Source organism: Leiobunum rupestre, chromosome 10, assembly GCF_980474605.1.
Source record: "Leiobunum rupestre chromosome 10, qqLeiRupe1.1.hap1, whole genome shotgun sequence".
Lineage (NCBI taxonomy): Eukaryota > Metazoa > Arthropoda > Arachnida > Opiliones > Sclerosomatidae > Leiobunum > Leiobunum rupestre.
The window spans coordinates 3,646,813-3,718,901 of record NC_143393.1 but is presented as its reverse complement, the minus strand read 5'-3'; the positions used below and the strand labels follow the sequence as shown (position 1 = coordinate 3,718,901).

The 72,089-nt window shown below is 34.2% G+C and overlaps 1 long non-coding RNA gene across 1 annotated transcript; it reads right to left on the bottom strand.

The window, feature by feature from the left end:
* Positions 1–34,644: 34,644 nt before the first annotated feature.
* LOC149923367 (uncharacterized) lies at positions 34,645–38,236 on the bottom strand. The gene is made up of 4 exons (XR_016477098.1): positions 38,152–38,236; positions 37,972–38,037; positions 34,899–35,360; positions 34,645–34,832 (listed from the first exon to the last, which is right to left on the bottom strand). It is a non-coding gene; the product is annotated as an uncharacterized LOC149923367 (long non-coding RNA).
* Between the last annotated feature and the right edge of the window lie 33,853 nt (positions 38,237–72,089).

Sequence of the window (72,089 nt, the reverse complement as noted above, 5' to 3'; positions counted from 1 at the left end):
CAATTTTAATTAAAGATACTAACACTATCTATAAGCGTAGAAGTCAAGAAGAGCCGCCGATGGACTTATACTCCCGTAATTTTTACATCTCCGCCACCCGTGTTTCGGCTATCCGGAGCTTCGGCGCGTGTTTTGAAATGTATTTAAAGTTAGGCTTAGCTAAAGATCGGTTTGTCAGCCGCTCTCCAGATGCCTACCCAGTACTGACGAGCCGCAACTAGGGTGAAACCAGTCTACTGGTAAAATTTCGGGCTATTTATTGTTAGTTTTATCATTTTACACTCGAAGGCCTATATGGTCCGAGTTTCGCGTTTTTATTTTGTCCGAGGTTTTCTCGACGTTTTATCTAAAATTTGATAGGGTTAAGCTTTATTTCCCCCTTTCTAATGTGGACTTTTCCACCATTTTTCGTTATTTTATAACACTCATTATAGACTATTTAAATGCCACAAAAATAACCCATTTTCCAAAATATTGCTATTTAATAGAGGTGCCTCTCACCAAAATCGATCCCTTATCCAAAATATTGCTATTTAAATTCATCAACTGCCACAAAAATGACCCCTTTTCCAAAATATTGCTATTTAAATTCAGTGCCTGCCACCAAAAATGACCCATGTCCAACATATTGTTATTTAAAACTAGATCCTGCAACCAAAAATAGCTCTTTTTTTTCAAAATATCGCTATTTAAATTCAGTGCCTCTTACCAAAATCGACCCCTTTCCCAAAATATTGTTGTTTTAATTCAGCAGCTGCCACAAAAATGACCCCTTTTCCAACATATTGCTATTTAAAATTAGATCTACGGGTTACGGGGTTCCGGATTACGCAAGACACACGCACACGCGTATGATACTTCGACGACAAGTGGATTTGAAGGGGTGCCTTTAGTTGACTTGATCTGCTGATAGTTTTTCCATCACGGGAAAAAACGTTCTTGGATTTTGGGATTCATTTGAAATTAAACGCGATGGGCATTTCGCCTCTTTTGGGTTGTGCATTATGCATCTTTTATTGGGACATCGGGGACTACATTTTTGGGATATCGCGGCCTAAGCCCGGACTGGTTTGGGGATCTCTTCTAGTTCCGATTCTGTTACGGAACTCTTCCTGTTAGAATCTCTTATTTTTTCCTTTGCGTTCTCTGGTTTTGTTTTTCTTCCATCTAGGGGGTGGAAAAGTCGGGTGTCGGAAGTGTAGGCTTGATAGTGGATTTTTCTGGTGGTCATTTTTTCTCGGGGTTTGGAAAGCGTGGTTATTATATCGGAGGGGTCTCTGATTCTACCCCTTTTGGATGACTTTCTATTTTTCGTCCTTGGCAACTAAATTTCGGGGATTTTTCCAGAGCCAAATATGACCTTTCACACTGTAAGGCAGGTGTTAGGTTGGCCGCTATATAGTTTGCGTGGAAAAGGGGTGAAATTCGGACGCTCTTTCCTGTTGGAATTGTCGACTCATGGTGCAATCTGACCTTCTGGGTTTCTTGTCTATTTTTCTGGGCGCCGGATTGTCTATCGGGGGAAATTAACACTAAGGTGGGACAATGAATAGAATAGATTCGCTAAATTCTGGTTTTAAATAAACTTTTTAGTTTTATGGGGTTTCTTCAATTTAATTTTAATAATTAGAATTATAAACTATATCTATTTTCTGGGATTTTTCCGGGGCTTTCTAACCATACCACATATGACATATCAAGTATCGTAGGGGTTAATTAAGTGTATTAAGGGCTTTTTATTAATTGGGGATTTTTGATTAAACTTAATATACACTATTGGATTTTTATCAAATATAGGGGTATGGGGCACACATGAAAAACAGACTTAATTCTATTAATATTCATAAATGGAACACACAATGAAAATCATAGACTTAATACTTAACAAACGAAACAATTAATATTTATGATGATGATTTTATAGGTTTTATTTTAACTAGGGGTTTTTAAATAGTTTATTTTATTTAAATTTGATAAATATTTAAATATGTTTATAGGGGCTTGATTTTAACTAACTTTATTTTTGAATTTTCTTGTTGGCTTACTTATTATTATTTACTTTTATTGTTAGGAGAAATCGATTTTGTTTCGTTTTTCCCGTTATGCGGGGTTTCGGTTGTTATTGAGGATATGAGAAAACAAAAAAGATTAATTGACAAACAAATTTTCTTCCTCGATTTAAATAAAGAAATTAAAAGATAAAAAAAAACTTCTCGCAATATGGCGTCACAGGGGTAACACAGACTTTTAATTTTTTTTGGATTTGGTTTAATAAAAAAATTAGTTTTTCGCGAAAATTCTAATAATTATTCAACATACCTAATTTAAATAATCTAAGTTTAATACCTTCTTTCGACATTTTCTCCTCTATTTGATAACGCTCTAAAATTTTCTCAAAAATATTTTCATGTAACACTTAACGGTGGAAAATTAAATTTTCAAAAAAAGCTGACCATGTTTTACGAGTTTAATGAAATTTCGCTAACGAAAATGGATAACGAAAGCTAAGGCTTTGAACTTCCTAGAGAACAAATTTTTGAAAAACAAATCACTTTATTGAGAAAAAAAAACACCCTTTAAATTAGAAATCAGTATCTTATTTGTATATCTAATTTCATATATTTCTACCTAACGTTACTGTGTCAAAGAAACTAGTTAACAATAACTAAAAATAAAAAATTAGTTATAGCTACATTTTTAATCGATGGAAAATATATTTTTGAATTTTACCGGTAGATACCTCTGATACATTTACATTACATTGTTTTATTTCTCTATCTGATATCTTTTACCAAGATACCGAATCACTTATCACTGCGCATAGTCTATAAGCATCTTGAGTTACGGTGAACAACAGAGGTTAAACCGTTTCAAAAACTAGTACCCCGCACCGTAGTATTTCATAGAAACGTCTTTGGGATTTAAATTGACAACAAATTCGGGGTATTCAAGATGATGGGAAACGTCCCGATGGTATATCTCTTGTAACTTGGTCAGGCGGAAATCGGTGGTGTGGGATTTCACATGCACTAATTCACTGGCACCATCATAGGCCTTTAGTCACGCTTTCTGTTTAAAGCTGTAGCCGTTGAAACTCTTGGTTCTTTCGGGCGCGATGGTTTGTCCTTCGTACACGCCATATAGGGATTGCAATTGCTGGATCCCTCATCCAGCAATCCAGCTGGATCCAGCGCATTTTTCGGATTCGTAAGTAATTAACTTTTAAATAATTGGCACGTGAATCGCGATTAGCGTGCCGCGAATGGCGCAGAAGTGAGCGTTGCTGCTTTGCTAGGTGCGCTACGGCCCTGCGTGAGACAAGACCATCAATACCATTTGTTTCTTGAGATTGTACTTACAGAAAAGTTTTAAAAAAAAGTCCTCTTGTATTAATGTAAGTGTCTTAAAAATTTATAAAAAGTAGCTAGTTGCCAGTATTTACAGTCTGGTTTATTAGTAATTATCTGCATTATTATATTTAAAATTCTTCAAGACTAATATTTTATAACTCCTACTTCTAATAAGACTTTTCCATAACAGAGTTCCCTAGAAGGGGTTTTACAATTTTGTGGTGTGTCTGTTGGCAAAGTGTATTCACCGCGTTGACAGTTTCATGAACTTTGGAAATGGTTCACCAGAGAAAAACAGGAGTAACGGCTAAACTCCTCGTTTCATCTGATATATTTTTTAACTTTAACGCCCACCGTAACGACGGTTTTGACTAATTTGTTAGTGTAAACCAGCTTTTGAACGTTTGTTTACGAATTCGTGCTTTTGTTATGTTTTGTGTAATGTGTGTTTGTGTTCAGACAAGGGTGAATGTTGTGTGTACTGTATGTATGGGGCTTCTTCTCTCCAACTCCATTTTTATTTTACTTTTGTGTTACGGTAAATTATGTTCCAACGATATTTATACAAACGACTTTGAGAAAAGTCCGTCTTCCTTTACGTTTTTATGAACTCATTAACCACATTTATTCTATATTATTTATTATATATATTAATTTAATGAGCAAGATTTTTATTATTTATAGATAAAATTAAAATTAATTGATATAATTAAAAGTACAGTTGCGAACAGGAACCGAGCAGGATTTATATTTTTAACAGGTGGACCTTAGGGTTCCGGGGTGGTAAATACCTGGTGGAAATTAATGCGGCAAATAGTGGTAAATACCATTGCGTTGGGAATATTAACCTAGAGGTCCATTCAAATCGGCTCACCGCAAAACTAGTTTTTGGAAATTACGAATGTGTCGTCTCCTCTAAAATGACGAGGAAAGGTTATCATATGACCCGTGGCGCCATCCATTATTTTTTTTAAAAAATATTTTAGCCGGAAAACGCGTCTTATTTGAACGAACCATTGAGATATAGATGGCGCCATGGGTAGAATGATAACGTTTTCTCGTCATTTGGGAGCAGACGACAGTATTCTTATTTTTAAAAACTTGTTTCGCAAAATACTGAAATTCGACGTTTTGATTGGAACTCTAGATTAATATTCCCAACTCAATGGTAAATAACGGCCTGGCCAAAGAGTATTTAGTGGAAAAAAGTGGCAAAAATATTTTTTACTTTTATTAAGATTTCAACATTGAAGTTTTTGTATTTTGGGCTATAAAATACAAATATCTATACATACTTGCCAGAATTTTGCTGTTTCAAAAGTGAATTATTGATAACTAATAATTAGATTTTCAACTTATTCTCTTTTCAAAAGGCATATTTTCTTTATTAGCCACTATTTGCCAGTATTTTCCACTGGCCTGGACAAAAATCTAAAAATGTGGCTTTTTATGTACAAGGATCTTTTACAGCTGAGCCAATGACTGCCAAATCTTCTAATTTCAAATAAATAATATCATCGACATACCATGGAGGAATAACAGGAGAAGTTTAAATTTGCCACACTATTTAGTACAGTACGACAGCCATGTGACGCTAGCATCGCCTTTCAATAAAAACGCCTCGAAGGACTACCGGCCGAAGTACCGCTTAACTAGTTTAATGACTTTAGTTTCCCCTTACTTTGTTGGTTTTTTTAAACTTTTCCGCGATGTTTAATGTTAATTCAAAATGTGTTCATTATAATTATAAGTATTATTATTTAAATTTTTGATTCAGGAAAAGCAGAACTTTTCTTCCAAAAATGTTCCGTCTACGGTCATTTATTCTACGTTGTTATAGCTGTGTATTGCTAACGGTAAGGTGTTTTTCGTTTTTCCTTTCAAATAATGTTTTTCCACTTTATTTATTCTTGATTTCAAAGCATTTGGATTAACTGGTTTCTTGGTTGAATATTCTTTTATATTTTTCTATTGGTTTTTTGTTGTTGTTTAGTACGTCTAACTCACTGTTGTAACTAATTAATTTATAATATTCTGAATAAATTAAACTCGGTTGTTTCGTCTCAATTATTTTAATTTAATTAAAACTTTAAACCGGGTGGGATTGAACCGGGATAACGTCTTAAGTAAATAACTCTGAATTGCGGAGATATATCTTTAAGGGTCATCTCTAGAAATTAATACCACTGGGGACAAATCTTCCGAGGAGAGGTATATTTTGGCTTGCCAACTTGTTACTGTATGAGCTGGTTTAGTTGTTATTCCAAAAGTAAGTTTAGGGGTTGTTTATTAAAAAGTTTCGGAAGGATCGGTGTTTTAAAAGTTGATTTGGGTCCTGTATATGTTGCAATTTTACTTTAAAGGTATATAATTCTAACGTTACACTCAAATGTTCAATTAAAGTTATAATTTATTTTTGAAAGTTTATTTAGTGACACTGAAATTTGTAATTTAAAAAGTAATATTCCAAAAGTATTGGTTTTATTCACAAATAAAGTAAGAGCAATTCGGAAAACTCAGTTTTCCTATAATTATTGTGATTAAGAAAAATCTATTTTCTGAAATAGTTGGTGAGGAAAACTTTGGACAATTATTCAAAATTGTTGTTTGTTTTAAGGCTAATATGTTGCTAAGATTTTAAACAGTTCTTCTTTACCGGAATATATTTAATATTATCTATTACATCTTACAGTTGTGTTTAATTTTGAAACAAAAATTTAGATAATAATCTCGACAAAATTACATTTTAATGTAAATAAAGAAATGATTCAAAATTCAAAAACTATGTTATATTTGTAATTTAATCATAATATGTTCATTTGTATTTTCTACTAACTTGCGCCTTGATTATGTTGTTATGTATGTTGAATTCATTAATAAAAGTTTTAATTGATATTTTATTTATTGTTATTATGTGGGTTCAGTTTCCTAAAATAAGCGTTTTCTAATCCCTAAATAAATTTAAATACAAATTTATAGACATTCTAGAGAAAACTTTGAAAATCGTTAAAGACATTCTATAGTATATTTTAAAAATTTCTGTAGACATTCTATACAATATTTTGAAAATCTATATAATAATTTTATAGATATTTCTAGTTTACTTTCATTCTTTCGGCAATCAGATTCTAAAATTATTTTTTAAAATTTCTATAAAAATACCGTGAAAAGAATTCTGTAAATTTCTATAGACATTTCTAGAGAAAAAATCTGTAGGAAAATGACCCATTGCTTTTAAAAATTATACAAAACAATGTTAGATTTTTTTATAAAACCCTAAGTAAAACCTTTAGATTAATTTTCAGATTTTTATATTTAAAGTGCTAGTCCAACCAAAATAGTAGCTCCATCGTATTTGGCTAACTCTTCAATGGCCCCACTCTGGGTAGCTACCCAGGCCGAATCGAAGAAAAAAGGCAAATACTCGGGGTTAGAGAATCGTTGCCTTTTCTAGACTGTTGCCGTCGAGACCCTGAGATCTTTCGGTCATGACGGCCTGGAATTAGTACACACTGAACACTTTTCCACCGGGCTCCTCACTCGAGGAATGTTTGTTTTTTCTACCATAATTGGTTACATGTTGTTTCAAATAATAATTATTCTTGTGCATTATCTTAATAAATCCAAAAGGAATAAATCAAATAAGGACCAAAATAGTTATATTTTAAAGACCTGTACAGTCGCAAACTACGATAGATCCTTCTTAGGTGAATGTTAAGCCAGTTCTTGCATGTTGCATCACTACAGTGGCGCCAGAGATAATATAGCAAAAGGAATAGCACGCAATTTTTTTTCAGACGAGGCTTAAACCCGCGTTTGGACTTCGTTTACGAAACAGAAGCCTATTTTTTTTTATTGAAATGTGTTATAAAAATTAAACTTCGGTTTACTCAACCCAGTTTTATAAGCCTCGCCGAAATAGGGTATTTGCATGATTTAGGGCTCTACTTACAGCCCTGTTTCCGGAAAGCCACATGATTGATTGATTCTGCTCATTCTTTCTGGCCTGCTCAGAGATAATATAATTTTGGGTTTGGACAAGCTTCCTACTCTATAAATACTCTTTCAGCTCTTAAGCTGAGGATATCTTAGAACAAATAAGAGGCGGCTTAAATAAGCATATCAGGAAAAACCGGATGCATTTCGCTAAAACTCGAAAGCACCTTTTTAAAATGCCGCAGCAAAGGTTGAATCTGCTATTCCTCTTGCTTTATTAGCTCTGGTGGCGCCGACATAAAATCCAAAAAGGAAGCTCAGCAGTTTTTCTTTACTAAAAAAATGCCCCTGACCGTGTACCTTTAAGACAATGGGACAGAACTTTTTCGAATAACCGAATCTGAAATGATACTCAACTCATTTAGTTTACTTAATAATTCCGGGCTCATTTGTATATACACAACGACGTATGTAATAATCAGACTTAAATAAGAAGAAATCAATAGACTTAGTCATATTCAAACACCCTCCGACACTAAATGCAATAAGTTGGTGCGTAATCTGAGATGGTAACATCATAATTTGATATCCCAGATTCAATTGCACCGTCGTTTCGCCAAGTTTGTGCAAAGTCGGGAAACCCATATCCACCGTGGCTGGTAACCTCGAACCTACGATCGTCCCAACTAATACCAGGAACATTTACTGAAATCTATCCAGTATCTGGAAAGTCCAAACCAAAAAATCCATTTTCGAAAATCCGACTAAAGTTAAAATTTTCTTTAATCCAATCCAAGTGAATACTAGACTTTCGAGGTATCAATTCAAAATGCAAATGCAAAGATATTTATTCAATTCTTCAACTAAATCTCGAAGACGGTTTATATCCTTTCGTACCACGGGTAAGAGTTTGACAAAACTTTTGTTGTCTTGTCTCATGAGTTCACTGTTTCCGCCAGTTTATTAAGACTCGACGCGAGGAACATAAAGGCAACGCAAAACCATATTAACTTTTCAACAAAAAAGGTATAGAAAGTGACATTGTCCACAACGATAGCGAAGTTCATAACCGCGGGATTTATTTTATTAACATGGCGATAATATAGCAACAAAAGAAAACTACTACTTTCTTGTAGGTGAGTTTAAGAGACAAGTATCGTCGACGCGATTCATGTTTTAAAGTTTCCAGTATAGTACCGACCACTCGCTTCAGATTCTTCGCTTGCAGCTTGATTTTGATCATAATAAATAGAAAATTGACTTTTCCGAACAGAAAGTCTAAAGGCCCGTTTTCATGACGGTGATTTTTTTCGCGATTTCCGGAAGAGAGAGCGCGGAAAAAATCCAGCGATATCGCTGGCGATTTTTTCGTGCTTGCGAATCGCTACAAGTTATGAAATCGCGATAGCGTTCCGTTTTCATTACGGCGATATTTTGTTGCGAGAACACCCGAAAAGCGTTCTTTGCCTTTTTTAAAATGGTGGCCTTTAACTGGAGGAGCCGTTTGCTCAAATTGCTTGAAGAAAAACTTTTATTTCTTCGAATAAGTTATTATCTAACTTTTATTAAGAAAATAAACTATACACCTAAAAGCTGGTTGAAAAATCTTATTTGGGAAGGGGATTATGAAACATTGGTAAGTTAAAAAAATGTAATACAAAGACAATTTGCCATGCTAAAATTTTAATTCATTTTAAAACATGATCCTTCCATGTTCAAAACATACACCATAAACAATTCTACCATTTGTTATTAATTCTTGGTCCAAAAATAAACAAAAAGTTATTAGTGATCCAATTCCACCAGGTTTAATGTTGGCTCTGACTTTAAGGTAAATATTAATCAAGTTCATTTAAAACGAGGAGACAGCTCGTTAAAGGCCGAGAACAGAGATTCCATTTTCTCGTGCGCGAATTTTGACCCCCGCAAAATTGAGTGACAGTGTGGACAGCTTGACCAACGGCTCTGACTGTTTTTGAATAGAATATGTAAAATGAGCATCAAAAAAAGAGGTAAGCTACAATACATGGAATTGTCCAGACGGTCACTCAAGCTGTCAGAGCTGACAATCAAGTTGTCAGAGATGTCAATCAGTTGTCACTCGTCAAAAAATAAGTACAGGATAAGAGGGGTGGAAATTTGCTCTGTTCTCGGTCTTTAAAAAGCTAAAATAAGTATCTTGCCACTGGGATCTGTTTGTCGACCCTAGTTCATCATCTATTCAATTATTAATTATGTTGACAATGTCATTTTGACATTTTCTTTTCTCGGCTGATGGGACATTATCCATAAGCTCAGTGACATACATTAAGATACCAAAGGTTTGTGGCTCGTTTTTACATGCATTTATTTCTCTAAAAATATAAATTAATATTATATTATTACTTGTCAAGGTTTGACATTTCAGCCAAAAAGTCAGCCTGTATCTCAGCTTTGTTTTTCTTATTTTTTGGAGGTTTATATTAATACAGGTTTTGTTTTTAAATTGGAACTTGGAGAACTATCAACTTCTTTATTTTGGCTGACATCAGGTTCAGTAATAACAAATTCTTGGTTACCAATAGGAATAACCTTAAACAGAAAAATTAATTAAGAACAACCCTACAGAAAATTTAATAATTTTAATGTTTAAACAAAAACATCCCATATCAAAATATACAAGGAAAATAAACCCCTTAAGTAAAATTAAAATAGATACTAAATTAATAATTAGGGTTAATATTATATTTAAATATTGTTGCATGACTGGTTATTTGGAATTAATTAAATGATAATTTCAAATAAAACTATTATTACATAAATTATTCCTCGAAACCAATTATGTAGCCACACTCAATGTAGGGTCGGGGTAACAAGGCCCAAGAGGCTTAAAATGTGACTACACTATGTTAAAAACCCAGGTCAGAGCTTCACCACAAGCTTAGACTGTATAGGTAATAATAAGGAACGAACTCACAGCTGGAATTATTAACATGGCATCCCTTGATACTGGGTGGAAAACTGTAAATAATACAATCTTTGATATTACATGAATAATAAATGGACAATATAAATCAATATTATTTATTACTTCGGGCTCCATTATTGTAGAAACTGATTCATCAATATTTTCATTCCCAGCGCAGGTATCTTCGCAAATATAATTGGAAGATGTTATATGAACATTAACAGCATATTAATTTTAAAATCAAATCTTTACGTAATAAATTTAATACTCACTCTCGTCATGACACTACAGCCTTTAAAAATAGAAGTATTTGGAAAAAATGCCACTTAACTAGAGTTGAAAGGTTCTTCATCAAACTCTTGTCTCATTTTTGTTATTGTGACATTTTCGAAATGGCCTCTTAACTTCCATATTTTCTTTAATTCGTCCACTAATAATTTTCGTAATTTCAATTATAACTTATTTATTACCCCCAACGACCAACATATTTTTAGGCTTATTTTATTACCTGTTTCTTTCATTTTCGATGATACATCATCCCATGGATGCGCATTGTTCCAAGTCTCTGTTTCTATATTCTTCAGTCCGTGTATCCCAAATTGAAGGATGATTTTTAATTAGCTCGATCAACGTTTCTTTCCACTTCAATCTGTTTCGCTTCCGCTCTCTTCTCTTTTAATATATTTTTTTAATAAGGCTTTTGTGGGTTTTTTTATTACACTTCCCATTTTGCTAAAGGCCCAAGCCCCAAACAAACAATGACCATATGATGCCAAACGCTCTGGAGGCTCGCCTGTCAACCCGGTTGTGTTGCGCAATATTTTGAAATGCAAGTACAGCCTCATTGGCTGAAACCAGCCACGTTACTAGTGACGTGCCGAAGGTCCCGTAAAAATCGCCTAGCGAGACGCGAAAAAGTCTACTCTGGTTAGAAGAGAGCGATTTTCCGAAAATCGCTCTCGCTCGGAGGTTTCTCTCTACTCGCTTCAAAATATCGCGATCATGAAAACACCATGACATTTTCTCGCGCGACTTTTAAACATATCTCTCGCAAATCGCTGGATTTTTTCTCGCCAATCGCTCTCATGAAAACGGGCCTTAAGAACGATGCGGACATCACGATATCCTTTCGCTTAGCAAACGACACAGCTTCTGCAAAACAGGTATACGTGACGTAAAACGTTAATGCTTTAAAGTAAATTATGCATATTTTTCGTAGTCCCAATCGGTTGTTCTTTTATATCACGCGACATGCTAGTGACATTATCATTTCAGGTATGTTTCGAAACTGACCGCCGACGTTGAACTCTCATCGTGAAATAAAATTTCGTGATTAAATACCTTCGATTTGGAAATGTGAAAGTTTTTCGGCGTATGGGCGTGTACTAAAGTCAGAAGCTCTCAAAAATTTTTAACAAAGGCGAATATATTTAATATTATCTATTACATCTTACAGTTGTGTTTAATTTTGAAACAAAAATTTAGATAATAATCTCGACAAAATTACATTTTAATGTAAATAAAGAAATGATTCAAAATTCAAAAACTATGTTATATTTGTAATTTAATCATAATATGTTCATTTGTATTTTCTACTAACTTGCGCCTTGATTATGTTGTCATGTATGTTGAATTCATTAATAAAATTTTTAATTGATATTTTATTTATTGTTATTATGTGGGTTCAGTTTCCTAAAATAAGCGTTTTCTAATCCCTAAATAAATTTAAATACAAATTTATAGACATTCTAGAGAAAACTTTGAAAATCGTTAAAGACATTCTATAGTATATTTTAAAAATTTCTGTAGACATTCTATACAATATTTTGAAAATCTATATAATAATTTTATAGATATTTCTAGTTTACTTTCATTCTTTCGGCAATCAGATTCTAAAATTATTTTTTAAAATTTCTATAAAAATACCGTGAAAAGAATTCTGTAAATTTCTATAGACATTTCTAGAGAAAAAATCTGTAGGAAAATGACCCATTGCTTTTAAAAATTATACAAAACAATGTTAGATTTTTTTATAAAACCCTAAGTAAAACCTTTAGAGTAATTTTCAGATTTTTATATTTAAAGTGCTAGTCCAACCAAAATAGTAGCTCCATCGTATTTGGCTAACTCTTTAATGGCCCCACTCTGGGTAGCTACCCAGGCCGAATCGAAGAAAAAAGCCAAATACTCGGGGTTACATGACAATTTTAAAGTAACACCTAACGGTGAAAAATTAAAGTTTAAAAAAAATGAAAATATTTTACGATTTCGATGAAATTTCGCTAACGATTGTCCCCGCTATCATACCACTTATGCTGCTATGGATAACGTAAACTAAAAATTTCAACTTTCTAAATAACATAGTTTTTGAATAAAATCACACCCTGTATACTGGAGGAACAAGCTGAAAATGAAAGGCACAAATTTCGAGTATAAATAGCATGATGCGCGCGGCAGAGTCTATTTCCCACCTAAATCGAGATATCAATCATTTTTGAGGGGAAATAGCCGGCTACGTTCGATGTTCCTATGTACCCCCGACTTTCGGGGCTTCTTTCTGGTGTGAATATAATAGCTTTGATTGCCGAAAGAATGAAAGTAAACTAGAAATATCTATAAAATTATTATATAGTTTTCAAAATATTGTATAGAATGTCTACAGAAATTTTTAAAATATACTATAGAATGTCTTTAACGATTTTCAAAGTTTTCTCTAGAATGTCTATAAATTTGTATTTAAATTTATTTAGGGATTAGAAAACGCTTATTTTAGGAAACTGAACCCACATAATAACAATAAATAAAATATCAATTAAAACTTTTATTAATGAATTCAACATACATGACAACATAATCAAGGCGCAATTTAGTAGAAAATACAAATGAACATATTATGATTAAATTACAAATATAACATAGTTTTTGAATTTTGAATCATTTCTTTATTTACATTAAAATGTAATTTTGTCGAGATTATTATCTAAATTTTTGTTTCAAAATTAAAGACAACTGTAAGATGTAATAGATAATATTAAATATATTCCGGTATAGAAGAACTGTTTAAAATCTTAGCACCATATTAGCCTTAAAACAAATAACAATTTTGAATAATTGTTCAAAGTTTTCCTCACCAACTATTTCAGAAAATACATTTTTCTTAATCACAATAATTATAGGAAAACTGAGTTTTCCGATTTGCTCTTACTTTATTTGTGAATAAAACCAATACTTTTGGAATATTCCTTTTTAAATTACAAATTTCAGTGTCACTAAATAACTTTCAAAAATAAATTATAACTTTAATTGAACATTTGAGTGTAACGTTAGAATTATATACCTTTAAAGTAAAATTGCAACATATACAGGACCCAAATCAACGTTTAAAACACCGATCCTTCCGAAAATTTTTAATAAACAACCCCTTAACTTACTTTTGGAATAACAACTTAACCAGCTCACACAGTAACAAGTTGGCAAGCCAAAATATACCTCTCCTCGGAAGATTTGTCCCCAGTGGTATTAATTTCTCGAGATGACCCTTAAAGATATATCTCCGCAATTCAGAGTTATTTACTTAAGACGTAATCCCGGTTCAATCTCGCCCGGTTTAAAGTTTTAATTATAATTAAAATAATTGAGACGAAACAACCGAGTTTAATTTATTCAGAATATTATAAATTAATTAGTTACAACAGTGAGTTAGACGTACTAAACAACAACAAAAAAAACAATATAAAAATATAAAAGAATATTCAACCAAGAAACAAGTTAATCCAAATGCTTTGAAATCAAGAATAAATAAAGTGGAAAAAAATTATTTGAAAGGAAAAACGAAAAACACCTTACCGTTAGCAATACACAGCTATAACAACGTAGAATAAATGACCGTAGTCGGAACATTTTTGGAAGAAAAGTTCTGCTTTTCCTGAATCAAAAATTTAAATAATAATACTTATAATTATAATGAACACATTTTGAATTAACATTAAACATCGCGGAAAAGTTTAAAAAAAACCAACAAAGTAAGGGGAAACTAAAGTCATTAAACTAGTTAAGCGGTACTTCGGCCGGTAGTCCTTCGAGGCGTTTTTATTGAAAGGCGATGCTAGCGTCACATGGCTGTCGTACTGTACTAAATAGTGTGGCAAATTTAAACTTATCCTGTTATTCCTCCATGGTATGTCGATGATATTATTTATTTGAAATTAGAAGATTTGGCAGTCATTGGCTCAGCTGTAAAAGATCCTTGTACATAAAAAGCCACATTTTTAGATTTTTGTCCAGGCCAGTGGAAAATACTGGCAAATAGTGGCTAATAAAGAAAATATGCCTTTTGAAAAGAGAATAAGTTGAAAATCTAATTATTAGTTATCAATAATTCACTTTTGAAACAGCCCAAATTCTGGCAAGTATGTATAGATATTTGTATTTTATAGCCCAAAATGCAAAAACTTCAATGTTGAAATCTTAATAAAAGTAAAAAATATTTTTGCCACTTTTTTCCACTAAATACTCTTTGGCCAGGCCGTTATTTACCATTGAGTTGGGAATATTAATCTAGAGTTACAATCAAAACGTCGGATTTCAGTATTTTGCGAAACAAGTTTTTAAAAATAAGAATACTGTCATCTGCTTCCAAATGACGAGAAAACGTTATCATTCTACCCATGGCGCCATCTATATCTCAATGGTTCGCTCAAATAAGACGCGTTTTCCGGCTAAAATATTTTAAAAAAAAATAATGGATGGCGCCACGGGTCATATGATAACCTTTCCTCGTCATTTTAGAGGAGACGACACATTCGTAATTTCCAAAAACTAGTTTTGCGGTGAGCCGATTTGAATGGACCTCTAGGTTAATATTCCCAACTCAATGGTATTTACCACTATTTTCCGCATTAATTTCCACCTGGTATTTACCACCCCGGAACCCTAAGGTCCACCTGTTAAAAATATAAATCCTGCTCGGTTCCTGTTCGCAACTGTACTTTTAATTATATCAATTAATTTTAATTTTATCTATAAATAATAAAAATCTTGCTCATTAAATTAATATATATAATAAATAATATAGAATAAATGCGGTTAATGAGTTCATAAAAACGTTGAAAGGAAGACGGACTTTTCCCAAAGTCGTTTGTATAAATATCGTTGGAACATAATTTACCGTAACACAAAAGTAAAATAAAAATGGAGTTGGAGAGAAGAAGCCCCATACATACAGAACACACAACATTCACCCTTGTCTGAACACAAACACACATTACACAAAACATAACAAAAGCACGAATTCGTAAACAAACGTTCAAAAGCTGGTTTACACTAACAAATTAGTCAAAACCGTCGTTACGGTGGGCGTTAAAGTTAAAAAATATATCAGATGAAACGAGGAGTTTAGCCGTTACTCCTGTTTTTCTCTGGTGAACCATTTCCAAAGTTCATGAAACTGTCAACGCGGTGAATACACTTTGCCAACAGACACACCACAAAATTGTAAAACCCCTTCTAGGGAACTCTGTTATGGAAAAGTCTTATTAGAAGTAGGAGTTATAAAATATTAGTCTTGAAGAATTTTAAATATAATAATGCAGATAATTACTAATAAACCAGACTGTAAATACTGGCAACTAGCTACTTTTTATAAATTTTTAAGACACTTACATTAATACAAGAGAACTTTTTTTTTAAACTTTTCTGTAAGTACAATCTCAAGAAACAAATGGTATTGATGGTCTTGTCTCACGCAGGGCCGTAGCGCACCTAGCAAAGCAGCAACGCTCACTTCTGCGCCATTCGCGGCACGCTAATCGCGATTCACGTGCCAATTATTTAAAAGTTAATTACTTACGAATCCGAAAAATGCGCTGGATCCAGCTGGATTGCTGGATGAGGGATCCAGCAATTGCAATCCCTATATGGCGTGTACGAAGGACAAACCATCGCGCCCGAAAGAACCAAGAGTTTCAACGGCTACAGCTTTAAACAGAAAGCGTGACTAAAGGCCTATGATGGTGCCAGTGAATTAGTGCATGTGAAATCCCACACCACCGATTTCCGCCTGACCAAGTTACAAGAGATATACCATCGGGACGTTTCCCATCATCTTGAATACCCCGAATTTGTTGTCAATTTAAATCCCAAAGACGTTTCTATGAAATACTACGGTGCGGGGTACTAGTTTTTGAAACGGTTTAACCTCTGTTGTTCATCGTAACTCAAGATGCTTATAGACTATGCGCAGTGATAAGTGATTCGGTATCTTGGTAAAAGATATCAGATAGAGAAATAAAACAATGTAATGTAAATGTATCAGAGGTATCTACCGGTAAAATTCAAAAAGATATTTTCCATCGATTAAAAATGTAGCTATAACTAATTTTTTATTTTTAGTTATTGTTAACTAGTTTCTTTGACACAGTAACGTTAGGTAGAAATATATGAAATTAGATATACAAATAAGATACTGATTTCTAATTTAAAGGGTGTTTTGTTTTTCAAAAATTTGTTCTCTAGGAAGTTCAAAGCCTTAGCTTTCGTTATCCATACCAGGGGATTTTCGTTAGCGAAATTTCATTAAACTCGTAAAACATGGTCAGCTTTTTTTGAAAATTTAATTTTCCACCGTTAAGTGTTACATGAAAATATTTTTGAGAAAATTTTAGAGCGTTATCAAATAGAGGAGAAAATGTCGAAAGAAGGTATTAAACTTAGATTATTTAAATTAGGTATGTTGAATAATTATTAGAATTTTCGCGAAAAACTAATTTTTTTATTAAACAAAATCCAAAAAAAATTAAAAGTGTGTGTTACCCCTGTGACGCCATATTGCGAGAAGTTTTTTTTATCTTTTAATTTCTTTATTTAAATCGAGGAAGAAAATTTGTTTAGTGTTCGTTGTTTTTTTTTGTTTGTCAATTAATCTTTTTTGTTTTCTCATATCCTCAATAACAACCGAAACCCCGCATAACGGGAAAAACGAAACAAAATCGATTTCTCCTAACAATAAAAGTAAATAATAATAAGTAAGCCAACAAGAAAATTCAAAAATAAAGTTAGTTAAAATCAAGCCCCTATAAACATATTTAAATATTTATCAAATTTAAATAAAATAAACTATTTAAAAACCCCTAGTTAAAATAAAACCTATAAAATCATCATCATAAATATTAATTGTTTCGTTTGTTAAGTATTAAGTCTATGATTTTCATTGTGTGTTCCATTTATGAATATTAATAGAATTAAGTCTGTTTTTCATGTGTGCCCCATACCCCTATATTTGATAAAAATCCAATAGTGTATATTAAGTTTAATCAAAAATCCCCAATTAATAAAAAGCCCTTAATACACTTAATTAACCCCTACGATACTTGATATGTCATATGTGGTATGGTTAGAAAGCCCCGGAAAAATCCCAGAAAATAGATATAGTTTATAATTCTAATTATTAAAATTAAATTGAAGAAACCCCATAAAACTAAAAAGTTTATTTAAAACCAGAATTTAGCGAATCTATTCTATTCATTGTCCCACCTTAGTGTTAATTTCCCCCGATAGACAATCCGGCGCCCAGAAAAATAGACAAGAAACCCAGAAGGTCAGATTGCACCATGAGTCGACAATTCCAACAGGAAAGAGCGTCCGAATTTCACCCCTTTTCCACGCAAACTATATAGCGGCCAACCTAACACCTGCCTTACAGTGTGAAAGGTCATATTTGGCTCTGGAAAAATCCCCGAAATTTAGTTGCCAAGGACGAAAAATAGAAAGTCATCCAAAAGGGGTAGAATCAGAGACCCCTCCGATATAATAACCACGCCTTCCAAACCCCGAGAAAAAATGACCACCAGAAAAATCCACTATCAAGCCTACACTTCCGACACCCGACTTTTCCACCCCCCTAGATGGAAGAAAAACAAAACCAGAGAATGCAAAGGAAAAAATAAGAGATTCTAACAGGAAGAGTTCCGTGACAGAATCGGAACTAGAAGAGATCCCCAAACCAGTCCGGGCTTAGGCCGCGATATCCCAAAAATGTAGTCCCCGATGTCCCAATAAAAGATGCATAATGCACAACCCAAAAGAGGCGAAATGCCCATCGCGTTTAATTTCAAATGAATCCCAAAATCCAAGAACGTTTTTTCCCGTGATGGAAAAACTATCAGCAGATCAAGTTAACTAAAGACACCCCTTCAAATCCACTTGTCGTCGAAGTCTCATACGCGTGTACGTGTGTCTTGCGTAATCCGGAACCCCGTAACCCGGAATCCCGTAAATGGAAGAGCAGCCACGAAGAAAATGCAGTAATCAAGATATTCGAGACACCAAGAAACAGAGCCAGCGAAAAGAAGACAAAATCCCATAACAGCGAAACCGTAACGTTGAAAATTTCCATGAAACCCCCCCCTTACTATTCCCTTAGACGAAAAAAACAACGTTTAAGAATATACGCTAATCCCAGAGAGATTAAAAGATTGGGTCTAGAACCCCTAAAGCCATGTTAAACCGATGCTCCCCAATAATTCCTTTAATACCAAGTTAGAGTATTTTGTCAATTTCCTGTCCCAAGAGCGAGAAAAGCCCCGTGTCGAGAGCCCCGAACAATACCCCTTTATTCCAACCCGTATAAAAACCAAGTCCCCAACCAAAAAAAGTATCTTAACAGATTTCTACCTTCTCGACGCCAGTTAAATTTAGAGCTACTCTCCTCAATAATTTTAGTAAATCTTTTAAGTAAATTTAAGCGCTTAACACAAGTTTCTATCTTTCTTTATTTTCTTTATCGCCCCATTTTTAAAGTGTTATTACCATTATCATGGCTGCCAGGTATCTCGAGGATACGCCAGATTTACGTAAGAGATCCCATTTTTAATTAATCATTTATTGTTCATTTTTGTGTTATTTTATATATATATCAATAAAGACAATTCGATCGAGAATTTCATTGAGTATCCTAATTACTGTCCGTTATCATCATCTTTCTTTTACTTATTATCACTAACGCACTGCAACGTATCGTAAATAATAATCGATATACGCGCGGGAGCGAAGGGGTAATATGTGGTTCAATTACACCATCATTGACTATCATGTAGGCATGGGCAGGAACAATCAAGGCCGGAGCACACCATCTTTTAAAATCTAATGATCGGCGGCCCTCCATTTGATGCGCCCGGGGGCGTCGCCCTTTCACTTCCCTAATTCTAATACAGGTGGAGGGATGGAGTGATAATTAATTTTTTTTAATATTGAAGGTTAAAGTCAGAAGTGCTAATGCGTTAGAAAGAGTACTTTTATAAAGGATGTAAGAAGAAACGCCCCCTTAAGGAAGTCAGTAACAAAAGCATATTTCTCGAAATGCTTTTTTACTACTCGCCCTGCGGCCTTAGTAATTTCTATTAGCAGTTACAATCGTAATCTATGAACTAGCGATAAAATACCGAAAAACGCGGGCAATAGTACTTTTTAGATGCGCTACTGGTAAACACCTTTGGTGAACCTTCATCTTTTCTAGGGTCGATGACACTAAAACGACCAAAAATAAAAATGTGTTCAACTTTGAGACTATTACAAGTGTTTTTAATATTACGACTTCATTCTTCATAATTAGTTCTTTACTCGAGACCACGAAATGCTTTGTTTTCATTTCAAAATTATGACTTCTGACACGTCGTTACTTTTGAAATCCGTGACGTAGAAGTCGTTGCTGCGTTTTTAGGACGCCCAAAAGGATAAAATAAATCACTTTCAGACTCTTTATTTCAGATTATAATTTAGATTGATGATACGAACTGTGCTCATTGCGAAGCGCTGTATAACCACGAATGGGGAAACGAAAAAACAAATTTTCCAGTAGTTTGATGAATAGTATACTTTTTACTCATCTCACTACAGAGATATTTTAAATTTGGAGGAAAACACCGCATTTTCGGTACGCTGAAGTCTGAGCTTCGTTGTACTATTAAAACGGAAAAGATATTTAACATAGTGTGAAAAAGAAGGTAAGAGAAATATTTATTTTACATTCTTATGGAGGTCTTATTTGAATATAATATCAATTTAAAATACGAAATTTTTTTAAAGACTTATAAAATATGCCCGAATCCCGATTTTAGAAATATACGACTGTCGAAAAACGTATATTATATAAACAAATTTAATGGAAATTGAAGGGCTTATTTATGAAAGTAGTATTTGTTCCTGCCCCGAGTTAAGCACGGACCCGAATTGCGGGAAAATTGTACTATTAGGCGTCAGCCCCCACTTTGTTTTTATTTTAATTTTTGTTAAACATTCTCTGAAGAATTCAATTTTATTTAAAATAAAACCCCGCTTTTAGAGAATAATTGAGAATTAAAGTTGCATTTCTAACTTCAAAAATTCCGCTATTTTCTCCAATATATTATATAGGTCGAATATACAGTGAACTTTGGTCGTATAAATATATTTCGATAAATCGTAACACGACGGTAGTGTTACTTATTTTAGACGTATCTTCATTTTGAGTTTTTGTTATAATATAGAATTGTGTACGCTCGAATCAGACCTGACGAAGCCCCCGAACGGGTATGGCGAAACTAGTCGTCTCCTTTTAATAAAAGTAATTATTATACAATATGTGGACTTATTATTTTACTCTATTTACATGTATAAGTGCTGTCAATATCAATATTTATATTATTAGAATATTGTTATAATATTTTTATTTTCGACGAATTTGGGTGCGGATATATTTACTATCTTGGATAATTGAATATATGATTGTGCCACAATAATTTTCGTTTTCGGCAGTTGGAGCAGTTGGAGCACGTGATGCACGTGCCGTTTTTTTAACATTAGCTTAATATTGGACTAAAGTAGCCGTAGAAGTGGGGTGGTGGAGTGGTTAGCACTTTCGCCTCGCAGCAAGAGGAGCCGGGTTCGATCCTAGCTTGTGGCACTGGGTGAAAACTCGGGAAAAAACCTACTGCGTTGAGTTTGCAAGTTATCTCCCCACTAGTTTAAGGGGTTATCCTCCGAGTTCTTCGGTTCCTCTTCCATAAAAACCTGTGTATGGAGCTGTTGGCTCGATCTCGGGGCATGTAGGGCTTGCCACCACCCTCCTACGCATTGTAACCCGGCCACCCGAATTAAGGGCTTTAAAAGTCGCATGATGACTTAGGCCTAAGGTGGTGCCTTGGGTATTAGCCTAGCTGATGATTATTATTAGATATCGTAGGTTTCCCAGGTTTTTCGCCTAAAAAGTCAATTTCGATTTGCTTTGCATATAATAATTTTTTTTCATGGTGATTAGCAATTCTTCTTGGCATTGCTGCAAAGATAAAGTGTAATATCCATTACGCTGGGGTGGCGTTTTCCCAATCGGCTAAACTCAAAGCGGGCAAATTTAACTTATTGGGTAGGTGTTGAGTGCATTACATTATTGATTTTAGGAATTTACTGTTAGGTTTCCTTACGGGTAGGTGTAATTGTTAGTAGTCGGTTAAGATTAACATAAAAGCGCAGTATTTAAGAAAAGGTGTCGTTTTTGTTAACTAGGTCTAATTTTAAATAGCAATATGTTGGAAAAGGGGTCATTTTTGTGGCAGGTGCTGAATTTAAACAACAATATTTTGGGAAAGGGGTCGATTTTGGTAAGAGGCACTAAATTTAAATAGCGATATTTTGAAAAAAAGAGCTATTTTTGGTTGCAGGATCTAGTTTTAAATAACAATTTGTTGGACATGGGTCATTTTGGGTGGCAGGCACGGAATTTAAATAGCAATATTTTAGAGAAGAGGTCATTTTTGGTGGCAGGCACTGAATTTAAATAGCAATATTTTGGAAAAGGGGTCATTTTTGTGGCAGTTGATGAATTTAAATAGCAATGTTTTGGATAAGGGGTCGATTTTGGTGAGAGGCACCTCTTTTAAAAAGCAATATTTTGAGAAAGGGGTAAATTTAGTGGAAGGATCTAATATTAAATAGCAATATTTTGGAAAATGGGTTATTTTTGTGGCATTTAAATAGTCTATAATGAGTGTTATAAAATAACGAAAATGGTAGAAAAGTCCATATTAGAAAGGGGGAAATAAAGCTAAACCCTATCAAATTTAGATAAAACGTCGAGAAAACCTCGGACAAAATAAAAACGCGAAACTCGGACCATATAGGCCTTCGAGTGTAAAATGATAAAACTAACAATAAATGGCCAGAAATTTCACCAGTAGACTGGTTTCACCCTAGTTGCGGCTCGTCAGTACTGGGTAGGCATCTGGAGAGCGGCTTACAAACCGATCTTTAGCTAAGCCTAACTTTAAATACATTTCAAAACACGCGCCGAAGCTGCGGATAGCCGAAACACGGGTGTCGGAGATGTAAAAATTACGGGAGTATAAGTCCATCGGCGGCTCTTCTTGACTTCTACGTTATAGATAGCGTTAGTATCTTTAATTAAAATTGTATTAATGAAGTATCGTGTCTCGTTTATACAATTTTAATTATAATTTCACCATGACTTTTAAATCCTTCAAAATCAAAGATTAGTATCTTTAAGTACCCTCAAAAAATTAAAAATGTAACAATACACATTCCAATAAGTATTATTCAAAAAACCTCTTGTGTATTTGTATGACAGAGATAACACAATTACAAGAAATCTTCACTTTATGAATCCAAATATATTAATAGCTTCGGTCGTATAAAAAATATCGAAATTTCATTATAACGTTTTTATTTTGAAATTAAAATAATTATAATGATTTCGAATGTGTTTTGAATTCGATTATTAAAAAAATGAATAATCTTCCTAGTATTTTAATTTTTACACTTCCTACACCCCTATACCGTCACTGAAAAAGAAGAGGCGATAACGGAAGCGCATACTTATACACCTTCGAAATTGACTTTTTATTCCAGATACCTGGAAAATCTACGATATTTCCCAATATTTGTATACTTTGGCCCGATGTTAAGAGAATGTTCAAAAAACGACACGTGCATCACGTGCTCCAACTGCTAAAAGAATTGAAAACGAAAATTATTGGGGCAAATATTAAGATATTCCCCACCCTAATCCCTTATATTTAGCCCTTATCCTGTTAGGTGGTAGAACAAAAATAATCTGGCCAAAAACCTTAAGGTTAAAATTCGCAAGGACCTCTGCCCAACACAACGTCCTAATGTCCCAGCCCATGAACGTAGTGAAATCAAACCAAGGGCAAGGTCTTAAATTTTCCGCCAGTATTCGTTGTCACAGTGCCGTAAACAAGGGGGTTTCCGTATCTAAAACCCTCTCCTTGGATCTACCTTTAACTGTACTAAATTTTCACCTATTTCGCTACCCCTTCTTAACATTCACATACTTCGACCCCCTCCTTGACGTATATCTGAACACGCCACTGCAAACAAGAAATATGGACTAGTTCTATATGGGTCTGTTCATAAAGAAAATCCCGCATATTACGCTACTTGACAATAAATACGCTAAACCTTGCGCGGCCTTTTCTACATCATTAAAAGAGATCTTGTAATTAAAATTACAACCTTAATTCTCAGTTATAAGTGGGGGTTTATTTCCAATAAAATTGATATATCCAGTGAATGTTTCACAAAAATTAAAATAAAAAGAAGGTGGCGGATACCAAATAATACAATTGTACCGAAGAGGCTACAAAAGTTTCTGTCCAATCTTGTTTTAGAAGTTTCTTCTAAGAGGAAAATATTCCCGCTGTTGCAGAGTCCTTCATCGAAATGAAAACCATTTCAAAAAATTAAACTCCAAATTTTGAAACTCTACAGAGTAAAGATTGCTTGCAGTGTCGTCGGAATATTTCTGGAGCTGGGGGCAAGGACGTGGAAATATGTACTTATGAACAGGGATGTAGCCATGGGGGACGGGAAGAGGAGTAGTCCCAACTTTTTTTTCCAAAGATCACGAAATTTAGCAGAGATGGCAAAATCAAACATTCAACAATAATTATGAATTTAGTTTAAAAAATTCAGCTTAAACCGTAGTATAATACTCAATTTACTAAAAAAAAACCCCTACTTTGGTCAAAATTTATAATATAATTTCTCATCTAGAAGTGTGTCACTGTTATTAACCGCCGTATAATTAAAGCCTTCGAAATTTCAAGACAAAACCGTGGACTTTGAACTTTCCTGGGTCAATCTTATTTTCAAACGCAAATTTAAAGTAGGGGTGTAAACCGAGTAATACAATATAACCAAATATACTTGTAACACAAGTAAAATTTACGTTACGTTACTTTAAATACATACGTAAAATATATTACAAATATCCAACAACATATATTATAGACACTTATCTAAAATTGCAATAAATATAAATTATTCGCCTGCTTCCATCTAGCAGTCAAAGCCTTCTTAGGGCATGGGCTATCAGGCCAAGGCCCCCGATCGGTTTAGGGCCCCGGTACAGGCAAGTTTTATTGGCCTACCACGTGTATCTGCGGTTGAAAATCTTTAATTTAAAAATTTTATTTCGTCTCCTTGTGTCTAAACTATTGTTCTCTTGTTGCGTATCCTGCGTTATCCTAAAATTTAATAATGTAGAATTATGCTGAAATCTAGCTTACTAAGTTCCTTAGATTATATTTTAATATTCTTAATATATCAATATCATACTGTTCGTACATTTTATATTATCTAAACGTTTTTGACTACCTTAACGCCTAAATATATTTATATTCATTGTTCACTGTATCTGCACCTTAGACGGCTCCGATAGTGGAAGGCTTTTCTTTGTCCTACTTTTATAACTGTCTTATAACGGTAATCTGAAGGATGTCGCATGTTTAAGATAGATATCTCAGGAAAGAAAACACTTCAGTTGAAAAAAAATCTTATGTGTTATTTACCAAAAATATTTCTCTTTTAAACTTCCAATATTGTCCCATATTTAGAAGAACAAGTTGAAAATACCGTACTATTATGAATAAATATAATCTACAGGTACGGTGGTGTGTACAACTTGGTTTCAATTTTATAATTATAGAGATCGTCGTTTAACTAAGTTCGTAGCGCTTTTACATCTACAAACGCGTAGGCTGAGTCTTCGGGCGACGGGAACGATGTCGAGTTGGCACGAAAGAAGGTTCGCGAAACGCGGTTACGGTAAAGCCTCTGCGCGTACACTCAATTCCCGTACGTGTCGAAATGATTTTTAACCGTAATACACTCTGCGTTGCCACGCTATCCAATCAATAAGGGGTTGTTCACAAATAAAAAAGTGTGTTAAGGGTGTTTAATGATTTAACCAACGTATGTTGTCGAGTTGGCACGAAAGAAGGTTCGCTAAACGAGGTTCCGGTAAAGCCTCTGTGCGTACGCTCAATTCCTGTACGTGTCGAAATTATTTTTAACCTGAATACGCTCTGCGTTGCCACGCTATCAAATACATAAGGGGTTGTTTACAAATAAAAAAGTGTGTTAAGGGTGTTTAATGATTTAATCAACGTATTGAAATGATTTCGTGTACCGTGCTTCATGCAAAGTCCCAACTACGTCTGGACGAAACCGAATTAACTTTGATCTACATCTGCAATTTGGAACGAGATAAGTGATGCTGCAGTAATTTTTTTCTACGCGCAGTAGAATTATGTCGTTGGCATAATTTCTAGCTGCGAGCTCCGTGCTCACGAATCTACGAATTCTACGCGTCATACGAACGTAATATTTTGATTCTTCAATTCATCTTAATCTTTCAACGAATTCAACGCGAGTTATATTACTTTTGAAGCCTTTAAAAATTACTGAGCGGCTAAATATTGTCAGTTGAGTTTTATGATTTTAAATCTACGCATCCTTTAACGTAAGTTATGTTTGGTTAAGTTATCATTTCGGTGACGGGGACATGGAATTTTCACTGCTACTTTCCTACTCAAATCTTTAGTTCCTTTTATTTTAGATAAATTCAGAAATTTGATTCTGGTTTGACAACAAGTGTTTTTGTTTTGACGTTTGCAAAACCGGACTAAAATATTTTTCTGTGGAATTATAGATTTTTTTCTGTATGCTTTAAAAAAGTGTACCTTTGCAAACAAGTAAAAAAAATGATCTCTTAGAAGGGACGAAACGAAGTTTTGAGTATGCTTTTTAAACTTGCACAAATGCCAATTATTTCGTTTTGTATGGTGCTGTGCATATATTTGGCATTAATCGGCATATTGTCGCACTTGGCTTTTAAATCAAGACATTTATTTTTTATAAGATCTAATATCGCAATAAAGTTTCCTCTTTTCTATAAATCGCAGTTTCGCTTACTATGGCCTAGTTCAATCGGTACCTATTTTTGAATTTGATACTTAGACGCCGCGTCTTTAGTGTCATATCAGAAATACATTATCCGAAATTATCAGCGTCCTTTTTTTCTAACACAGGAGGCAAGTCTCCGTTTTCCCCCACCTTAGTGGCCACGTGTCATCTTCCCCTCCTCGAAAAGAGAACCTCCCCACCTCCGCGGTGAAGGTTTGAATACGCTACCTGGCGCCGGTCGAGCGAATCTTTGTCGAAAAACAAATAAATAAAATACGATGCTGGGGAAAAATTAAAAGTGCATCATGTGTAAGTGGAAAAAAGGCTGTCACTATAAGAAGAAACGTCCAAGGAACGAATAGCTCAAACAAATATCATCGTAATCAGTTTATTGTTATTAATTAGTGAAGCCCAGTTAACGACTAATAAAAACTAGTCTAACGTGACAAAGTTAAGAATTGTAAACCATAAATATTTGTATTATTTTGTTAAAATAATTGTACTTGTTTCATTTGAAATATAAATCTGAATAGCAACGTAAATGTAGCCTTACTCGTAAACGAAATTATCATTTTTATTGCTTCTACTAGTTTTCTTGTGGTTTATTTCAGTTTTTTCTTCTTCCGTAGACTTATATTTCTTTGCTCTTCCCATATTCTTTGCTACTGCAAGCATGTTGCAGGCCTAAATATTTTTATCTGGGTTTCATATTTATTAAGTAGCTCCTTTAAGTAATTGGTATATTTTCTGATTCTAATAAAACTAAGTATTTCTCTGTTCTTTCATACATAAATGGTCTGGTAAGATTAGTTGAAAAGGTTATAATTCATCTACTTTTTCCATTTGGAACAGCTGCTGCAGCTACCGCCCTTTACTGTTCGACTGACCTCTATCAAAAACAAAACACGGCTAAGCCTAGGTTTCCTCTCAATCTATCAATTGATTTGATCTTGTTGGTAGTTTAATCATTATATAATATTAAATTATCGGTAGAACCGAAAGAAAGACCAGACTCCGGATAATTTGAAGCCACTTGTTTGTTGTGAAATTAGTCAAATTGGTCATATAAGGTTGTGAAGCGTGGAAATTGTCGGCTTATGTCTAACCATGTACGAGAGTCAAACTGTAAAATACTCTTTATTAATACTTATATTTATATTTACCAAAGATTACAAAGCCTGGCAAGCAACTAATAACTATGTCTAGAAGAGATAATAGTAAAGATTCGACTGGTTAGGTGGCACTCCGGAACCAAGAGAGTGAAGAGTGTCCCCACGTCCCTTACATAGCGGGTCCCTCGGATAACGCTTCCGTTCTCCATCCTAATTGACTGGAGAAGAAAGCCCAGCAAGAAATCTTTGCGGACTCACTGTGGTGCAATAAATAGCGTCACCAGTAACTCTACTCCGCTCTTAGTCTTTCGGAGAAGATGCGAGTGAGGATGAGTTATCCTTACCTTCCCCAGCAGCGTTGTCCCAAAACAACGAGAGAACTCTCTGAAGTTAAGGGAAAGGCTGTTAGGGACAAAGCCTACATTTGCAGATGCAAATGCGGGTTCCCGGGTCCAAACCCATCCCCCGGGTTTAAATTAACACCCCTTTCTCAACCCCCCTCTTAACATTCACGTACCTCGACCCCCTCTTGACGAATTGCTGACTACGCCAATGGAATAAAGGTTGTCTTTTAAAGATAGAAATTAGCCTGGTTAGAGAAACGAATCGGTAAATTTACCTGGTAATTAACACGGTAAATTACTATGGTAACAGTAATTTACAATTTTCTCGGGAAAATTACGGAAAAGATAATTGCCCTGGTATTTAAAAACTTGTTGAGGTTAACGGTAATAGTGAAAGTAGAGAACTGTTGGCTCGCGTGGCTTGCAGGGCTAGCCACCACCATCCTACGCATTGTAACCCGTCCACCTGAATTAATGGCTTTAAAAGTCACTTGATGACCTATGCCGAAGGTGGTGCCTTCGGTATTATCCTAGCTGATTAAAGTACTTTTTGCTGTTATAATTATTGTCTATTCCTAAAACTGAGAACCTTTATTTTCTACCTACACTCTCGGGAAAAAAGGTTTAATTTTATTGCTTTTGGGTGGAAATTTTTTTCTCTCCCAAATTCGGCACTTTTAAGGTATATTTAACTTCTGATTTCATGCCGTGTTTAGTCCTTTTTAAGAACCTTTTAAGCCTTTAAAAAGTACTTATACACCTCTTTTAAATCAAGATTTAAGTCAGTTTAAATAACGTTTTTATACCTTTTTAGTAACGTGTTTAAACTTTTTTAATAATGTTTTTAGTAACGTTTTTATACTTTTTTAATAACGTTTTTAAACTTTTTTAATAACGTTTTTTACTTTTTTAATAACGTTTTAACTTCTTCTTAATACCTTTATTATTTCTTTTTTGTTACTTTTATATCATTTTTATAGATCATTTTTATTCCTTATAGAGCACATATTTATATATTTGCAAAGTATCATATAATATCATTTATGGAACTAGTTTATACCTTTTGAAGACCTTATAGAACACTTTTAAAGAACCAGTTTGTACCTTATGAAAACCATATTAATTCCTTTTAAAGAATCAATTCGTACCTAATTAATACCTAATTAGGACCATATCGATTCCATTTACAGAACAAATTTATTTTTTAAATACAATTTAATATTAAAACATTTTCATTACGAAGCTCATTTCAGTTATTGGATTTTTTATATTTTAAAATTCAATGTTTTTTTATTATTTTCGCCATCTTATTAGTAAAATAAGAATACACCTTTACACAAAAAAGTATATTAAATTGGATCTATTATTTGTTTTATCACGCGTAATATTTGGTGAATGGTTAAACCTAAAAGTCCTTTTTCGAAAAAAACTAATGTTTTCTTTAACATATCATTATATTCAATATTAAAAATCCAATAGCACTCGAAAAATGCGATTAATGCACACGATATATCATTGGTTTTTCTAATTTCAACACCGTCAACATGAATTTCAAAAACGTCACTTGCTACAAATGTTTTGCCACTTTAGATAATAATTGGGCCAGCTGGAATTTCTTCTTTTTCGGTTTCTTGGTGGAACATCCTTTGAACTTTTTCATTAAAAAATTATAGAATCAATAGTATGCTACACAAATTTTTAATTTCTAAAAAATAAAATAAAAATGTAATTCAAAATATTAGTTATATAATTTAGAAATTTTACTTCTTGGTGAATCCCCGTTAGTTTCTTTTGTGAAAAGCGACATAATATTTGACTTTAGCTCTTTCACCACTGTTGATTTCGGGGTGTTGTTCCAAATTTTGTCACTGCACTTTTCCAAAACATCAAAAAAATTAACTCTGCTCTAAATTAATTTATTCTTTTGAATTCTAAGGGAATCTAGAAAGCAAAAAATTAAAACTTAGACAAATTAATTCAAACAAAACATTCACTTGATTCAAATCCCTAAGAGCTGGATATTCTTGCAATATAACATAAATTTTATTTGTTTCTCTTACCTCCTTCGTTCTAAAACGAAATGTTCGATTCATTTTCGAGTTAATATGCATCCAATCTACACTATTTCTCTTCAGTAAAGCGTACATATCGTTTTTGTGCCTTTGAATCGAAAGATCATCTTCCATGTCCATAGAATCTTCTGACGGATCTTCAATCTGTTCAATTTTAGGATAAAAAATATAGGTAAAATAAATAATAACAATTTTGTATAGAATGAAAAGCAATATTTACTATATCACGACCTATTAAAAAAAAGAAGAATTTTAGTTCTTTTTTTGGTTATAGATGACGCCAGAGTAGGATCGGACCCTCCAAGGGTTTTGTTCGTACTAAAGTAGTTATGTTCGCTACATAGATAAGATAGGAGAGTCCATTTATTTTTTCAGGGTGGGGCATCTCAAAAGATTGTCCCAAATCTAGTTTTAGAATGGATTCTTCTATAATAACCAGGTGTCCGGCTATATCAACGGGGGCTTTTACCGTTCCAAAAGTTTCAATAGAAGGTATTTGGAGGCGTGATTCTTGGAAGGGGGGACTGGAGAAGGCTCAAAGGGGGAATCGCTCGAAGGAGAAGTTGCAACGTGGTTTTGGGCATGATTTTTAAAAGAGTTGTGGAATGCCGAACGCGCGTTGTTAGTTTATATAAAGTAGCCGGAAATGGATAAGAATAATAACAAAAATAAGCAATATAAAGTAAATTTAGGACGGGAAGGATTTGAACGATGGACGGTGGGGAGAAACAAATTATCTCTTACAAATGCCCAATTTATTAAATATTTATTCCATAAATGCTGAGTAATTTTTTGTTTTATCCGCAAGGGCAGACATTTCCATTCACGCTGTTTAAATTAACGATATTGCGTTTGTGTTTATAGAAAATAACCTTTTATTAACTATATTAAAAAATGAAAACCCCAAGTGTTGAATAGCCCCCCCCCACACGATATTTCCTTTAATAATTAAGAGATGTAAAAACATAACTGATACGCGTGTTTGTCGAATTTAATGTTTCAATAATTGTTCTCAGAACCTCTCTCACCCTTTGAAACTCAATAGAACTAGGTAGTTTTCCTAAACACAATTTTTATTTAAATGCTGCTTTCGTTAAACCAAGAATGTATTTATTTATATTCAGGGAGAATGAATATGTCGAGATTATTTTTAGCGTATCTCCAATTCCACCCGTTGGGGCCCCCGGTATGCTCCTCCGCTTTAATAAAATCAAATAATACTGCAATCTCATTGGTTCTTAAAAATTAAGTTTTTCAACGCGATTAACGCTGCTGCGAGGACGCAAAAAATAAGACCCCCTCCTTTTTTTCCTCCTCCCTCCCCCTTAGCGTGACGGGGTTAGGGCCTCAACGTGTCCGTCGATGGTCTCGACATATTCATTCTCCCTGAGTATAAATAAATCATTCTTGGTTAAACTGAAATGTTTTATTAACTAAGAATATAATTAATATTAATTATTATTAAATCTTAGCAATTCTAAGAAACAAAGAAAGTCTAATAATGATAGTGCAATCTTTTAAAATCAAATACACTTAATTCGAATACATAGACCCAGTGGCGGACTGGGTCTAATATTTTGGGCTGCCAGAAGACAAAGGGCCACAGGTTTAACAACTATAACTCTATCATAATTGAGGGGCCCACCGGCCATCGGGCAGGTTCACTCTGTGGCCAGTCCGCCACTGCATAGACCTCGTATAAGACTGCATCAACATAAATTGTGAATTGCAAGGTATAGTTCAGTAAAGTTCCCCTTCATAAGTTGACACCTACCAGCTGATAGGGAGTAAAGCTTCTAATACTGAAGTAATGGTTCTTCAAAATTGACAGCAGTTATAAAATAACCTTGGCCATCTTGTCGAAATGTTGCCTCCCCGCTTCAGCTGTGGATCCGTTTTCTCTCCAACTAAAGTGTTTATGAACTCATTCTTAGGCATTGGCTGAACTATTCCAGGGCAACATTTCAACAAGTTGGGCAAGCGTAAAGACATTTTATAAAATCAACTATTCCGACACGGCGAGCTCATCTGACCATTACATTACTTTTAATAGGCGATATTATAAAGTAAAATGGCCTTCTTGTTTTGATGGGAAAGTCTACCTTCCACTATGCTTCCATTAGCTTCCCCACCAAAGAGCCTATGAATTCATCCATAGGCTTTAACTGTACTATTTCGTCGTCCCATTTTAACAAGTTCAGCAGGCATATCCGACTTTATATTAGCGCCTATTCGCCCAAATAGTAAACGGAGTTTAATTAACAGGGACAAATATGAAACCTTCAACGTTACACAAATGACATTATTGAATTCCACTTGTAAATACTCAAGAAAACAAGGTAATGAACACAAATATTTAAAATTATGAAATATAAAGATAATTACTGATGATATTTACTTATATGTTACCAAAATTTAGACGTAAGTGTGCAAACAGAAAGTTTTCCTAATACGGAATCACTGAAAACCCCAACTAGAAATACATGTGATTTCACTATTTCGCCGGTGTCACGTTTCCGAAGAAGAGAAAAGAGTTCAACTCCTTTCACGTAAATTATCGATTTGAGAGTTTTTACCAGGGTCGTAGCTAGACAGGGGCGGACGCCACTGGCACATTAGGGTCTAGGGGCGCCAAAATATATTTTTTTCTGAAATTTTCGTTAAAATGGGGTCCGCAATTTTTTGCTAGCTACGGGCCTGGTTTTATTTCATATTTTATTAAAAAATACCTTCATTGAGCCGTTGAAATATTTCGTAAACAAGTTTCTTTGACGGTAATATAAAACTTACAATTGTTAGTAAGGCTACATGAGATTTAGGAATCTCGTCCATTTTTTAAAACCACAATATCAGGGTTATAAAGTTATAATACGCAATCTTTCTACGACTCATCCCGTGCACTGTTTGAAAAATTATTAAATTAAACATAATTTCTGACTAATTTAGAACTTCGTTCCGTGAGAAACTAGCGGATATAAACTTAAATTTACCAAAAAGATGTTCTTCACTTTCGTAAGGACGATTATAAAACTTGGGTGTCCACTAAAAAATGAACCAGGGCGAATATCTCAAAATCTGTTTAAGGTACGATTTGGAAATTTTCAAGTCGTATACATGATGTAGGGGGAAACCTACTGCGAAAATGTCGATGGCCTTGAACCATGTATTCAAGGTCATCACAAAACTAACTCAAGAACCGTAAGGGTTAGAAAAATTGCCGCTGCTAAGCGCGCATTTCTCCCATTTTCATAAAATAAGCGAACCATTTCGACCTTTTCTCGAATAGTATACATAACTTTATTATTTCTAAAGAAAAAACTAACTTTGTGCTTACAAAAATAAACTTCGAATGAATATTAGGCTTAGCGTAAAATAAAATGTTGTTGTCATGACGACCACCATAATGAGTTTGTCTAGCAAATTTCGATGTAACACGAATTGGTTTCGAGTTATGTGCGTTTTCTTTCAAATTTCATTTTAACGACCTTTGTGATTTTGAAAAACTTCCTATTGGTCAAATTCAATCGAATTAAAGCTAATTAGACCTATAATGTGACGTGAAACACTTTTCTAATTGGAACCAACTTTCTAACACTTACGGTTATCGCGTTCATTTTTGGATGACCTTGAAGACATAGTTCAAGGTCATTAAAATTTTTAAACTAAAGACCCTTAATCTTGATGAGGATGTGTAGCAAATTTCAGTACTCTAACACGAGTATCTTTAGAGTTATCAGCTCCCGAACCTCGCTTTCGACACGTTATCAACTTAACGACCTTATTGTTTTTCATCTAGCATTTCTGGGCTTCCTATTGGTCAAATCTGATCAGTTCAAAGCTATTTGTACTTATAGAAGTCACTTGGAACACTTTTCTAATTGGAACCAACTTTCTAACACTTTCGGTTCTCGAGTTAGTTTTTGGATGACCTTGAAGACAAGGTTCAAGGTCATCGACATTTTCGCATTAGGTTTCCCTCTACATCTTGTACACGACTTGAAAATTTCCAAATCGTACCTAAAACAGATTTTGAAATATTCGCCCTGGTTAATTTTTTAGTGGACGCCCTGTATAGTTCAAGTCGATTGTCTAATAAAATTTTCGAGAGCCGCAATGCGGGCGGCCCGTGACCGACCGAAAGAGGAACCTTTTGAAATTTTATCTACTTAACTTGTTAGATGTAATAGAAGCCCAGCCGAACGTGCATCCTTTTCCCCGCGAAGACTTAGATCAAGCACCTCAACATAAGAGGCACAAATTAGGGGCCCATCGTCTTCGGTTGCAGGCAGGCCCAAAATTTGACGCTACGCCACTGATAAGCTTTAATAGAAATCTTAATACATGTTTTGGCTACATCTTTACAACTTTTAGGGAAATGTTTCGGACCCAAAAATATTAGACGAGACAGACCCACGGAATATATGTCAACATATAAGTTTACAAGAAGAAATACCTTCGAAACAAGACGTATTAGAAAAGCACAAATCAAGATTTTAATTTCAGTTATGTAATAGAAAGTACAATTAAAAATGTTTTAGAGACGTGATAATTATTTTTCGATTTATTTTAGTTGCATAAGTGTTACTAAACATGGTATACAGTGTAGTAAATTTAGTAAAAAACCACCCGCATAATGATGCAAGAATAAATGTTAATATCCTTGTACAATTCTACCTTGTTTAAATCCTTGGTAGATTCCATCTGTTGAAGGAAACACCCTCCTAATCGCTAATACGCAGCAAGAAGGGATAACAATGAGATTACCAGCCCCAAGTCGCCCAAAATTACTGAGTGTATAGTTTCGATACGCGTGATAGCTAAGAAAACAAAAATAAATTGAAGATATTTAATTATTATACGTGCTTCTTTAGCTAATTACTTACCGAAAGTTTAGATTAGAGGCGTTGAGACCCCTGTGCCTTGCGTTTTCGTGCCTGAACCTCATGCTTATTTGAAGAACAGGCTCATATTGGCACATCAAAAAAAAGAGTGGGTTATCCGTGGCGCAAGGCCTTTGCCGGCAACAGACGTCCTCTATTGCTAGTGGCATTACTCGACAGTTGCCACAAACACACTTCCTTTTTTTTGCCTTTATACGAACCTAACGGCTCAGGCTCTTCGTCGCCATTTTGACTTTCCACAATTTTCTGACCATCAAGTTCAGCCGAAGTTGCGGCTACTGCTTGACCTGATAGTTGGTTAGAAGTCTCAGTTTGGTTAGTTATTGTTATTTCTCCAGTTTCTTCAGGCACCTCATTTAAAATGGAGAGAGACTCAGGGAGACGGGAAGCTATGTACACGAAAAACCTTTCCAGAGCTTCCCGACTGGCGAATCTAGCCGCATTCTGAAAAGAACAATTCGGCCAAGGCCGTGATATTAGTTCCACATGGATGAATTAATGAATTATTCTGTAAGCCTTCGAGCGGGTTAAAAGACTTAAATCTAGGGTCAGACTTCAGCTTCTTAACTGTATTAAAAGTTTGAGCCCCGTATCTCAAATCCAATGAACTACGAAGATTATTAATTTTTCTCTAAGCCTTGGCGTTTGTCAAAAGGGTTAAGCATAGCGTCAGACGCGAGGGGCTAACCACTCTTAGAAAGTCTGTACACCGGATTACGCTTAGATTACCACTGCCAAAGGCAGGGACTTCAAAGATTACGCGTAGTCCCATTAGTACAGTCAAAGGTACGGCTCTGTACACCGATTACGCGGAGTCAGACGTACGTTTGGGTTCAGTATCTCAAATCCAATAGAAACGTATCTATTAATAACGCTTTACCCGGGATATTTTGGGAACTTTCGTACTCTGCGTAAATCAACGCTCAAAATAGGAAAAGTTGGGCTATTGCGCCCCCTGTTTACCTGACAGAGCTGAAACGTGCACACAGTGCAGAGGTATAGCAGTAATATAATTTAAAAAAGGAACGGAATTTACAAGTCAGTCGAATCCAAAATGATAAGACTGCGTAAAAATGCTAATCCTTGGTTAAATCGAGGGGCAGTTCACTCCCATGATTAAATCTGCGCTCTTGGCCGATTAAATCCGGTTAAATCATGACTAAGCCGATTAAATCGTGATTAAAAAAATTAAGTCATGATTAAGGCGATTAAATCTGGATTAAATCATGATTAAAAAGTTTAATCGTGAGTAAATCGGATTAAAAATCTAATCGTGAGTAAATCGGATTAAAAATTTAATCGTGATTAACTCGATTTAATACCTTTAATCGGATTTAATCCGATTAAATCTGCGCTCCAAAAAGGAGTGAACTGCCCCTCGGGTTAAATTAAAATTAAGTCTGGTAAATTTAGGGTAAATGTCTAATTTCGGGTTAATGTCTAATTTTCGGTAAATTTAAATACCCAAAATTAGAAATTTACTAATAATTAGACTGCGTAAATCAACGCTCAAAATCAGAAAAGGGGGGATGTAGCGCCCCCATATAAATTACAGAGTTGAAACTTGCACACAGTGTAGAGGTATAGCAGTATTATGGATTAAAAGAGAAACAGAATTTAAAAGTTCATCTTATCAAAAATTATAAGACTGCGTATTTTTAAAAAAAAAGTGTTTAATGGGGTCGGAAAGAAGGGGTTGGCAAATCGCCGTTAACTACTTTTAACCCGCGGAACTCCAAAGTTAGCAAAGTTACAGGGGAAAACCGCGTATGGAAAGTTAGCGAGTTTTGATTTTCGCGTTCCGTATTATTTTTCGGTTTTCTTTCGTGTATTGAAAGTTAGCGAGTTTTGCTTTTCGCCAGTATTCTTTCACGTATTGAAAATTAGCTGGTTTTGCAATCTTAGTGATATTTACCGGGGTACTCCCCATTTTTCGTTTTTTCCCAAGTGATAATGACCGTTCTCCCCCCTTTTCCCATATGATAATTACCGGGGTATCCCTCCCACTTTTCCCATGTGATAATTACCGTGGTACCACTCTCCGCTTTTCTCCATGCTAGAATGTCCGTAGTACTCCCCTCCCCCTTTCCAATGGGAGAATTTCCGTGGTACCCTTTTCCCCCGTAAGAATAACTCAAACTCGCAGTCGTACCAAACCCCTCCCCCCCGCATCCAATGGCTGATGCATAAAGGCCACGGGACTAGCGTACGCCGAGAGTCACGGGAATTTCAAATCGGAACGACCTCGAAACCTCTCCCCTCCCTGTTTCCGACCCCCCCTCCGAATTTCGCTGTGGAAAGAGAGAAAATTTCGGGTGTATTGCGCGTTGGGACAAACACAGCCGAACTCTCAGGGGCGACAGATTTTAAGTATTTTTAAGAAACTGACATTTGCGTCACTTTTGAAAATTGGTAATAAAGAATTTAAAAACCCAATCAGAAATCGAAGCCGACTCGATGTGAAAAAGCGAAACACAGCGTACGTACACAATGCCACGCGACCCTGGCGCCCGTAACGCGCGCGCGAAAAGCGTCAGAAAATCGAGAAATAAATCTCCAAAATCAGTTGACTAACGAACCTACCAACCTACCTACCACCCAACCAACAGTTTTTTATTATATAGATATCATGTGAAACTAAAAACTTTAATATAGCTTATAGCATAAGTAACATAATAACCATAAGTATGACAATAAACGAGATTTACAACGAAACTGATTTACATAGTTATTGCGCAATCAAGATGTTTTACCAGCACTTTTTCTCGGCGCCACAAGCTCAAGTATGTTTTATTTGCACGCAATCTTCAAAACAAAGCCAAAGCCCCGCGCGACTCCAGAACGTGCTCTCCAATATTAGGATTAAATTTTTATCAAAACGTAATCGTCAAGGAGAGCAAGTTCCTAGTCCAATTTTGAAGAGAGTATCAGTGCCGAAAAAAGGTTCGGCAAGGAAATTAGCATTAAAGCAATACGAAGTGTTATACTTATTGGCATTATGTTACTTATGCTTCCATAAGTACATAAGTAAACGTAAAAGTTAAAAAACTCTAACCTCTATATTTTCGTTGTATTTTGCTACAGAGTCTAAGCCAGCATCGGCTGAAGTCCGTGAGATTTCCTATAATAATTTATTATAAGTAGCAAAATATTGATAATATCAAGAATCTATTGACGTACTAACAATATGTGTTTACAGCTTCAGCCTGTCATCACATTTTTACTTTTACCATACCTTTGCCTTTTCCGATGGTTTTGGTTTTACGATAAGTTTTATTTTTTTGAGTTTTTTTCGGTTTTGCAAGATCCCGGTTTTGACTTTCCCTCCAGACTTCGCCTTTTTAATTGTTGGACCTAAATATTTTTTTTCAAAATCATCTTCGACGTCCTCGTCTGGTTTAAACATATCCAAATCACTATCTGATTCCTCGGACAGTTCAACCTGTAAATATCAGCATATAGCATAATTTAACATTTAACTAAAAAATATAGGCACTCACATAATGTTTTTCATGGTCCATAGTTGGAAAATTGGGAGACGTGACTAATTCATTACTTTCCGTTCCCTAAATTTAAGAATTTAAAAATTGAACATAATAAAAAATAATTAAAAATAATTCCGATTACTTACATTTATAGATTTTTTTCCTCTATTTGTAACTGGTATTTCCTTGTTGTTTGAACAGGGAACCTTTCCGGGAGAACATTTACATAGCCCTGTGCAATTTATCCCCAATGCCCGGCACGGACAACCACCTCTCCCAGCGGCTCTTCCGCAAGAGTTCCTACACTTGCAGGGAATTAAATCTGATTTATCTATTACCATATCTAATGGCATGTCCGCGACTTCTTCCATAATAAAAACAGGCAGAAATCGAATGAACTGAAGTAGTTAACTAGAGTAAAAGCGTCGTGAATTTGCCCACTATATCTCTCTTCGGAATTTTTTTATCACTAATCCTCGCTCACCTGTTGTAAAGAGTTGAGACCCCGATACTCTTAACGGGGGGGGGGGGGGATTAAAAAAACCAAAAGAAAAAACCCGGAAAAGATCGAACGCGGACTGTGCGTGCGTCATATTTCGGGGTGCATTTGAGGGGGATATAAAAACTATGGTCCTTCGGTCTGGTTTTTCCATAAAGCCATGGGGGTCCCTGCGCTCTACCAACTGAGCTATCAATGGCTCTCGGAATCCAGGGTCAGCTAAGTTCCTGACCTAAATTTAACCTCTTTCGCGTATCTCCCGTTCTCTTCCCCTCTCTTCAACCTTGAAAATAGTTCAAGGAGTGGCCACAAAATTCCGAGGGCGACACTATGCAGAACGTATAAAAACATTCATTTTTCGGAAAACAATTCGGGTCAACACCGATTTTTTTTCGGTGATATAGTGCCTTTAAGCGGTACTTCGGCCGGTAGACCTTCGAGGCGTTTTTATTGAAAGGCGATGCTAGCGTCACATGGCTGTCGTACTGTACTAAATAGTGTGGCAAATTTAAAGATTTGGCAGTCATTGGCTCAGCTGTAAAAGATCCTTGTACATAAAAAGCCACATTTTTAGATTTTTGTCCAGGCCAGTGGAAAATACTGGCAAATAGTGGCTAATAAAGAAAATATGCCTTTTGAAAAGAGAATAAGTTGAAAATCTAATTATTAGTTATCAATAATTCACTTTTGAAACAGCCCAAATTCTGGCTAGTATGTATAGATATTTGTATTTTATAGCCCAAAATGCAAAAACTTCAATGTTGAAATCTTAATAAAAGTAAAAAATATTTTTTCCACTTTTTTCCACTAAATACTCTTTGGCCAGGCCGTTATTTACCATTGAGTTGGGAATATTAATCTAGAGTTACAATCAAAACGTCGGATTTCAGTATTTTTCGAAAAAAGTTTTTAAAAATAAGAATACTGTCGTCTGCTCCCAAATGACGAGAAAACGTTATCATTCTACCCATGGCGCCATCTATATCTCAATGGTTCGTTCAAATAAGACGCGTTTTCCGGCTAAAATATTTTTTTTTAAAAATAATGGATGGCGCCACGGGTCATATGATAACCTTTCCTCGTCATTTTAGAGGAGACGACACATTCGTAATTTCCAAAAACTAGTTTTGCGGTGAGCCGATTTGAATGGACCTCTAGGTTAATATTCCCAACTCAATGGTATTTACCACTATTTGCCGCATTAATTTCCACCTGGTATTTACCACCCCGGAACCCTAAGGTCCACCTGTTAAAAATATAACTGTACTTTTAATTTTATCAATTAATTTTAATTTTATCTATAAATAATAAAAATCTTGCTCATTAAATTAATATATATAATAAATAATATAGAATAAATGTGGTTAATGAGTTCATAAAAACGTAAAGGAAGACGGACTTTTCCCAAAGTCGTTTGTATAAATATCGTTGGAACATAATTTACCGTAACACAAAAGTAAAATAAAAATGGAGTTGGAGAGAAGAAGCCCCATACATACAGAACACACAACATTCACCCTTGTCTGAACACAAACACACATTACACAAAACATAACAAAAGCACGAATTCGTAAACAAACGTTCAAAAGCTGGTTTACACTAACAAATTAGTCAAAACCGTCGTTACGGTGGGCGTTAAAGTTAAAAAATATATCAGATGAAACGAGGAGTTTAGCCGTTACTCCTGTTTTTCTCTGGTGAACCATTTCCAAAGTTCATGAAACTGTCAACGCGGTGAATACACTTTGCCAACAGACACACCACAAAATTGTAAAACCCCTTCTAGGGAACTCTGTTATGGAAAAGTCTTATTAGAAGTAGGAGTTATAAAATATTAGTCTTGAAGAATTTTAAATATAATAATGCAGATAATTACTAATAAACCAGACTGTAAATACTGGCAACTAGCTACTTTTTATAAATTTTTAAGACACTTACATTAATACAAGAGGACTTTTTTTTTAAACTTTTCTGGATCCAGCTGGATTGCTGGATGAGGGATCCAGCAATTGCAATCCCTATATGGCGTGTACGAAGGACAAACCATCGCGCCCGAAAGAACCAAGAGTTTCAACGGCTACAGCTTTAAACAGAAAGCGTGACTAAAGGCCTATGATGGTGCCAGTGAATTAGTGCATGTGAAATCCCACACCACCGATTTCCGCCTGACCAAGTTACAAGAGATATACCATCGGGACGTTTCCCATCATCTTGAATACCCCGAATTTGTTGTCAATTTAAATCCCAAAGACGTTTCTATGAAATACTACGGTGCGGGGTACTAGTTTTTGTAACGGTTTAACCTCTGTTGTTCACCGTAACTCAAGATGCTTATAGACTATGCGCAGTGATAAGTGATTCGGTATCTTGGTAAAAGATATCAGATAGAGAAATAAAACAATGTAATGTAAATGTATCAGAGGTATCTACCGGTAAAATTCAAAAAGATATTTTCCATCGATTAAAAATGTAGCTATGACTAATTTTTTATTTTTAGTTATTGTTAACTAGTTTCTTTGACACAGTAACGTTAGGTAGAAATATATGAAATTAGATATACAAATAAGATACTGATTTCTAATTTAAAGGGTGTTTTTTTTTCTCAATAAAGTGATTTGTTTTTCAAAAATTTGTTCTCTAGAAAGTTCAAAGCCTTAGCTTTCGTTATCCATACCAGGGGATTTTCGTTAGCGAAATTTCATTAAACTCGTAAAACATGGTCAGCTTTTTTTGAAAATTTAATTTTCCACCGTTAAGTGTTACATGAAAATATTTTTGAGAAAATTTTAGAGCGTTATCAAATAGAGGAGAAAATGTCGAAAGAAGGTATTAAACTTAGATTATTTAAATTAGGTATGTTGAATAATTATTAGAATTTTCGCGAAAAAGTAAATTTTTTATTAAACAAAATCCAAAAAAAATTAAAGGTGTGTGTTACCCCTGTGACGCCATATTGCGAGAAGTTTTTTTTATCTTTTAATTTCTTTATTTAAATCGAGGAAGAAAATTTGTTTAGTGTTCATTGTTTTTTTTGTTTGTCAATTAATCTTTTTTGTTTTCTCATATCCTCAATAACAACCGAAACCCCGCATAACGGGAAAAACGAAACAAAATCGATTTCTCCTAACTATAAAAGTAAATAATAATAAGTAAGCCAACAAGAAAATTCAAAAATAAAGTTAGTTAAAATCAAGCCCCTATAAACATATTTAAATATTTATCAAATTTAAATAAAATAAACTATTTAAAAACCCCTAGTTAAAATAAAACCTATAAAATCATCATCATAAATATTAATTGTTTCGTTTGTTAAGTATTAAGTCTATGATTTTCATTGTGTGTTCCATTTATGAATATTAATAGAATTAAGTCTGTTTTTCATGTGTGCCCCATACCCCTATATTTGATAAAAATCCCATAGTGTATATTAAGTTTAATCAAAAATCCCCAATTAATAAAAAGCCCTTAATACACTTAATTAACCCCTACGATACTTGATATGTCATATGTGGTATGGTTAGAAAGCCCCGGAAAAATCCCAGAAAACAGATATAGTTTATAATTCTAAATATTAAAACTAAATTGAAGAAACCCCATAAAACTGAAAAGTTTATTTAAAACCAGAATTTAGCGAATCTATTCTATTCTTTGTCCCACCTTAGTGTTAATTTCCCCCGATAGACAATCCGGCGCCCAGAAAAATAGACAAGAAACCCAGAAGGTCAGATTGCACCATGAGTCGACAATTCCAACAGGAAAGAGCGTCCGAATTTCACCCCTTTTCCACGCAAACTATATAGCGGCCAACCTTACACCTGCCTTACAGTGTGAAAGGTCATATTTGGCTCTGGAAAAATCCCCGAAATTTAGTTGCCAAGGACGAAAAATAGAAAGTCATCCAAAAGGGGTAGAATCAGAGACCCCTCCGATATAATAACCACGCCTTCCAAACCCCGAGAAAAAATGACCACCAGAAAAATCCACTATCAAGCCTACACTTCCGACACCCGACTTTTCCACCCCCCTAGATGGAAGAAAAACAAAACCAGAGAACGCAAAGGAAAAAATAAGAGATTCTAACAGGAAGAGTTCCGTAACAGAATCGGAACTAGAAGAGATCCCCAAACCAGTCCGGGCTTAGGTTGCGATATCCCAAAAATGTAGTCCCCGATGTCCCAATAAAAGATGCATAATGCACAACCCAAAAGAGGCGAAATGCCCATCGCGTTTAATTTCAAATGAATCCCAAAATCCAAGAACGTTTTTTCCCGTGATGGAAAAACTATCAGCAGATCAAGTCAACTAAAGGCACCCCTTCAAATCCACTTGTCGTCGAAGTATCATACGCGTGTGCGTGTGTCTTGCGTAATCCGGAACCCCGTAACCCGGAAGCTCCCGTAACCCGGAATCCCGTAAATGGAAGAGCAGCCACGAAGAAAATGCAGTAATCCAGATATTCGAGACACCAAGAAACAGAGCCAGCGAAAAGAAGACAAAATCCCATAACAGCGAAACCGTAACGTTGAAAATTTCCATGAAACCCCCCCCCCTTACTATTCCCTTAGACGAAAAAAACAACGTTTAAGAATACACGCTAATCCCAGAGAGATTAAAAGATTGGGTCTAGAACCCCTAAAGCCATGTTAAACCGATGCTCCCCAATAATTCCTTTAATACCAAGTTAGAGTATTTTGTCAATTTCCTGTCCCAAGAGCGAGAAAAGCCCCGTGTCGAGAGCCCCGAACAATACCCCTTTATTCCAACCCGTATAAAAACCAAGTCCCCAACCAAAAAAAGTATCTTAACAGATTTCTACCTTCTCGACGCCAGTTAAATTTAGAGCTACTCTTCTCAATAATTTTAGTAAATCTTTTAAGTAAATTTAAGCGCTTAACACAAGTTTCTATCTTTCTTTATCGCCCCATTTTTAAAGTGTTATTACCATTATCATGGCTGCCAGGTATCCGAGGATACGCCAGATTTACGTAAGAGATCCCATTTTTAATTAATCATTTATTGTTCATTTTTGTGTTATTTTATATATATATCAATAAAGACAATTCGATCGAGAATTTCATTGAGTATCCTAATTACTGTCCGTTATCATCATCTTTCTTTTACTTATTATCACTAACGCACTGCAACGTATCGTAAATAATAATCGATATACGCGCGGGAGCGAAGGGGTAATATGTGGTTCAATTACACCATCATTGACTATCATGTAGGCATGGGCAGGAACAATCAAGGCCGGAGCACACCATCTTTTAAAATCTTATGATCGGCGGCCCTCCATTTGATGCGCCCGGGGGCGTCGCCCTTTCACTTCCCTAATTCTAATACAGGTGGAGGGATGGAGTGATAATTAATTTTTTTTAATATTGAAGGTTAAAGTCAGAAGTGCTAATGCGTTAGAAAGAGTACTTTTATAAAGGATGTAAGAAGAAACGCCCCCTTAAGGAAGTCAGTAACAAAAGCATATTTCTCGAAATGCTTTTTTACTACTCGCCCTGCGGCCTTAGTAATTTCTATTAGCAGTTACATTCGTAATCTATGAACTAGCGATAAAATACCGAAAAACGCGGGCAATAGTACTTTTTAGATGCGCTACTGGTAAACACCTTTGGTGAACCTTCATCTTTTCTAGGGTCGATGACACTAAAACGACCAAAAATAAAAATGTGTTCAACTTTGAGACTATTACAAGTGTTTTTAATATTACGACTTCATTCTTCATAATTAGTTCTTTACTCGAGACCACGAAATGCTTTGTTTTCATTTCAAAATTATGACTTCTGACACGTCGTTACTTTTGAAATCCGTGACGTAGAAGTCGTTGCTGCGTTTTTAGGACGCCCAAAAGGAGAAAATAAATCACTTTCAGACTCTTTATTTCAGATTATAATTTAGATTGATGATACGAACTGTGCTCATTGCGAAGCGCTGTATAACCACGAATGGGGAAACGAAAAAACAAATTTTCCAGTAGTTTGATGAATAGTATACTTTTTACTCATCTCACTACAGAGATATTTAAAATTTGGAGGAAAACACCGCATTTTCGGTACGCTGAAGTCTGAGCTTCGTTGTACTATTAAAACGGAAAAGATATTTAACATAGTGTGAAAAAGAAGGTAAGAGAAATATTTATTTTACATTCTTATGGAGGTCTTATTTGAATATAATATCAATTTAAAATACGAATTTTTTTTAAAGACTTATAAAATATGCCCGAATCCCGATTTTAGAAATATACGACTGTCGAAAAACGTATATTATATAAACAAATTTAATGAAAATTGAAGGGCTTATTTATGAAAGTAGTATTTGTTCCTGCCCCGAGTTAAGCACGGACCCGAATTGCGGGAAAATTGTACTATTAGGCGTCAGCCCCCACTTTGTTTTTATTTTAATTTTTGTTAAACATTCTCTGAAGAATTCAATTTTATTGAAAATAAAACCCCGCTTTTAGAGAATAATTGAGAATTAAAGTTGCATTTCTAACTTCAAAAATTCCGCTATTTTCTCCAATATATTATATAGGTCGAATATACAGTGAACTTTGGTCGTATAAATATATTTCGATAAATCGTAACACGACGGTAGTATTACTTATTTTAGACGTATCTTCATTTTGAGTTTTTGTTATAATATAGAATTGTGTACGCTCGAATCAGACCTGACGAAGCCCCCGAACGGGTATGGCGAAACTAGTCGTCTCCTTTTAATAAAAGTAATTATTATACAATATGTGGACTTATTATTTTACTCTATTTACATGTATAAGTGCTGTCAATATCAATATTTATATTATTAGAATATTGTTATAATATTTTTATTTTCGACGAATTTGGGTGCGGATATATTTACTATCTTGGATAATTGAATATATGATTGTGCCACAATAATTTTCGTTTTCGGCATTTTGAGCAGTTGGAGCACGTGATGCACGTGCCGTTTTTTTAACATTAGCTTAATATTGGACTAAAGTAGCCGTAGAAGTGGGGTGGTGGAGTGGTTAGCACTTTCGCCTCGCAGCAAGAGGAGCCGGGTTCGATCCTAGCTTGTAGCACTGGGTGAAAACTCGGGAAAAAACCTACTGCGTTGAGTTTGCAAGTTATCTCCCCACTAGTTTAAGGGGTTATCCTCCGAGTTCTTCGGTTCCTCTTCCATAAAAACCTGTGTATGGAGCTGTTGGCTCGATCTCGGGGCATGTAGGGCTTGCCACCACCCTCCTACACATTGTAACCCGGCCACCCGAATTAAGGGCTTTAAAAGTCGCATGATGACTTAGGCCTAAGGTGGTGCCTTGGGTATTAGCCTAGCTGATGATTATTATTAGATATCTTAGGTTTCCCAGGTTTTTGGCCTAAAAAGTCAATTTCGATTTGCTTTGCATATAATAATTTTTTTCATGGTGATTAGCAATTCTTCTTGGCATTGCTGCAAAGATAAAGTGTAATATCCATTACGCTGGGGTGGCGTTTTCCCAATCGGCTAAACTCAAAGCGGGCAAATTTAACTTATTGGGTAGGTGTTGAGTGCATTACATTATTGATTTTAGGAATTTACTGTTAGGTTTCCTTACGGGTAGGTGTAATTGTTAGTAGTCGGTTAAGATTAACATAAAATCGCAGTATTTAAGAAAAGGTGTCGTTTTTGTTAACTAGATCTAATTTTAAATAGCAATATGTTGGAAAAGGGGTCATTTTTGTGGCAGGTGCTGAATTTAAACAACAATATTTTGGGAAAGGGGTCGATTTTGGTAAGAGGCACTGAACTTAAATAGCGATATTTTGAAAAAAAAAGAGCTATTTTTGGTTGCAGGATCTAGTTTTAAATAACAATATGTTGGACATGGGTCATTTTGGGTGGCAGGCACGGAATTTAAATAGCAATATTTTGGAAAAGGGGTCATTTTTGTGGCAGTTGATGAATTTAAATAGCAATGTTTTGGATAAGGGGTCGATTTTGGTGAGAGGCACCTCTTTTAAAAAGCAATATTTTGAGAAAGGGGTAAATTTAGTGGAAGGATCTAATATTAAATAGCAATATTTTGGAAAATGGGTTATTTTTGTGGCATTTAAATAGAGTATAATGAGTGTTATAAAATAACGAAAAATGGTAGAAAAGTCCATATTAGAAAGGGGGAAATAAAGCTAAACCCTATCAAATTTAGATAAAACGTCGAGAAAACCTCGGACAAAATAAAAACGCGAAACTCGGACCATATAGGCCTTCGAGTGTAAAATGATAAAACTAACAATAAATAGCCAGAAATTTCACCAGTAGACTGGTTTCACCCTAGTTGCGGCTCGTCAGTACTGGGTAGGCATCTGGAGAGCGGCTTACAAACCGATCTTTAGCTAAGCCTAACTTTAAATACATTTCAAAACACGCGCCGAAGCTGCGGATAGCCGAAACACGGGTGTCGGAGATGTAAAAATTACGGGAGTATAAGTCCATCGGCGGCTCTTCTTGACTTCTACGCTTATAGATAGTGTTAGTATCTTTAATTAAAATTGTATTAATGAAGTATCGTGTCTCGTTTATACAATTTTAATTATAATTTCACCATGACTTTTAAATCCTTCAAAATCAAAGATTAGTATCTTTAAGTACCCTAAAAAAATTAAAAATGTAACAATACACATTCCAATAAGTATTATTCAAAAAACCTCTTGTGTATTTGTATGACTGAGATAACACAATAAGAGGTGGGCAATCTTCCTTCACACATTTAAGAATTAAATTTATTCGTATTGAGATTGAAAGGAAAGCTTTAGAAATTGATAATTTCAAACCCAGATTATTCTTTCCGTGAAGAGATAGTAGTGAAGAAATATTCATTACCTTTACAAGAAATCTTCACTTTATGAATCCAAATATATTAATAGCTTCGGTCGTATAAAAAATATCAAAATTTCATTATAACGTTTTTATTTTGAAATTAAAAATAATTATAATGATTTCGAATGTGTTTTGAATTCGATTATTAAAAAAATGAATAATCTTCCTAGTATTTTAATTTTTACACTTCCTACACCCCTATACCGTCACTGAAAAAGAAGAGGCGATAACGGAAGCGCATACTTATACACCTTCCCGATAAAGGTTTTAACAAATTTTATGAATCCTCAAACATGATTCGTCGCGTGATTAAGAAACTATATTCGTAGCTTTTGTTTATTCCTTCACTCTGTGAAGGTTCGTAAGTTAATTTACTGTTTCTTCGTAGTAAGGCACTTAATGAAGAAAATATGCCCACTTCTGAACATAATTCATTTCATAATTCTTGTTGAAAAATATACTTTTCCCAAAAATCTGCTTTATAAATTTCGTACCTGCCAAAATGTTATTTCTTTTCCATAATATCGTTATGTCAAAATTAAATAAACTCTTCCAAAAAGATTTTTATCCTTCCTGCAAATAACCAAAGACCTAACGGTAATTAAGTCAAAATTGGCTTAATATAGAATTTTTCTCTATGAGCTAATAAGAGTTTAGTAAATTGCACAAAACTGTGTTCATTGTCAAGAATGGCTGACGGTGTTCTGTAACAATATAATTAATCACTTTATACTTATTCATTAGGCATTAAGCGGATACATAGCAGAACATGCAATGCAAATCATACTATCGAACGATACGGCACTTTATCGAAATTGACTTTTTATTCCAGATACCTTGAAAATCTACGATATTTCCCAATATTTGTATACTTTGGCCCGATGTTAAGAGAATGTTCAAAAAACGACACGTGCATCACGTGCTCCAACTGCTAAAAGAATTGAAAACGAAAATTATTGGGGCAAATATTAAGATATTCCCCACCCTAATCCCTTATATTTAGCCCTTATCCTGTTAGGTGGTAGAACAAAAATAATCTGGCCAAAAACCTTAAGGTTAAAATTCGCAAGGACCTCTGCCATACACAACGTCCTAATGTCCCAGCCCATGAACGTAGTGAAATCAAACCAAGGGCAAGGTCTTAAATTTTCCGCCAGTATTCGTTGTCACAGTGCCGTAAACAAGGGGGTTTCCGTATCTAAAACCCTCTCCTTGGATCTACCTTTAACTGTACTAAATTTTCACTAATTTCGCTACCCCCTCTTAACATTCACATACTTCGACCCCCTCCTTGACGTATATCTGAACACGCCACTGCAAACAAGAAATATGGACTAGTTCTATATGGGTCTGTTCATAAAGAAAATCCCGCATATTACGCTACTTGACAATAAATACGCTAAACCTTGCGCGGCCTTTTCTACATGTTTAAAAGAGATCTTGTAATTAAAATTACAACCTTAATTCTCAGTTATAAGTGGGGGTTTATTTCCAATAAAATTGATATATCCAGTGAATGTTTCACAAAAATTAAAATAAAAAAGAAGGTGGCGGATACCAAATAATACAATTGTACCGAAGAGGCTACAAAAGTTTCTGTCCAATCTTGTTTTAGAAGTTTCTTCTAAGAGGAAAATATTCCCGCTGTTGCAGAGTCCTTCATCGAAATGAAAACCATTTCAAAAAATTAAACTCCAAATTTTGAAACTCTACAGAGTAAAGATTGCTTGCAGTGTCGTCGGAACATTTCTGGAGCTGGGGGCAAGGACGTGGAAATATGTACTTATGAATAGGGATGTAGCCATGGGGGACGGGAAGAGGAGTAGTCCCAACTTTTTTTTCCAAAGATCACGAAATTTAGCAGAGATGGCAAAATCAAACATTCAACAATAATTATGAATTTAGTTTAAAAAATTCAGCTTTAACCGTAGTATAATACTCAATTCACTAAAAAAAACCCTACTTTGGTCAAAATTTATAATATAATTTCTCATCTAGAAGTGTGTCACTGTTATTAACCGCCGTATAATTAAAGCCTTCGAAATTTCAAGACAAAACCGTGGACTTTGAACTTTCCTGGGTCAATCTCATTTTCAAACGCAAATTTAAAAGTAGGGGTGTAAACCGAGTAATACAATATAACCAAATATACTTGTAACACAATTAAAATTTACGTTACGTTACTTTAAATACATACGTAAAATATATTACAAATATCCAACAACATATATTATAGACACTGATCTAAAATTGCAATAAATAGAAATTATTCGCCTGCTTCCATCTAGCAGTCAAAGCCTTCTTAGGGCATGGGCTATCAGGCCAAGGCCCCCGATCGGTTTAGGGCCCCGGTACAGGCAAGTTTTATTGGCCTACCACGTGTATCTGCGGTTGAAAATCTTTAATTTAAAAATTTTATTTCGTCTCCTTGTGTCTAAACTATTGTTCTCTTGTTGCGTATCATGCGTTATCCCAAAATTTAATAATGTAGAATTATGCTGAAATCTAGCTTACTAAGTTCCTTAGATTATATTTTAGTATTCTTAATATATCAATATCATACTGTTCGTACATTTTATATTATCTAAACGTTTTTGACTACCTTAACGCCTAAATATATTTATATTCATTGTTCACTGTATCTGCACCTTAGACGGCTCCGATAGTGGAATGCTTCTCTTTGTCCCACTTTTATAACTGTCTTATATCGGTATTCTGAAGGATGTCGCATGTTTAATCCGCGATGATTACTACATTCGTTTTGTTTACTATTTCCAACAGTTTCATGTAAAATGGGAAGTTATGTATGTTGACGTTAAAAAACCTTGAAGGGCGTTCGGCGGGATATTCAAAGGGATATTAAAATTTCTTGCTTTTAAAATTGCAATGGTTTTTGAAACATACGTTTTCTTTAAGCATGACTTACACGTTTTTTTTGGCAAAACAAATTACCTATTAGTTACTCTAACTGGAAAACTGAGGGGACACTGCCCCTCGGATTTCGCAGTCGGGGGGGTGATCGCCCCCCTGCCCCCCGGTTCCGACGCCACAAATCGCTTGTTTAATTTGTTTAAATCTTCCACGCGTTTATAGATATTTTAGCATCCATTGTCTCGCGCACTATCTAAAGTAAATAAAAAGATTGTTCCATTTACGCATGAAACATTAGGGCAAAAGGTACAACTTCATCAACAGTTACGCAAGAGCCAAATAATTTTGGTAGCCTCTATTGGTCTATATCCTTAGCAATTGATGTTAAATTTGGGATAAATAAAAAAAACATATCTATTGCTCTATTATTTCAGAAATAAATATCTCAGGAAAGAAAACACTTCAGTTGAAAAAAAATCTTATGTGTTATTTACCAAAAATATTTCTCTTTTAAACTTCCAATATTGTCCCATATTTAGAAGAACAAGTTGAAAATACCGTACTATTAAGAATAAATATAATCTACAGGTACGGTGGTGTGTACAACTTGGTTTCAATTTTATAATTATAGAGATCGTCGTTTAACTAAGTTCGTAGCGCTTTTACATCTACAAACGCGTAGGCTGAGTCTTCGGGCGACGGGAACGATATCGAGTTGGCACGAAAGAAGGTTCGCGAAACGCGGTTACGGTAAAGCCTCTGCGCGTACACTCAATTCCCGTACGTGTCGAAATGATTTTTAACCGTAATACACTCTGCGTTGCCACGCTATCCAATCAATAAGGGGTTGTTCACAAATAAAAAAGTGTGTTAAGGGTGTTTAATGATTTAACCAACGTATGTTGTCGAGTTGGCACGAAAGAAGGTTCGCTAAACGAGGTTCCGGTAAAGCCTCTGTGCGTACGCTCAATTCCCGTACGTGTCGAAATTATTTTTAACCTGAATACGCTCTGCGTTGCCACGCTATCAAATACATAAGGGGTTATTTACAAATAAAAAAGTGTGTTAAGGGTGTTTAATGATTTAACCAACGTATGTTCTCGAGTTGGCACGAAAGAAGGTTCGCGAAACGAGTTTCCGGTAAAGCCTCTGCGCGTACGCTCAATTCCCGTACGTGTCGAAATTATTTTTTACCTGAATACGCTCTGCGTTGCCACGCTATCAAATACATAAGGGGTTGTTTACAAATAAAAAAGTGTGTTAAGGGTGTTTAATGATTTAACCAACGTATGTTCTCGAGTTGGCACGAAAGAAGGTTCGCGAAACGAGGTTCCGGTAAAGCCTCTGCGCGTACGCTCAATTCCCGTACGTGTCGAAATTATTTTTTACCTGAATACGCTCTGCGTTGCCACGCTATCAAATACATAAGGGGTTGTTTACAAATAAAAAAGTGTGTTAAGGGTGTTTAATGATTTAATCAACGTATTGAAATGATTTCGTGTACCGTGCTTCATGCAAAGTCCCAACTACGTCTGGACGAAACCGAATTAACTTTGATCTACATCTGCAATTTGGAACGAGATAAGTGATGCTGCAGTAATTTTTTTCTACGCGCAGTAGAATTATGTCGTTGGCATAATTTCTAGCTGCGAGCTCCGTGCTCACGAATCTACGAATTCTACGCGTCATACGAACGTAATATTTTGATTCTTCAATTCATCTAAATCTTTCAACGAATTCAACGCACGTTATATTACTTTTGAAGCCTTTAAAATTTACTGAGCGGCTAAATATTGTCAGTTGAGTTTTATGATTTTAAATCTTTAACGTAAGTTATGTTTATTTAAGTTATCATTTCGGTGACGGGGACATGGAATTTTCACTGCTACTTTCCTACCCAAATCTTTAGTTCCTTTTATTTTAGATAAATTCAGAAATTTGATTCCGGTTTGACAACAAGTGTTTTTGTTTTGACGTTTGCAAAACCAGACTAAAATATTTTTCTGTGGAATTATAGATTTTTTCTGTATGCTTTAAAAAAGTGTACCTTTGCAAACAAGTAAAAAAAATGATCTCTTAGAAGGGACGAAACGAAGTTTTGTTTTGAGTATGCTTTTTAAACTTGCACAAATGCCAATTATTTCGTTTTGTATGGTGCTGTGCATATATTTGGCATTAATCGGCATATTGTCGCACTTGGCTTTTAAATCAAGACATTTATTTTTTATAAGATCTAATATCGCAATAAAGTTTCCTCTTTTCTATAAATCGCAGTTTCGCTTACTATGGCCTAGTTCAATCGGTACCTATTTTTGAATTTGATACTTAGACGCCGCGTCTTTAGTGTCATATCAGAAATACATTATCCGAAATTATCAGCGTCCTTTTTTTCTAACACAGGAGGCAAGTCTCCGTTTTCCCCCACCTTAGTGGCCACGTGTCATCTTCCCCTCCTCGAAAAGAGAACCTCCCCACCTCCGCGGTGAAGGTTTGAATACGCTACCTGGCGCCGGTCGAGCGAATCTTTGTCGAAAAACAAATAAATAAAATACGATGCTGGGGAAAAATTAAAAGTGCATCATGTGTAAGTGGAAAAAAGGCTGTCACTATAAGAAGAAACGTCCAAGGAACGAATAGCTCAAACAAATATCATCGTAATCAGTTTATTGTTATTAATTAGTGAAGCCCAGTTAACGACTAATAAAAACTAGTCTAACGTGACAACGTTAAGAATTGTAAACCATAAATATTTGTATTATTTTGTTAAAATAATTGTACTTGTTTCATTTGAAATATAAATCTGAATAGCAACGTAAATGTAGCCTTACTCGTAAACGAAATTATCATTTTTATTGCTTCTACTAGTTTTCTTGTGGTTTATTTCAGTTTTTTCTTCTTCCGTAGACTTATATTTCTTTGCTCTTCCCATATTCTTTGCTACTGCAAGCATGTTGCAGGCCTAAATATTTTTATCTGGGTTTCATATTTATTAAGTAGCTCCTTTAAGTAATTGGTATATTTTCTGATTCTAATAAAACTAAGTATTTCTCTGTTCTTTCATACATAAATGGTCTGGTAAGATTAGTTGAAAAGGTTATAATTCATCTCCTTTTTCCATTTGGAACAGCTGCTGCAGCTACCGCCCTTTACTGTTCGACTGACCTCTATCAAAATCAAAACACGGCTAAGCCTAGGTTTCCTCTCAATCTATCAATTGATTTGATCTTGTTGGTAGTTTAATCATTATATAATATTAAATTATCGGTAGAACCGAAAGAAAGACCAGACTCCGGATAATTTGAAGCCACTTGTTTGTTGTGAAATTAGTCAAATTGGTCATATAAGGTTGTGAAGCCTGGAAATTGTCGGCTTATGTCTAACCATGTACGAGAGTCGAACTGTAAAATACTCTTTATTAATACTAATATTTATATTTACCAAAGATTACAAAGCCTGGCAAGCAACTAATAACTATGTCTAGAAGAGATAATAGTAAGGATTCGACTGGTTAGGTGGCACTCCGGAACCAAGAGAGTGAAGAGTGTCCCCACGTCCCTTACATAGCGGGTCCCTCGGATAACGCTTCCGTTCTCCATCCTAATTGACTGGAGAAGAAAGCCCAGCAAGAAATCTTTGCGGACTCACTGTGGTGCAATAAATAGCGTCACCTGTAACTCTACTCCGCTCTTATTCTTTCGGAGAAGACGCGAGTGAGGATGAGTTATCCTTACCTTCCCCAGCAGCGTTGTCCCAAAACAACGAGAGAACTCTCTGAAGTTAAGGGAAAGGCTGTTAGGGACAAAGCCTACATTTGCAGATGCAAATGCGGGTTCCCGGGTCCAAACCCATCCCCCGGGTTTAAATTAACTCCCCTTTCTCAACCCCCCTCTTAACATTCACGTACCTCGACCCCCTCTTGACGAATTGCTGACTACGCCAATGGAATAAAGGTTGTCTTTTAAAGATAGAAATTAGCCTGGTTAGAGAAACGAATCGGTAAATTTACCTGGTAATTAACACGGTAAATTACTATGGTAACAGTAATTTACAATTTTCTCGGGAAAATTACGGAAAAGATAATTGCCCTGGTATTTAAAAACTTGTTGAGGTTAACGGTAATAGTGAAAGTAGAGAACTGTTGGCTCGCGTGGCTTGCAGGGCTAGCCACCACCCTCCTACGCATTGTAACCCGTCCACCTGAATTAATGGCTTTAAAAGTCGCTTGATGACCTATGCCGAAGGTGGTGCCTTCGGTATTATCCTAGCTGATTAAAGTACTTTTTGCTTTTATAATTATTGTCTATTCCTAAAACTGAGAACCTTTATTTTCTACCTACACTCTCGGGAAAAAAGGTTTAATTTTATTCCTTTTGGGTGGAAATTTTTTTTTCTCCCAAACTCGGCACTTTTAAGGTATATTTAACTTCTGATTTCATGCCGTGTTTAGTCCTTTTTAAGAACCTTTTAAGCCTTTAAAAAGTACTTATACACCTCTTTTAAATCAAGATTTAAGTCAGTTTAAATAACGTTTTTATACCTTTTTAGTAACGTGTTTAAACTTTTTTAATAATGTTTTTAGTAACGTTTTTATACTTTTTTAATAACGTTTTTAAACTTTTTTAATAACGTTTTTATACTTCTTAATAACGTTTTAACTTCTTCTTAATACCTTTATTATTTCTTTTTTGTTACTTTTATATCATTTTTATAGATCATTTTTATTCCTTATAGAGCACATATTTATATATTTGCAAAGTATCATATAATATCATTTATGGAACTAGTTTATACCTTTTGAAGACCTTATAGAACACTTTTAAAGAACCAGTTTGTACCTTATGAAAACCATATTAATTCCTTTTAAAGAATCAATTCGTACCTAATTAATACCTAATTAGGACCATATCGATTCCATTTACAGAACAAATTTATTTTTTTAAATACAATTTAATATTAAAACATTTTCATTACGAAGCTCATTTCAGTTATTGGATTTTTTATATTTTAAAATTCAATGTTTTTTTATTATTTTCGCCATCTTATTAGTAAAATAAGAATACACCTTTACACAAAAAAGTATATTAAATTGGATCTATTATTTGTTTTATCACGCGTAATATTTGGTGAATGGTTAAACCTAAAATTCCTTTTTCGAAAAAAACTAATGTTTTCTTTAACATATCATTATATTCAATATTAAAAATCCAATAGCACTCGAAAAATGCGATTAATGCACACGATATATCATTGGTTTTTCCAATTTCAACACCGTCAACATGAATTTCAAAAACGTCAATTGCTACAAATGTTTTGCCACTATAGATAATAATTGGGCCAGCTGGAATTTCTTCTTTTTCGGTTTTTTGGTGGAACATCCTTTGAACTTTTTCATTAAAAAATGATAGAATCAATAGTATGCTACACAAATTTTTAATTTCTAAAAAATAAAATAAAATGTAATTCAAAATATTAGTTATATAATTTAGAACTTTTACTTCTTGGTGAATCTCCGTTAGTTTCTTTTGTGAAAAGCGACATAATATTGGACTTTAGCTCTTTCACCACTGTTGATTTCGGGGTGTTGTTCCAAATTTTGTCACTGCACTTTTCCAAAACATCAAAAAAATTTAACTCTGCTCTAAATTAATTTATTCTTTTGAATTCTAAGGGAATCTAGAAAGCAAAAAATTAAAACTTAGACAAATTAATTCAAACAAAACATTCACTTGATTCAAATCCCTAATAGCTGGATATTCTGGCAATATAACATAAATTTTATTTGTTTCTCTTACCTCCTTCGTTCTAAAACGAAACGTTCGATTCATTTTCGAGTTAATTTGCAACCAATCTACACTATTTCTCTTCAGTAAAGCGTACATATCGTTTTTGTGCCTTTGAATCGAAAGATCATCTTCCATGTCCATAGAATCTTCTGACGGATCTTCAATCTGTTCAATTTTAGGATAAAAAATATAGGTAAAATAAATAATAACAATTTTGTATAGAATGAAAAGCAATATTTACTTGAAACCTAAGTCAAGTTTTACTTTGGTCGTTTTGGTTTGGTACTTCAATTTTCTTTCTGCCAAATGTTTCCCGCATTTTATCTTCTTCCTCGTCTTCATTTTTTTAACTTCAACTCTGGCATTTTTAAATTTCGTCTTAAGGCGAGTCCACCAAATAGTCTAGCGAAAAACTATGATTTTTAATCTTAAATTTAATCTTATAGCTCAAGAACTCAGTTATGTATCTCAAAACAAAGGATGCGACCATTTTATAGAAGCTCTAGGATAAAACTTAGTTGTATGAGCGTTTTTGGACGTTAAGAGCAAATAATAGTTGTTTTCATAAAAAGTTCTTGTCCATCTTCTGCTGTGTATTTGTTTTCTCTCCTACTAAAGAGCAAATGAACTCATTCTTAGGCATTGGCTCAACTATCCCTGAGCGACATTTCAACAAGTTGGGCGAGCGTAAATTTTTTTTTATAAAATCAACTATTCAACATATTTTTGTCGCCCCTTGAAATAAAAATCCAACGTTCAAAGTTACAAAACTTATTACTTACATAGCGAGGTCCAGGTCCACATTTTAAATGTTCGTACTTATAAACCAGTTTCTGAGCGACAAACAGATACTTTCCAGGATAGCTAATTTTAAAAATACAAATAAATAAATTCTAATAAATATATATATATATATATATATAAATTTACAAAATAAATAAAAAAATACAAATAAATAAAGTAAATAAATAAGTAAATTTAAATACATAAATATATTAATTTTAAAAATAATTAAATAAATAAATTAATAAATAAATAAAACATTTAAATATTTAAATAAATATATAAATTTAAAAAATAAATAAATAAATAAATTAATTAATTTAAAATTGAGCGTTATTAGCTAGCGGCTACTTTTTAAAGCACTTACTAGGAATATTTTGCTTTTAGGTCATTATACAAAATTGAAATTATTTCGTGAGATACCCTATTTTTTTTCTTTTAGAGTTGAGCAAGCGTTTTTATAAGATTCTTCATCGGAAATATGTTTTGGAAAATCCGGAAGTTCATATTTGACCGTTAAATCGTTTTTTATCTCATTGGCCTTCATTTTTTCTTTATTGTTTTTAAATATTCTATAATGTTGAAAGTTATCAATAAACGTCAGTTTTAAAGTATTCCGAGATGTAATTTACAAAAGGGAATTGTTTGCTCCGTTTCCTTCGGAACTGCTGGAAGATTCTCTTAAATTTATCACCTATTAAAATTATTTATTTAGTAACATTTTGAAAATAATCAATTTCAGAAATTGAAGGGATGCTGAAAACGTTAAATAACTGTCTCGGAATTTTTCAATTTAAAAAAAATGGATTTAAAGTATTTTAACTAATGAAATATTTAAATAGACCTTAATTTCAAATGAATAATCGAATAATAGTAAGTTATTAACGTTTCAGTATCCCTTTAATGGTTCTGACTGCTCGCATTCAAAATTAAAACAAAAATTACCTCATTATCTGTTTTCTCGTCGGAACGTTTCTTAAAAATCGGAATCAATTGAACTTTTCACCCAAGCCAATTAAAAATTAATATATTTTAATATTTCATTTATATTACTCTTCCTTTGATGTGGATTACATTCCCATTATTTATTATATCACTACTATCCAAGTTAACCAAAATGTTTAAAAAGTCGTCAAGTATCTGTAAATTACAAACTTATTTATTAAAGATTTAAATTTAAATTTATTTATTATATCACTATTATCCAAGTTTACCAAATATTTATAAAGTCGTCAAACTTATTTATTAATTAGGTTATTATTTTTATACAACCTTCCCTAAATAGTTTTTTACTTGCTGGGTTCGGTAAAGTTATCTAGAGTTTCAAAACAATTATTCTTACCTGATATGTGATTTCCTCCCCGGAGTTAAATAAATCCTTTAGAAAACAAATGTTTTCTATTTGAGGTTTTAGAATTTGGATTGTAGTTCCGATTTTTAGGGTTATCCTTTTTGCGTTATCTTGATATTTTATACCACAGAAAATTGTTCCGTTGCCTTCCATTAAGATGTTTACTAAAATTCGCGAAAATTGAAGCAACGAACACTCTTTAAATAAATAGAAGAGCTCGTTTTTCCTGACGTCTTCCCAAAACGATTTCGACCGTATTGCTACGCGAAAGGCAATACAACTGAAAATTTCCAAGTAACTAAGTAAAGGATGGTCAAAAAAAAACTAGTACCACTGGGGTTTTTTTCTTGGAAAGGGTATGAATAACCCAGTTTCCTTCGCTCTCTCTCTAACACTGGTCAGAAGTTCCAAGGTCAAGCCCTAAGGGATCAAATTTTATCAGCCGCGCAGAGCATCTCGTGAAAATCTTTTGTAGAGTTCATTTATTCATTTTCAAATTAAAATGCCGTTGTAACGTCTTCTTTCTTCAGTTGTATAGTTCGCGAGATAAGAATTTCTTGCGCGACGATGGAGTTGCGCTGCCAACGTTGTACATTTTTTGCAAAAACTTTTAATCGTCTCATAACTCATACCAAAAATGTACATGAATGTGAAAAAGACTTTAAAATATTTTGCGGCTTTGATGGTTGCGGTAGAATATTTAGGAAAATGGACACATACCGGCGACACGTCCATTGAAAACACGCTGACGTATTTAATAAAGTGGACGATGCTTATAGCATAGACGAGATAAACTCTAGAGAAATCGAGGAAACAGAACAAAGTGATCAAGGTTACGATATGGAAGGAATTCAAAGTGAAAATGGTGATCAAAATACAACAAATAGATTTGAAAATAAATTAAAAACCTTTGAAATAAGGGAAATTATACTGAAAATATTTCTTAAGTACAGAGAGAAACATATCATTCCTCATTCTGTTATTGAAGACCTAACAGATGATTTATTACAATTCTCTATCGATCTTCTTAACGTTCAAAGCTCAAATATTCGGGAGGAATTTGTTACAAAAAACATATCAGTCACAGGAATTGACTTTAAAAAAACAGAAATCCAAGTTCAACTTGCATTTGAAACTCGAGGCACAAAATTAAAGTGTGTAAAGAGAACTTCGGTTTGTTAGAACCGGTACAATTTACATTCACGGATGGCAGTGATAATTAAAAAAAAACAGAAATTTCATTATGTCCCAATTTTGAAAAACCTAGAAAAATTGTACGAAATTGGAAATGAATTGTTTTACCACACCATAAGTGGTATTACTCTTAGTACCCAAGACGCGCTGTTCTCTGGGACGTGTTCTCCCACTTTTCGTGACGTCAGCACGTGAGGTAGTTCAGGGGGCCGTTGCGAGCGCGAAAAATCCTCGAGAAAATCGAAGAGAGAAAGATTTGAATTTTATTTCTGCTAGTGCCGCCCACTAGTGTGAAAAACGGGAATTAACGGGGCGGAGGGTTAGGCCCGAGGTTAGGCCGTTTCTCTTGTATAGGAGATTTTGGGGGAAAGAATATTCTGAACTATCCCCCTCTCCGCGAATCGAGCCGAGCCTCGGGAATCGAGAGGAAACTCGAGATACATTCGTTTTTTTCTTCCCCTTCGGTTTTCTGGTAACCTAACACTAAAGCGTAAGCCTACCGCGGCAATGGTTAGCATTCATTTTAGTAGCAGCTATAGATAGTACTATTTTAGAGAGAAAGAGTTTGGCACACGGACAGGCATGGCCCCCATAGAACCCGTTCGAAGTTGGGTACTTAGAGTAATACCACTTATGACCACACGAATAGCAATTTATTACCAAAAGATCACGTGTCACATTTTGTTCAAGGAGAAATATCTGCTGCTTATGAGCGATGATAATTTAAAATCTGAAACTATACAACTACAAATTTATTCCGATGAATTTGAAGTAGTAAATCCATTGGGATCAAAGCGAGGCAAAAAAAGTGATGGGCTGTTATTTTTCAATATTAAATAGAGAACCAAAAAACCGCGCAAAAATAAGTGATTTACACCTCGTATTTTTAGCAAAAGCAGTAGATATTGATCTATATGACTGGTCAGATGTTTTACGGCCATTATTATATGATTTAAATATTTTAGCTACAAAAGGTGTGTATATTAAAGATTTGGGGAGATATGTAAAAGGGTTTGCTTCAGTGTTTACTGGCGATAATCGTGGTTTACACAAACTGGCCGGATTTAATCCTACGTTTGTAAGCGGTCGAATATGCCGTTTCTGCATGATAAACCATAGCCAAATAAGCCAAAAATTAAAAGAATCTGAAGTAACTCTGAGATCTTTACCACGGCATAATTATCACCTAGAGTGTATTTCAAGAGATGAGGGTGATTGCTCAATTTACGGTGTAAAGTTTCGAAGCGAGTTAATGAATTTAGATTATTTCGATTAAACAAAGCAACTACCACCTGATATCATGCACGATATATTAGAAGGGGTCATACCGTCAGTTTTAAAGCTAATTTTGAGCAATTTAATAACCAACCGAAAAATGTCACTAATTGATTTTAACAAAAAGATTGAAGATTTTAAATATGGTAAAACCGAATAAAATCGACCAGAAAAACAGAACCGTACGTCTTTAAGCGAAAAGGGCCATATCAAGGGATCAGCGAGTGAAATGTTTTGTATATTCAGGCTTTTACCTTTTATATTACATGAATTTATTGATTTTGAGGCTGATGTCTGGGAAGTCTACTTAAAATTAAGACAAGTGTGTGATTATATTTTTGCAAATAGTTTGCCTGTTGAAGTTTTTCCTTGTCTCGAAGAATTAATTTCGAAATTCTTAATAAGCGTACGAGAGACATTCGGAGCTAATGTTATGACCCCAAAATATCATTATCTAGTTCATAATGTATCTGCTATAAAATTATACGGACCTTTATCCTCTATTTCGTCTATGCGTTTCGAGAGTAAACACAGATACTTTAAAACTGTGGCTAATGCTTCGAAAAACTTTATTAATATAACCAAAACCCTTTCAATGAGACATCAGTTCTACGAGTGTTACAATTTGCGCTCAGATAGTATACCAGGTATTCAAGACATTCGAGGAGGAAGATTTTTAGAAACCAAAAAGTTACCGATAGGTTTGCAAGAACATTTACCCCAACATTTACCAAATCCAATTTTTACGGTACAATCTGCAACGTACAACAACGTCCATTATACCGTAGACTGTTATTTTATTCATTAAGTTGAATAAAATAACAGTCTACCAATTTAAACCTCCCAATTCTCTCAGCTAAAATAAATAGTAAAATTTATTATACTCTCTGCTACAAATGTGCAGCTGAACAATGTTTCGAATGTACCCATACTGATCGAGAGCGTAGCATAACCGACGTGTGGACGACCCCCGAGTTTTATCTAGCGATAGAATACGGTTACAAAATTATTACAATTCACGAAGTACATCATTATCAAGAGACCTTCGATAAAGATTGTCCGCTATTCGATGACTATATTCGGCTTTTTTACAAAATCAAAGTTCAAAATTCGTCGTATCCAAAAGACATAATTACATTAGAACAAAAACTTAATTATTTACGAGACTTTAATGAAATTGACGGGTTAGATTTAAATTTAGAGGATATAACCGATAATCCCGCTTTAAAGGCTATTGGTAAACTTAGTCTAAACAGTCTGTGGGGCAAAAATTCCATTAATTTAAATCGAGGCCAAACTGTTTTTATTAATTCTTATAAGGAATTAGTCGAAATTTTGGCCGATCAAACCAAAGAATTAACTGATTTTAAACTACTAGACGATGATATAGCCTTAGTCACCACTCGTTTTCGGGAAGACTACGTTCCAACTTATCGGAAAGGGTCACCAACGATAGGCGCGTTTGTAGCTAGTTACGGCCGTATTAAATTATACAAATTAATGGCTCAAATTGGTCCTAATTTAAATTATTTAGATACTGACTCTGCTTTTCTTTATATGAGTAAAGACTTGAATATACCGCTAGGGACTACCCTAGGTACATTAGCTGACCAGTATCCCAATGAAAATATAAAAGCCTTTGTTTCCTTGGGATGTAAAGCTTATTCAATTTTATTCGAATCTGGAAAGATTGTCACTAAACTGAAAGGCATTACGTTGACTAAAAAAAATCAGTCAATTCTAAACTTTCAAGCTTTAAAAGACCTCGCTACACGCAACCAACAATTGAAATACAGCGTCGAAGTCCCATTTAACGTGAAACGTTTAAAAACGGGGCAGCTATTCCAAAAACCAGCTGAAAAACTCGTTGGATTTACGTCTAACAAGCGAATCTTCAAGAGCGACGGTACCAGTATCCCTTTTGGCTACAAAAATATTATTTAAAATTAATTGTATCTATAAAAATATGCATTGAGTTTTTCACTAATTTGAATGTAATTAAAAATATTTTAATTGTATAAATTATTTGTGTTTTTTAATAAATTAAAATGTACCTATAAAAATTGATTCATTTCGAAAAATGGGGCCGCTGAATAGTGTCGAAAATGATTAGTTTCTCTTAAAAAGACACTGATCAAAAGGCTGGGACAAGCTGGCGTGTAAAAAGCGAAAGTTGTTGCCGTTCTAGCTCTATACGTTAAACGAACGCTCTCCATCCGCCCTGTCTAAGCCCGCAGGATATCTCGGCGCTGGCGGTTTGGCGAGAGGGAAGACAGAGGGAGGCGTTACGCACGCGGTGAAGTTATTCAAAACACACATTCCTCATTCTACGGGGAAAAAAACGTTTTTATTAAAATATCTCACAACCGTTATATAAACTCTAATACAATTAGAGCATTGGTTTTAACATCGGGGGGATTGTACTTAAATGTCCATGACATCCGGAGGAATAACAGCTCATGAAAAACGGGATCTGAATATCTCATTTCGGATTTTTATTCTTTTTATAAATAAAACTTAGTAGGTGTTGGTAATAAAAAATCGCGATTGGTTTAGTATACAAAATAGCCGATTATCAACTCGTACAACAAAAAGTAATACAAATCGTAGACCTAAACAGATTTAAAACTTTGTAAATATCTGATAACCGTAAACTACCTAAATTTCTAATAAAATATTTTATTAATATTTCTGGTAGAATATGAACTTTCAAAAACAATTAATGAGAGCTATTTTGGTCAGTTATTGAGATTGGATTGAATTCATATTTTATATCTCACGTTTCAAAAACTTCAAAGCTAGATAGTAACTTGTCTTAAAGTTGAAAAACTTCACGTAATGTTCTATATCAACCATGTACTTTTAGATTTTCTTTCCATTGCCATTAAAAATATTCAATGTGCTATTAAATTTCGTTGTAATAATTTGATTACAGACACATAGATTAAAAAATTAGGTAGTTGTAAAACACAACGATTTTTTTTTATCTTATTCGCTTTTTATACTAAGAAACGTATTCTTTGCCACGATATTGAAATCTCCTAACAAAAAAGTCCTGAAAGATTAAGAAACTAGTCTATTAAATAATAGCCAGGCTAAAACCCAAAGCGCCACCAAATCGTGAAGCGACTTTTACATTAAGCAGGTATCAAACAAAAAACTTGTGTTTAAGTTGTTGTACACATGATTTTCTGCGAAATGAACCTAAAGTTTAATTGCCAGCAATATTAACTAAAATATCAAATCGATAGGCTGCTACGTTTTTTGCAAATTTCGTTAAAAATTAACTTGATTAACTGAGTGTTATATTATAATCTAAATAAAATAGTTATTAAATGTCTGTGTAGTATTTCTGTTATGTAAATTTTTTAAAGAAGCTCTTATGTAAGAAAATAGTCTTTGGCCATTTATCTAGCTGTACTTTTTATTGTTCGTATAATATATAAGTTGATATACTATATAAAGTATGTCATAATTTAAAACTACATTACCCCCTCTCGGAATAAATTGCAACTCTATTTGAAATCTTAATATAATTGACAATATCGATTAATAATAATTCCCATTGAACCGTATAGGAGTGAAAATCTCAATAACTGACCACAACACCTATAAGTTTAAAAAGATAACAAATCACCCTCTAAATAGCTCTGTATTTAGAAATTATGTTAATGCTATTAAAAGGATGAATCTCCTAGTGGTGAAAAATGGCAATTAAATACAATAAGGTTCTAAATATGGCTGCCACTTACGAAAATTAACGAACCGTACATGTTAAAGTCTATTAAACCGCTGCGGAAACATTACTCGCGCCGCTTGGTTAACACGGAATAATAATATACGATAGATTAGGGGATTTTTTAACGTTTATTGTGAGTGCGAACCGACCTTGTTATGTAAATATTTCGTATAGTGGCCACGTATTCATAAGTTCTTAATACTATTATGTATTCAATACGCGAACTTATAAATGCATTATATTTAGAAGAATCGTTAATGTTTCAATAGTAACATATCCAGATAATAACAAAAGTCTGGTACTTCAACCCGCGCTAATCCTAAGAGTAAATACTTAGTTTATTATATGATTAAAGACGATAGTTTCCTATCATTGTCCCATAACTAAAACATGTCCGATTGGTAAAACTAAAAGGTTATATGTTACGGATATACGTAAACTAATATTTTTGAAGGAAATGTACACGATGTGCGTAAAGACATTGTATACAATGAAACATTTATAAGGCCAGAGCTGCAGATGTTGTTAATAAGACCAAGCTTATTCGTAATATAGGGACAACTTGTTTCAAACTGCGAGGTTAACGAATTTAACATTGAACTTAGTTTTCTAAGGCTTATTAAAAATATTATTCACGATGACCACGCTCGACAAGTAATACAAATTTTACCCCGTTATGTAAGATGCCATTAACGCATTGACTATGTTAAAAACTTGAAATATCCAAGATGGCCACTAAAAACTTTAACTCCCTAGTTAATTTCTTCACCCCAAAAATACCCTTGAATACACTGTGTAAGACAAAACGAATTATGTGCTTAAAGACAATGTTAGATTAATAACCTATAAAATCTTTAAAAGGGACCCCTATTAGGGGTGACTTATATTTGAAAACATGTACCCGAATCCATATATACCAGCCTAGTGGCGAAAAATGGCAGCATTGCATGATTATAATAATTTAATTTATGGAAGACCCCTTTCAATAACCGTAAATCAGATGATCACGTGACGCGGCTTTTTGATCGAACTATCTAGGGAAAACGTGTTCTTGAAATGTCTTTTGGCCACGCTAATATAATTCCCCATTTTCAACACATGTTTACGTGAGATGACCCCAAAGACCCTTCCTAACGGACGACAGGATATACTATCTTTACCCCGTTATTATCGTATTGACTATGTTAAAAACTTGAAATATCCAATAAAAAACTCCCTAATTTCTTCACCCCAAAATAACCTTGAATACACAGTTTACATTTCATAAATTTTAGGCTTATTATTTACGATGGCCAGGCTTAACAATAAAACTTTACCACGTAATGCACAATGTTTATCGCGCGTCCTCATTAACGGTAATATAAAATTAACACATGATGCATTGTCATAATATTTATCAGCTTACACCCAAGGCACTACCTTAGGCCTAGCGACTTTAAATTCGACGTTTTAGGTTAATATATATAAAAAATTGTTAGCAACAACTTGTTAAACACAAACTTGATCTAAAGTATATATGGCAAATTTCCTAAAAATAACAGACATGGACACCCTTTTCAATACACAGAACCCGTTTAAATATGAATCATTAAAGATGGCTGCCAAAACATGTGAATTTCCAACCAAAATTACTAAGAGTTCATATAACAACCGTTAAAAGAGAGACCAGCCTCCAAACTTTACCCCGTTCTGTTAAGTCTTTTTTACCGCGCTTCCTAACGTTAAAACACAGCTTATAAAACTCTTTAATATTTACTACTTAAGACCACTTGTTGATTAACCCCCAAGACGTTGCCTAACTGTTATAAACAAATATACTGATTTACCCGCCAAATGGCTAAGAGTTCAGCCACGTGACCTCTATTTCAATACACCCTACAGAACCCGTTTGAATATGAAACATTAAAGATGGCGGCCAAAATTAAGACCACTTGTTGATTAAACCCAAGACGTTACCTAACGGTTATAAACAAATATACTGATTTAGCCGCCAAATGGCTAAGAGTTCAACCATATAACATCCACTAAAAGAGATCACTTGTTCAGGTCCATAATCCCAAAGACGCTTCCTAACCGTTGTCAGGTAATTAAACCATGCAAACTTTTATACTATTAAATAAAAACTTTACCCCCCTCCACTTGTTCATTGATCCTTTTCGCGCTTACATCATCATAAACGCATGTTAAATCCCCGCCAAAAATGATAATGAGTTGTTAACCATATAGCTACCAGTTCAATTACCCCTAACGGTTAATTATAAAGGTACAAACATGTAATAGACCTATAGAGTACAAACTATATCCGTTTCCCCGCCAAAATCATGTATCCAGAAAGACGGGGGTAAACTACTAATGTTTTTCAAAATCGCAAAGGTCGTTAAAATGAAAAATGAAAGACAACGCAAATAACTCGAAACCAAATCGTGTTATATCGAAATTTGCTAGACAAACTCATTATGGTGGTCGTCATGACAACAACATTTAAAAAAAATTTCAAATGTCATTCTATTTTACGCTAAGCCTAATATTCATTCGAAATTTATTTTAGTAACCACAAAGTTAATTTTTTCTTTAGAAATAATAAAGCTGTGTATGCTATTCGAGAAAAAGGTGAACATTTTCGGTTATTTTTTGAAAATGGGAGAAATGCGCGCTTAGCATCGGCAATTTTTCGGCAGGGTCATCCTCGTTTAACACTTTTGCACAATACGATTTTGCGAGCAGTCAATCGATTTTGATTAACAGGCAATGTTAATGGATTAATTCGAGGAGATTATCGGGTAAACAACCTGGACATCGATATCTTAGCTTATTTCAACGCTAATCAACGTGGATTAGACCTACAATGTGACGTGGAACACTTTTCAAATTGGAACCAACTTTCTAACACTTAGAATTTATAATTGCCTTCAACTTAGCTCTGCTTTCGATGTAATTTTTCCATTGGGTATTATATTTACGTTATAAAACTGCAAAACATTCTTCAAATAAAATTTTCCTCTAAATCGACAGAATATGTATTGCGCATTGCCGAACCTTTTTTCCTTATAATTTTGTCATCCATATTCTTAAAATTAAATAAAAACCCAATCCGAGAAAAAATTTCATCGCAAGCAGTTTTCGTTTTATTAAATTCAGTTACGAGCTTATCGATAATAACATAAAAGGAGTCAATTCGAAAATCTTCGTCTTTGTTAAAATTTGTTTTATCAGATCTACCTTCGTCAAACTGTCTTTTTACTTTTATTTGGAATGCGTCGCAACCCGATGAGTCAAATCCTTTATTTTTGTAATATTAAAAACTCTATTCCCCAGTAAACACAAATCGTCCCAGCATGGTCCATAGAGCCCAGCTTGGTCCCGTCCAAAATTCGTCCTACGGGACGAATAACGGACGTCCCATTTTAGTCCTCGTAGAACCAATTTCGCGACATCCGATATTCAGCCCAATCGACGTCGCATGGATCTCCACTATTCGTCCGAAATGTTTCGTCCATCAATGCTATCTAGAGGTGCGTTTATCAGCAATAAATATTAATTTTTCACCTGTATTTGTATTTGAGCTGATAATGATTAATGAACCACAAAATATTAATTTTATGAAGAATATTATTTAAATTTACGAGTTTATTTAACGTAAATTAATGAAATTACGTGTTAAATCAAAACTACTTAATTTTTTAATTAATTTTATCTGTTCTTAATTTTTATCTTTTTTTATATTATTATTTTCTTAATTTTTATTTCCATTATTTTCATTTGATGAATTATTTCTACAATCACAGCCAATTACTGCGAAAAAGCTGATCTAAGTTGGCCGAGCTAAAGTCCTTTTAAAATATCTGGTAGCCCAGTTTGTAGTTTCTTTTGTACGACGCCATTACTCGATAGTTTGGAATCTGTCACCATAAAGTTCATAATGCGTTCAACACAAACGTTACAGAGGTAGGAAGAAAATATGTTTGATCAAAGTCTATTCATTTTGGACCTGTACATGTTTCAATTTAACTTTTTAAGTTTATTATTCATTACTCTCACTGAACGGTTCGCCTAAAGCTTTATTTCATTTTGTTATATTTTATATATTGGATTTGGAATTCCAAAAGTAAGATTTGCGTTGAATTCTCCGAATGTAAGGGAAGGTTCGCTGTTTTTAAAGTTCATTTTGGACCTGTTTATGTTTCAATTTAACTTTTTAAGTTTATTATTCATTACTCTCACTGAGTGGTTCGCCTAAAGCTTTATTTTACACTGTGATAAAATATGTAGTTAAATCGTAATTCCAAAAGTAAGATTTGCGTTGAATTCTCCGAAAGTTAAGGAAGGTTCGCTGTTTTTAAAGTTCATTTTGGACCTGTTTATGTTTCAATTTAACTTTTTAAGTTTATTATTCATTACTCTCACTGAACGGTTCGCCTAAAGCTTTATTTTATACTGTGATATTTTATATAGTTAAATTGTAATTTCAATAGTAAGATTGGGATAGATATTAAAATTAAGCTTCGAGAAACAGTAATTTCTAGAGTTCATTTTTCATCCGATAGTCTTAATTTTTTTTAAGGAATAGTATTAAATGGCTTAGTTTTATTTTGCTTCTGATTTAAATTAATTTTATTGTTTTTTTACATTTGTATAAGGAAGGTTATTTAATTTTTTAATAGTTTAGTTCGAAATTTATTTTGTTATATAAAAATTAAATAACGATATAAGTTTTGTAATTTATATTTTAACTGCTAATACTTGCAGAGTTCGTGTTATTACAATTAATTTGTACACTTGTTGCTGGATTTTTTCCATTATCTTGTATTTTAATGTTTTGAATAAAATTTTAATATCAAGTTTGGCTTTTTAAATTATTTGTTCAGAATACGATATCCAATGAACGTTCTAGTTTCATCCCTATTGAGCCATGATTAAACCAAATTAAAGGCCTAAAGACATCTCTAGGTTTTATAGAAAGACATCCAGGGGACGACCGCCGTAATCTCCGTTGGACGTCCGAAAACTCGTCCCCGGGACGTACTACGGCTATAGACAAACCGGACATTTTACGTCCTTTAACGTCCAACCGACGTCAACCCCGGATTTTGGGATGTCCTACGGACGAAGGCAAGATCCGAGTGTGACGTCTATCGGATGTCCATAGGACGTGTTTGAGTTTGCTGGGTCATTACGTTTCTCTTTTCTATATACTTCTAATGAATTATATAACGAAACTATGTTTTGAAGATCGATCTCAACTTTCTGTAGGAATGCATTTACTTAGTTCATATTTTTCAAAATACCATTTCAAAATAAAATCAACACAGCCGTTTCCAAGGAATTAAGATGTTTTTCGAAAGTTTTGGCTTCCAGTTTAGCTGAAGCTTTTTGCGTAGAATTTTCAGATATGTCTTTCAACGCAGTTATAAAATAAGTATATCCAGAAACTATCGGTTCAACAGCTTAAGCATGTGCTGACAACGCGTATTGTTTAACGTTTTTTGTACTTTACATTTCGAAGGTAAATGCTTCCATCTTCCTGTTGAACCAGAAAAAAATATAAAAATTTTGTACAAACATAAATAATTTTGTGGCTTCTATACAGCTTTCCGCTTCTGATTCACCAATTAAGTTTGTAGAATGGGCTGCGCAAGACACATAAATAGCAAGTTTATTTTTAATTTTTAAACGAGCTTGAAGACCATTATATATTACTGACATATTGGAAGCGTTTTCATAAGATTTCCCCCTGCAATCTTAGTTAATATCCAATTTTGATAAATTTTTTAGTGTACAATTTTCCACGTCCTCACCTTTAAGTCCTACATTTTCTACAAAACACCAAAACCTCTCTACTGCCATTCCAGAGGAATAAACATATCTAATTACAACAGTTCCCTGGTCCGTATGTGATATGTCCGGTGTTGAGTCGACTATCAACGAATAGTTTTTTGCTTCTTTTAATTATTTAAGAATAATTATTCCCTAAAATATCAATAAATTCGCCGCATATATTTACTGATAGATACCTGGATTTGCGATATCAGATAAATGTTTTTGTAACAAGGGATCGAATTTTGCTAATAGCTCACTACAACCCAAGTAATTGACATTATTCTTATCACCACTAATTTGATTACTTCCCTGGAAAGTCAATCCCCTTGAACTTAAAAACTTTATCACTTAAACAATCCTTAGTAATTTTTTTTCCAATAATTTATATTTTTTGTCATCACCAATGCAGAAATGTTTTAAAAATATTCTTATTCGTTATTTAATAGGTTTACATATATTTTGGTATTTTCTTTGTGATAATTGGAATTTTCATGTTGCGAAATTATTGTTTTCGCATGTTTCCAATCATTAAAACCCGTGCAGAATTTCCCTCTTGTTTTACAAAATAAAGTACAGGGAATACAAAAAAAAATTTCCATTAGTATAAAATAAACAATTTCTCAATTGCTTTTTACCATTTAGTAGCACACGATAAAATATCGTTAAATTTGCGAATCCATTTTGAGATTTATAATCTACTGCATTTTGAGATTTATAAGTAACCTTCGATGTACTAAAATCCAGTTTGGTAATATCAATTGGTGATTTTCTATTATCATTTAAGGCAAGCCATTTCGTTGGATCATTAAAGCAATCAAAATATATAGTAATTTGTTCGATTTTCTTTTCCTCGATTCTTTGTTCTTTGTTTTCTTTTTTCGCGTTTCGGTTTTCTAGTTCTACGATCTGTATACTCTCGATTTCCACATTTTCAAATAATGTGCTCTGTGAATTTGTATCTCTATTATTTGAGTTCTTCGAATGTTTCTGAAGCGAGACAGTACCCGCGTTAGGATGGTTATCACGCTTTGGAAAAAAGCAATCCAACTTTTGGTTTTGCTCATTAATGTGTCGTGTCCCTTATTCTTTTCTTCCATTAATTTACGAGATTCGTGACCACTCTTTTTTGTCATATTTATGCATAAAGTTAAAGTTTAATGCCTAAGCGAGATGAAAATCATGAAATAAATATTTACATTATACTTTCTTCCAATCACACTTCAACTTACATCGTTAGTTGGACTTTAAGCTTTTGGTGTAATTTTTTGGGAAAGAATTTCAAAAGAGTTTTAACAGTAGAGCGACAGGAGCTACTTTCATAACGACCGTCTATTGGCAAAATTATTAACTTAATTTAATTAAAAGTATAATTTTCCTCGTGTAATAGTCGCTGTGTCACTGCTGTTAGTACCGCAGATTCAGAACCCCTTTATTAGACAGCTATAGCAACCCAGGAAAATTTACAAACACGAAAGTTTTTTAATTCTTCAAAGTTCAAGTTTGGTTTCAAAATTTTCAACAGCGAA